We start from the raw sequence: 72,089 nt of genomic DNA on the forward strand, positions 1-72,089 counted from the left end.
CGATTTAGTGGCAAATGCAGCGAGTCGATTTAGTCGTGCGACTAAATCGACCAAGTGTAAACGCCCCATAAAAGGCAAAAATTATGCCTTCGAGTGCTAAGATGATTTTTTTTTTTTAATTGATGTTGCTAGAATTGTTGAATTTTCACCCAGAGCATATTTTTCTTTTCTAAAGTAAATAATGTTGTTCAGGGAAATGGGTATTCCGTATTCAGCTCATTTTTTGTAGCCTATAGTTTTTGGCACTTGCTTCGCAGTGTGCCCCCAACAGGGCCGCCGGAAGGGGAAAATATTACCCGGGCAAAGAATCCATATGGCGCCCCCTACAATTCATTGGTATTACTGAGTTTAAATTTGCTATGCTACCTTACAGATAGCTGCTTTTAAAGGACAACTCCTTGAGCTCTATAACTATAACTATAAGAATCAATTATCAAACTGAGTAAGATCTTAACTTTTATCAGTTAAATACACAGAGTAAGTTCTGGTTAACGATATACGAAACAATTATTTACACATGAGCATGCAAAATATTCTACGTCACTGATTAGAAATTTGCAGAACGATTCAAGAAACAACGATTTATATAAAATTAAGATTGATGATGCGATACAGCATTTATTTACTTAATAGATTTTCTTCAGTAAATTCAGTTCAATACTTCTTTTTGAGTTCTATTAATTATACTTCAGTTGCTAAAACGTACCTTCTTTCTGATATACATAAACAACCTTGTTAACTGCGAAGGAGAACACATATTTGAACAAAAGAACATACAAATATATTTTGTAACAGCATTGTACAAAGATTTCGTAATACAAATAATACAACCAGTAATATAATTTTATATCTTTATACAGTTTTAATGCAAATTGTCCTTTGACTTGTTTACAATGCTAAGTAAAGTTAACTTTTCGTGCCTTTTTCTCTGCAAAGTCTTTAATTAAAGTATCAGTATCAAGCTCACAAAGAACATCACATTCAATAGACATCATAGAAAGGCCTAGAAGACGCTCTTGCGTCATCGTTGATCGTAGGTAGTTCTTTATAAGTTTCAACTTGGAGAAACTTCTTTCTGCTGAAGCTACACTTACAGGAATAGTTAGTAAGATTCTTATGGGGCGTTTACACTTGGTCGATTTAGTCGCACGACTAAATCGACTCGCTGCATTTGCCAGTAAATCGAAGCAACTAGGCCGAATCAGATCGATGGATGTGTTCAATTATTTCAACCACAGAAAATAGAACGTCTTTCAATTCAATTGCCAGTCGATTAGTCGCCTTCGATCAACAAGCGATTAAGTTGAAGTCCCGTTTACACGGTCGATTAAGTTGAAAGTGACGTCAATTCAACTGAATCGAACGCAAATCGACTAAGTCTAAACGCCCCCTTAGAGCAATAGTTGCATTTGGAAATAACCCAATAAGGGAGTTCTTGCAAATATATGTAAGTACTTGCAACGGTTTGCTCCCACTTTCAGAACTGAGAAATGAAGGTAAAAGTAAGAGCTCTTGATATAACTGAAATCCGTCAATATCACAGTGATCTTTGTCTGTTAAAGATAGTTGTAAGTCCTTGCAACACTTTAGTAAATACTCTTTGTCCGTTATTGGATGGATGTCATACAAAAACCCAAATATTTCGCTGTGCTGCTTCAGTTGTTGAAATCTTTCATTCAGGGAACAGATAATTGTGTCTAATGTGCAAAAATAGAAGTTACATTTAAACGCACTGTATGGATCATTAATCGGTTCGTCTTCAGATTCATACAAAAATTGTCGTTTGACTTTTCTAGGTCGGAGTTTTGGTTCATTCTCAAATTGTGGTTGAATGTCGAGCTCTTCAGCAATTACTTTGGCATCAACCAAAATATTCTGGAAATCTTCATCACTTCGTATGTTCTCAAGGCGACACTTGGTTTTCTTAAGCAGATCAACTGCTTGCTGAATGTCCACTGATTCTTGTTGGAAAACATGGCTAACCACATTAACACAAGAAAGAACTTCATACCAAAACACCACAACACAAACGAACTTAAAATTCAGGAGCTTCCTAGTCAGGGAACAATCCTTATTTTTGCCCATAACGTCTATCTTTGACTCCTTTGATGCTTCGAAAAGAGCATCGTAAATTTCTCCTAACTGGTAGCGAAACGATTTGACAGCATCAATACAACTTTCCCATCTAGTATCACTAAGAGGTTTCAAAGTGAAATTGGATATATATTTTTGCAGAACAGACCAACGATATGTGGAACTAGAAAAATAATTGTATACTTCTTGCAATAAAGCAAAAAAAAAAAAAAAAAAAAAAAAAAAAAAAAATTACAGCCTCACTACAGCACATTGCAGAATCATTCACAACCAAATTCAATGAATGGGAGCTACAAGGGACAAAAATGCTCTACTATTTAGATCTAATATTCTTTTTTGAACGCCTGAGTGCTTTCCTTTCATATTGGCACCGTTATCATACCCTTGGCCATGCATGTTTGAGAGAGGAATTTTCAGTTTTTCTAATTCTTCCAAAATAGTGGTAGTCCTTCTCCTGAAGAATCATTTATGCACAAAAATCCCAAAAAATGTTCTTCAATGGATGGTTCCTTACCCAGTTCTACCTTCACGAAACGAACAATTAGTGTCATTTGCTCTGTATGACTTACGTCTGGTGCACAATCTAATATTACAGAATAATATGTCGCTTTCATTAGATCAGTCAAAATTTTATCCCTTATTTTTGACCCAAGGAATTCAATTATTTCATTTTGAATGTCCTTGCTCAAATAATGTACATGTGTCTCTTTACATGTTATTCGTCGCAAATGCTCAGCCATAATAACATCAAACTGTGCAATACACTCAACTAGTTTGAGAAAATAACCGTTGTTTCTTGAGTAAATAGTGTCATTTTGACCACGAAATGCCAAGTTCTGAGAAGCAAGAAACTGAATTATACACAGCAGTCGTTTGAGAACCTCTTTCCAACGCTCAGTTTCATTGCGAATAATTGCTTGGTTTTCAGCGTCAACTGTTTTACCTGACTGTAATCGGTTTGCAAGTTCAAACCACGATTGGAAAGCCTTCATGTGAGTCAAAGATCTATCATGGTCTGATAACAGTCCGGACATATGCTTCCAATCCGAAAAACCTTCACGAGAAGAGAGTGACATTGTAGTACCACTGAAAAGACGGAAACAGAGACAAAATATTGCATCCTTAGTCACTGAATAAATAAGCCAACTACGAGCAACTTCTTCTCCATTGTGCAGACGTCTTTTGTAGTTACCTGTAGTAAATCGCCGACCCTCGCTGTTTACTGGGAACTCTCGTTTGGAGACTTGAACTGAACCTCGTCTAACAAGTATCTGACGCATTCTGTCCGTAATATGTTCTGGCCAATTTCCTGGATCACCAAGATCGATTGATTGTGATTCCAATACCTGCAAAAAAAGTCAGTAGAAAATAATGTTAAATTTATTTTAAACATTGTCTTCTAACAAAGAATACGTGACTAAAACTTGAATGGAATTTTTAAAATTGTGTTCATAATTTTTAAAGATGGTAGGCTTGCACCGAAGATGGGTGGGGTGGGGGTGGGGGATATTCAAGCAGCTAGACCATCCGGGAATAAACACACAACTTAGAATGGCGCATGACCAATAAGCCTCCGATAGATGTGAGATATAAATAAATAAAGAGGGGGAGAGGAAAAGTTTAATAATAATTGAAGTAAATAAATAAATAAATAAATACAGGTTTCGTGCGAATATAAGACGTCCACGTCATGTTCGTTTGTATACATAGGAGAATCTGCCCAGGATTTCTGAAGCCCTACCCAGGATTCTCGGTTTCAGCATTGAAGTGCTGTATGGTGGTTAAATGCCTTGACCCTGATTGGCTCCACAAATGCCTCTTACGCAGTTGAATCAGTTATAAACGACCAGATCAACCGGGATACAAACATGTTCGTGGCTGACTTAACCTAAGAAATATGCAAATTTGAAAACAACATTTCTTTGAACATTATTCTTAGCAAGTTTGTATTTCTTACTATCTGTATTTTCTTTAAAATATGCACATTATTATACACTAATTAAAACTAAACTCTGTTTTTTAAGCTCCGAAACACCACTGACTGTGTCCTTTTTTTCTTTCTCTTTAAATGTGGTGGGTTGGTATGTGATAAGTTAGTTGACTTGCATCGTAATGTTTTGGGACTTTCTGGATTAGAGTTTGGTACTTTATATTATTTGAAAAGCTTTCCGATTTCCATGCGATGCTCAATATAAAAAGCCTTGGGGGATAGAATCCGCTAACTCTTGCATCAAATGTGAGTCTGCTAGTTATTCAACCACTAAGGCAACAAATATTACATATTATTATTTAAAAAAAATGTTATCCCATATGTCTTCCGTCAAAGCAACTTGAACGGAATACAGTGATATTATGCACCTAGACACAAGAAATTAATTCCAAAAATTGAGTAAGTGTGACCCTAAAGATGTTTGTGATTGATTGTTTATATATTTGGCATGTTATAATTTAATTGGTGTCTCCGCAGAACTACTGGTTAAGCTCATTGCCTTATTACTAAGGGAGCTCGGGTTCGATTCTCGGTGAGGACACAAGCGGTTCGGATCCCGCCCTTAGAACGTCATCATCGTCCCATGGAAAGCAATGCAAAGCCACCATGGTTTCACCTTGCTGAGAGACCTTCGGGGTCAAACACATGCCTCCGGGAAGAACACCAATCATCATCATAAATTAATTACTGATAGCAGGCAAATTATGAGCTTTCTTATATTACAGTACAAAAGCATATACAGTTTGAACCTCAGTATTTTCGTTTTTCCAACAGATTAAAAAAAAAAAATAATTACAGTAAAATGTATGTGGCCAAACTATAGTCTGTTAAGTTTTTTTTAAAAAATGTCAGTTAGTGAAAAGAAGTCTCTAATCAGTTCTACTGCTTGCTTATTTGTTACAAAAATAATAATTCAATTTATATCCCGAGTTCAGGTCGAAGTGATCCATTCATCTACAACACCCGTCAAATTAAACCAAAGAAAATCAATAATATTGTATATGCTTCATGGAAAGTAAGTGAAACATAGTTAATTTAATCCCACTTGCTAACTATATATATAAAAGCTAGGCCGTCATGAACATATTGGTACGAGATATTTAGAAACAATTGTCGGTCTGTCGAATTTATAATTTATGCCTGTCGAATTGCAATGTACTCTAATAATAAAAGTAATTATGTTTCACTGCATTTTCTCTTATATTTTACACAATGCTGTAATTGCGTGATATTCAACCAACATGCAATTGTATGTTTATTCAAATAGCAAAATGTTTAACTTACGTCTATTACAATTTCCTGTGGAAATGCTGATCCATCTTCGTTTCGTACATCAATTGTTCCAGATTTCAATTGTTCTTGTTCCTCCTGCGAAATGCTCGTAATCGATCGATCCACCTGTGGAAAGAAAAAGAACTAATACGTTACAAATAAAGTTTCTTTTCTTAAAAGAAAAAATATATATTTAATTTGTATTCTAAAGGTGAAGAAAATGCATAAATGATAAAATAACTGCGTATAAATATTGAATCTACATATTCCGTGTTCATTGTGAAAATGTACAGTTAGGAAAACAAAAAATGGGGCGATTCTTACAGAATCTAGGTAAGAATGGCCTCATTTTTTCTTTTGCTAACTGTACATAAAAATTAAATTCTCTCCGTATTCATTAACAACTTTGTGTTGTGAAAATCATCAAGAATCAGCGCATTCATAAAATAGATGCGAATGCATTCAAATTAGCTGCCGAAGTCCGAACACTTTTTTTTTTTTAAGTCACGTTAATCGTATTGGATAGAAACATAATCTATATAGTCTTACACTGGTACATGTTACTTATTTACGATATGTTTACGAAATAATGGGTCTATTGCAAAATTTGTGATAGCGAAACTCCACGGGGATCTGTTAACGGTAACAATCATACATTTTAACTCTTCAGAATTCTAGTTAGTAGACGATACTACTACTACTACTACTACTACTACTACAATACTACTACAATACTACTACTACTAATAATAGTAATAATAATAATCACTGGCACGGCAGAGCAATAGATTCTGGGCCTGCTCCAACGCCATCTGATAGCGAGTGGTAAAAATTCATCCACCTGGATAACAGAACGCGGATCAGCCGGTCGTGTCACTACCCGCCAACAGGCGTATTAGGATCTTTGCAGGCCAAGTGACCGTCATATCTTTATTTATGTGACTCCCTAGTTTTCCTGCCGTTGAAAAGAGGAAAGTCCGGGGATTGAACTCAGACATGAGTCCAACGCTTTAACCTCTAGACTATGGAGGCCGTCTACTTAATTAATAGATGAATGCTTGAAATACAGCTAAAGTTGGTTAATACATATTTAACGAGTAAAAGTCTTATCGCTTTGGTAAATGTATCAAGCATCAGTGTTGGTATAGAATGTAATTATTGCTACTTATATCAATGGGGAAAGAACTTTCTTTGAGCCTGAAGTTCGCGCCTATCTGAGAGGCCGCCACCCTACCCACCCCAGCCTGCTGAGACGCTACGTGTGTAAACACCTCTTCTCTATTAAACGTAATAAAACGAAAATACGTTACGTAATGTAGGCCTACTTACCTGTAGTGTGTTTTATCTTCTGGAATATTTGTTGATTTCTTCCTGGTTTCCTCATTCTCTAGTTCTACGTTTTCATTTCCATTATTGTCTGTTTCAGGAGTGCGAAAGAATTTCTTTAATGCTGCTGCCTGTTTCTCATTTTCAGCCGCTAATTGTGCTCTTCTTTTTCTGTATACATTTCCAGAAGGCTTCTTTTTTCGACATGTTGATAAAGAACACATTAACGCAACGATTCTTCTACTAAGAGTCGAAATTCAGGAGACAAAAGAAGAACACGCACACCATGAAGCCTGCACTACATGTACATGACTTCTGATTTATAATTTTCTTTCACGAGACATTTGACGGTACAAACAGGACTAGTTTCTTTTTGGTTGCCGATAACTCAATATTGTTCGTGTGTATTGTTAGAGCGGCAGACAGCTTTGTCGCAAGGAGTGCAATTGTCGGCACCGCGGCGGTTGTAAGTGTCAGAGCGTGTTATTGTTGCTCAAAACTCCCAACTCTCAACAATAGCCTTTAGCTATGTCAGCGGAGATTTTTTTATAGACAAATAAGGTGAAGGGATGAAGGGATTTCCTTTATAGGAGATTCAAGAAGAAACCGGGGTTGTTATAAAGAGTGATGCCTATGGCATGAGGAAGTAATCAATGTTGCTACACAATTTATGAAAAAGTTAATTTTTAGTTCACCGTTTACAATAATATAAATTTAGCAAGGATTTTGGCGCCCCCCAAACTCCCCTAAAACTTGGCGCCCCGGGCAGTCGCCCGGCTCGCCCGGCCCTTCCGCCGGTACTGGTCCCCAAACCTTGCGCCCCCTCGCACTGCAGGCCCCTCACTTACACCACTGGTGGTTATGATTCTGAGCCGGCGAGGACAATGAACCAAGGTGACCAGACGTCCCGTTTTAGCCGGGAAAGTCCCTTTTTTCCACTGTTGTCCCGTTTTTATCTGATTCTCAAACGGAACGCCTAAACGTCCCGTTTTTAAGCAAAAATGACCCAGGTATCAAGTAATTATTATTCAAAATATAAATGATCAATGCATATTCTACACTCTTCCATACCAGCACTCATTGAGAAGGAGCCGTTTCTGGAACTTCTGAATATTCAAGTGCGAATTGAGTGTTCCGTGCTTCAAGTGGAAATTGAGTTGGAATTCTGAGTGTTCGTAGTTAAAAGTAGTGTTGTAAATAGGAAAAAAAAAACGTTCGTATTTTTTCAGAAATGTACGTTTTTTTTATAGAAAAAATACATTGCCTCTCGTTTTTTTTCTAAATTTCGTTTTTTTTTCAAATAGTCATTTGTAATGCATCTTACGTCTATTTAAGTATGAAATATTTTTATGTAGGTAATCACCGTAAAATGCAACGTAAATTAAACGCTAGATACTGATACCCTACAAATATTTTACAATTTATATGAATAACATACCTACTAACAATTCGAGTTTTAGCAGTGTTTCATCAATATCAACTAAGAAATAAAACTAGAAATTAAATTTTGTTTTTTCATGAAAGCATTCCTTCCATAAGTACGAAACTAATATCACATACAATATAAAATGCAAATAACTTGTCTAAAGGTAAAAGCTAATACTAATTTGCCTAATAGTATTTTTCTAAATGTCATATATAAATAATTTGTCGACTAGATATATGATATGCAGAGCCGGCTCTACCATATGTGCAACACGTGCATTTGCATGGGGCTTCAATATTTGTCATAAGTACTTTATTTAAAATAAATATTTCTTGTTGGAAACAGACTTCATGATGATGGTAGTTAAATTTAATAAGCTGACCTTCTATTCGAATACTACATTTATAAATCATGTTTAGGTTGCATTTGTTTAATGTCACATGGACAATGCTAAAGCAAATGGTCAAATAAATTCCAGCACAAATTGCATGATTGTTGTCAAATGCAAGAACTCAATTCTCGAATAGTAGCGAATATCTGTTCAATTTACTTAGGTATCACAGCTTTGGTATGAAAACTAGTCTTGTTTTTGTCAGAAACAAGTTCCTTATCATAGAAGATATAAACAAGTTCTTTTAAAAAATGTTAACAGATGTAGAAGAAAAATTAAGAAATAAAGATAAAAGAGCTAGTTGCACTGGAATTGCAAACTGATACATTGAGATTGAAGCTCGATATAGAATTCTATAAAAAGGATTACCATCTTTCCTCGGTAGGTGTGTTTGCTTCATTTTTTACTAACAGAACAAATTAATATTTAAAGAAAAAAACACACAACGGGATTGTATTTTTAGTAAGTATTTAAGCCTTTCTGAGTGCAACTGCACTTACCCTCCTCTTCTTTGTTCATGTGGAGTAGCATATTTAAAACCATGACTTTTAAGATGTGTTCTTTCTGGAGAAAGGGGGAGGTGGAAAATTATGCCATTGCACGGGGCGACAAATTGCGTAGGGCCGGCCCTGATGATATGTATATAATTACAAGACAGGAATATAGGATGACACAATTTGAAGTAATGCAGGGTGTTTCAAAATGAATATTAAGGTTTGGAAACTTTGTAGTATCTATTACAATTAACTTACAATTATAAATATTATATGAAATGAAAGAGCAACTCAAACAGTTTTGTACTCACGCATGCACATGCATTCTTTCTTCTGTCTGCCGTTAGAAAGAGCAAGTAGCAAAGATGGAGACTAGAGAGAAGAAAGCTTTTTGTGTTTTAATAAAGACTGAATCTGTAGTTACAGTGCAACCTTCTGTGTGAAGAATATTAAGGAGACGTTTGTAACTACGTCCTTATCGTTTGCAGTTGCTACAAGCTCTAAAGCCTACAGATTACGTTTACGTGCCAATTTCGCAAGTGAAATATTGCTGCATAACAGTGAAGATTTTCTGGATCGTGTCGTCTTCAGTGATAAATCGACATTTGACCTAAGAGCTAACGTGAACACTCATAATGTTTGCATCTGGCCGTCAGCAAATCCTCAGGAGATGGTACAGTTGAAACGAGACTCCCCTAAATTGAATGTGTTTTATGCCATATGGCGGAAAGTTTATGGGCCTTTCTCGCCTATCGACTAGATGTGTGCCGTGCGACGAATGAAGCTCACATCGAACACTTGTAGCAAAGACTGTTTGAGATGCTCTTTTACTTGATGGATTGTTTATAATTGCATGTAAAATGGAATAAGTACTACGAAGACTTAAAATCCTGATATTCATTTTCAAACACCCTGCATTTCTCACCAACAGTGTTGGAAGTAACGAAGGGACCTATCCAAGTGTAACTCTGACTTAGAGTCGAGACTATGGCGATACCTTATCCCAAAAGAACATAACACGAAAAGGGATACATCCTCTATCGCAACCATTGTGGAGATATAAGCGTGAAAAGTTAGAAATTGAGCTCCATACTATACATCACAAAGTCAGATTCCGGGTCAGATTTTTCGGAAACGGTCGAGTAAGGAAACTCAGCGAATACACATCAAATTAGTGTGGGAAGTACAGCACCTTTCGGATGAAAAATTTGTGTCCCCGGGGCACTCACAGGGTCCCAGGCGGGGTCTAACTCAAAATTTGCAAATGGAACCGGCGGTCAAGTAGCATATTGTATGAAAGCTATTGTTAAATAAAAGAACACAGAACAAATCTCAACTCTCTACAATAACCCTGTGCAAGCGGGCAACTGGTCAAAATGTCAATACAACCTACATCAGAAAATCTATGACCATGCTTCTAAATCCGTTAAGTTGCAACAATAACAAAACAGAAAAAAAATGTTTGAAAGTGCAAGGTATTGAAGTAAAGCAAATTGCTGCAGAGTTGACCAGTTGCCCGTTTGCACAGGGTTATTGTAGAGAATTGAGATTTGTTCTATTTTCTTTTATTTAACAATAGCTTTCATACAGTATTCTACTTGATCCCCGGTTCCATTTGCAAATTTTGAGTTGGACCCCGCCTGGGAACCTGCGAGTGTCCCGGGGACACAAATTTTTCATTCAAAAGGTGTTGTGCTCACCACACTAATTTGATATGTATTCGCTGAGTTTCCTTACTCGACCGTTTCCGAAAAATCTGACCCAGAATCTGACTTTGTGATGTATAGTATGGAGCTCAATCTCTAACTTTTCACGCTTATATCTCCACAACGGTTGCGATCGAGGATGTATCCCTTTTCGTGTTATGTTCTTTTGGGACAAGGTACCCAACGGCTATAGTCTCGACTCTAAGTCAGAGTTACACTTGGATAGGTTCCCTCTTAAGATGTAAAAAGGAGATAAATTTTTCCTTACAAAGTTATTGTTTACAACAACGATATTATTGTTAGTTGAGACTATAACTACAACAACAACACGGGTTAGTGGGCAAAAAAAAATGTAATCAAATGTACACTCGTAACCCTTTCGGACCCAGGTGGCCACAGTAGGGTGTGTCACATTTGTAATTCGCTCCGGTGTGGACATTAATTAAGATATCGGGACATTATTTTTGCCAAATATGGTTGGACCATAGTTTATCATATTAATTTATTTTTCTTCTGGTGTCGAATTCCCTTCTCAAATTTCAACCGTCAATAATTCGAGAATTTTCGAATTTCGAATTTACTTCTTTTTTTCCTGCAGCTTCCTTGGTTGTAGAGAGACCTCCTTAAGACTTGCCAGGTAGATACCTCGGATGGACACTTGATTGTTGACATCAATTGGACGGGTCTACGCGCAGTGTTGCCAATTACGGAAATTAAAATTTCCCTAAATTTGGTCAAAAAATTCGAAATTTTTGTTTATAAATCCGTACCTATACGTCCGAGTGCAAGTCAACTTACGCCAATCGAACATTTATTCTTACTGAACAAATGCGGGTACAGGTCGTTACAATGGGGTAATTAGGGATGCACGAAAAATTCGTATTTAGGTTCTAACCCTTGATTTTTTCTAGTTTTTCCATACTTTTCTGTTTACCGTAATATACTTTTGGTAATTGGAAGCTTTGTTCCTTAAATATCGCCATAACACTTGTAGAATATATTAATGGCGTACCAATGTTTAATTTAAGATAGTTTGCGTCTGACTAGTAGCAGTACTGCCAGCTACACAAAATTTTAATTCCAGATTTTAGAGGAAAATTTTGGGAAAATTATCTATGTTGTCTCTATTATTTCTTTCTTGTTAGCTACATCGGATCAAACGCACCAGTATCTGAAATTCTCGTCTTTGCCTTACACAATGCACTATAGAAAGTTTCAATAGGATAATTAGGGGAAGTACAGTTGAAGTTTACAGTAGACCTTGTTCTCAAATTGGAAAGATAACTTTGATTTTTTAAAGTAGAATGAGATAATTTTTATTGACATGCTTGCTTTATTAGATAGCGTCACAATACTTGTAGGATATATTAGAGGGATACCAAAGCTTATTTTACAATAGTTTGTGTATGTCTGATAACAGTGTCGCCAGCTACAGAAAATTTTAATTCCAGATTTCAGGGGGAAATTTTGGAAAAATTATCTTTTTGTTTCTATTATTTCTCTCTTGTTGGCTACATTCGAACAAACGTACCAGTGTCAAAAAGCTTCATCCTTAGCCTACACAGCGCACTACAAAAAGTTTCACTAGAACAATTAGGGGAAGTACAGTTGAGGTTTATAATAAACCATGTTCTGTAAATGGTAAGAAAATGGTCAATTTCTGAGGTAGAATTAGATATTTTTAAAAACATTTCGTGCTTACTTTGTTAGATATCGTCATGATACTTGTAGGATATATTTTTGGGGTACCAAGGTTTACTTTTAGATAGCTTTCCTCTGTCTGATGGCAGTGTTTCTAGCCAAAACAATTAATTCCCGATTTTGGGTAAAAAATTCGGAAAATTTCCATTTTTTCCCTCTATTATTACCCTCTTGCTGGCTACATTGAAACAAACGTACCACTACCTGAAAGCTTTCTCTTTGCTCTACAGAACGCACCATAAAAAGTTTCAATAGGATCATTAGGGAAGCTGTAGCCCCGGCATATCTGTTGATTTTTGCTTCTGAGGCGTAAAAAGTGTCAAAATTTCATGTATATGATGACAGAGAATTTTTTCTTTTCCTCTTTGAATGGAAGCCAGCGACTTCAGGATTTCGCTGTACCTTGTCAACACACCAAAGAATTTTTTAGTTGACTTGTACCCATATGGCAGCAGTGGTGCCAGATACAAAAAAAAAAACTGAAATTCGGTTAGGGGTTTTTTGAAAATTTTTACTCCTACATTCCCTCAATAACTTTCCACCCATTGGAAACACTGCAATGCAACTTACACCAAATATAGCCACATCTATTTTCTAAAGAATAAGGCCTTAACCATATCAATCGAATGAATGGTTTTTGAGCAATAAGTCACTAACTGAAAATGTAGGAAAACGCCAAAAATGACCTGGGTCCGCAAGGGATAATCATACAATTTTACTCTTATAGATACAAAGAAACAAACGATTTGTAAGTTACGAGAGCGTCGACTCAAGTTCTGTTGATTATTTCAATAATCTGTAACATAAATCAATAAATAATAGTTGCCAAAAAAAAACAGACATTTGAAAAAAACACAAAAAAGAACGATGTTTTTTATTGAAAAAGCTTCACAGAAAAAAACCGTTTTTTTACACTAGTTAAAAGTATTGTTGGGTTGTACTTAAGTTAGAAACGGTATGTTATCATTCTTACTTGTATATTTTGTAAATTGAATACACTGCTGAATCCCAAAATGCAATGTGGAAGTTAGATAAATACCCCCCCCCCTCCTGGTCGCCGATTCGTATGCGTCCCGTTTTTAAAAGTAAAAGTTCTGGTCACCTTGCAATGAACCAATATCACAATTATTTTAGGCATATTTTGTTACATTGTTTCAGTGTAAAATGGATTTAGATCTGTATCTGAAATGTTTATAAATAAATAAATAAAGGGGTTTTAAAATATCTGAAACATTTGTAAATAAATAAATAAAGGTGTTCTTTTAATCCACTAACAACAATATTTATCACGAAACTATAGAATATTTACGAAAAGACTAGTGTCTAAACAAATAAAGGAAGTTCATTATAATCTTGTCGAGATGTAGAAGTGTGTTTGGTTAAAGGATAAACACTTCAAACCAAACTTAAAATAAACTAAAATTGAGGAGTTTGATGTAATAAGGGCGTAAGCGAGTTTACGCCCTTTTTGCATCAAATGCATTTGTGGCTTTTGCCATGATTGTTTAGCCTCCTGGTAACATTTCAATTCAATATCGGAATAAAATGCTGCATATTACATTTTTTTTATGTAAGAGAAAAACACTACTTAAATTTTCAACATCGTTTTTCTCCAACTGCATGTTTCAGACTTACGCTCTTATTGCATCAAACTCCTCAAAGAGAAATTAAAGTTTAGAGACGCATTCTTTGGAGGTAGAACTAATGCTTAGACTTAGAAGTTAAAAGTTGTTGACAAAAAGAATGAAATATAATGATGCCTGTAGTTTGCGCTCAAGAAATGTATTCTATTATCAATTTTCTATAGGTTACTCAATAATAATAAAATATACTTCTCCAAAACAATACAAATATAAAAAATGGATATATATCTTGTAAAATCCTTCCACCAAATAGATTATATCATCCTGCATTACCAATTAAAAATAATATTAACAAATTGATGTTTCCACTATTCAATCAATGGATGATTCGCTGTTCAAACTAGAGTATGTACACATAACGATAAGCAGAAAATGTTAACAAGAACTTGGATTATAATAAAATTAGACAAAGCTCTAGAAAAAGGATATGAATTGATTGAAATTTTCGAAATTCAACATTTTTCTGAAACAAGCAATGACATTTTTAGAGATTAAAGATAACACTGGGCGCAAAATTTCGAAATCAGACACACTCGTCAATCCAAAAATGATGGTGGCCAGTATCTCCCACGTACAAATTATGAGATCCCCCCCCCTTCCCGTACGGCACTTGGTTTGACAAAGAAAGGGATTCCATGCCCGTTCTGAAGACTTCACATTCCGTGTTTTCTTTCACTCAGTGACGCTTACTTTCGTACGAAACAGAAAGTGCGCAGCCCTGAGAGTTTAGGCAGAAATGATCCCTAATGAAATATATATATTAAAACTATTAAAGAAACACTAGATGATATTGATTTAAAATCTGATGAAATAGTACCAAATCCAGGTTTTAAAAAAGTCGCAAAGATATGTTTAAATTATCTGTGGGTTAGTTAGGACAAAGACAAAATCTGAATCACACAGGATATGTAACAGATGTTGAAAGATTGCTGGATGGTTTATAAGTGAAGAAATGATTCAAGTTACTTAGAAATACAAAGATCAATATGTCGATAATTCAACTTTCACTAAGATACATATAGGACGTTTACCATAGCACATTCAAGATTAAGGTTTTATGATATGTTAGGTAAACTGGGTAAAGAAGAAGCTTATGATACTAATTCTACTATATTATTGTTAATGGCAATAACGAAGTACAAACTGGAAGCAATCTTGGTGAATGAACACATGAGTTAGGAAACGATAATTATATTGATAAGTTTTATTTCATTGGTCCTAAGAGTTACTTTTACTATAAGACTGATAGAAACAAAATTGTAATGAAAATTAAAGAATTTAGTGTAAATTATGAAAATTCACTTAAGCTTAACGGATAAAATTTATTTTAAAAATAGTAACGACCTTTCAAAAAGTAGGTATACCCATAAATATAAACAGTTAACGAGAAAGAGAAACAGGAAATATTTGGTAAATAAATCTGTAGCAAAAGAGATCAAGATGGATTACGATCAGAGAGTTGTGCTAAAAGAAACGAAGAAACAGAAACATTACTATATAGCTATTAATCTCTATGGGCCTTATGTTGAGTCGTCTTGACATATGATTAGCGTCATACTAAAGTCCTGACTACTGCAGGCAACATATGTTAGGCGGACGCTTTAGTATTCACTAATCAAGCGTAAGAACGACTCTGCATAAGGTCTTACATGTGTAGTTTTAGTGCAATTTTAGATACAGGGGGAAGACAAAAAAAAACATCTAAAAACACTTCATACAGGACACGTAAGTTTGGCCCTCCATTGTACAACAAATGTTGAGGTTGCCGATCGTTTTTTGTTTTCAATGTGTCATGTGGACCTTCCTCTTCCGCCAGCAGTAACCAGTTCACCTGTTAGTGTCGTGGTGTGAAAGTGGTGCTGTAAAATGGGCTATTTGACAGACTTCCAAAGAGCATGATCGTTGGTGCCCGTCTGGTTGGAGCTTCAGTGGCAGCAATGGCGAACATGGTGGTGGTATTGAAAGGCACTGTGTCCAATGTCACGAGGGCATATACAACTCATGGGCATATGACGTCTCCAAAGCACAACAGTGGTCGAAAGACAATCCTGTCAGATAGGGACCGGAAGGCATTAAAACGGATTGTAGCAGCTAAAAAGAACACTGCAATGAAAATTACGTCTGAACTCAATTCAGGCCTACAGAACCCGGTTTCATCGAAAACAGTGCGACGGGAACTTCATAAAATGAAAATTCATGGCAGGCCCCTATCGCCAAACCCCTGGTCACAGCAGTAAATGCGGAGAGGCGTATCCAGTGGTACAAGGACCACAGGGCGTGTGACTCATGAGCAGTGGAAACACGTAATGTGGTCCGATGAATCAACCTTCACCTTGTTTCCAACAACCGGTCGTGTTTACGTATGGAGAACACCGTTACAAGCCTATGGTAGTTTTCGTGGTTTTCTGCAGGTCCCATCATAGTCCTGCATGCAATGATGATGCTAAGACGTATGAGGCCATTTTGGGGGGCCAGGTTCTACTCATGGCCCAAATGTTGTTTCCTGATGGTGATGGCATCTACCAAGATGATTTGGCACCCTGTCACCCTGCAAAAACGGTGAAATCATGGTTTGAGGAGTATGACCGGAAGCTATCACACCTTCCCTAGGTCCCACAATCACCAGATCTGAACATCATTGAGCCATCGTGGTCTGAGTTAGAAAGGCGTGTTCGGTCTCATTACCCTCCACCAGCATCGCTTAAGGAACTGGAGCATGTTTTGGAGGAACAATGGTACAAAATTCCACACACCACGATTCAGGAATACGTCACGTATACGTCCATTGCACGTTGGATCCAAGCTATTTTGGACGCAAAAGGAGGCCCCACACTTTACTAGGTATGATTTTCATACTTTTGCTAACGTTTTATATTTTTTGTCTAACCCTTGTATGTTCTTTATGGCTAAATGCTGCAAAGTTGTATTTGATTATGTTATTTTTTCTAAATGTTTTGCGAAAGATTGATTTCGATGCGTAGGGTTTTGGGTAAAGGTGATTTTAAATAGTGAAAATCCTTTCTAAAATTGTGGTCCAAGATAAGCAGACCACACAGACCCTAATATTACTATTAGTCTAGGTGCTAGCCCATGTCACGTGTGCATTATATGTGCCTTCATTTTGACTGCTGGGTGTTATTACTCACTTTAAAGAGAGTTAATTTCTTTTGGTCACGTGATCTGGTCCATGGTCGTTTAGTCGCCATATTGGACTAAAGATGGCGGATCATGACCTTTTTTAAACGTTCATAACTCGGCCATTTATGAACCGATTTGGATCATCTTTTTTCTTTTGGAAAAAGAAAATTATACTATACAATTTTGTATTCTTGCACTTTTCGCAAAATCTGCGCCGTTTTCCCGAAAAATTGGAAAGTGTAGAATTGAAGATAAAATTTTATTCTATTTTCGTAATTTACTCGAAAATAGCTAATAATTCAACATTTTAATAACACACAAAAAAGAAGCAGAATTTAATAAGCTTTAAAATGATATACAACATGCTGAATTTAGTTTAAAACTAGGCTATATATTAAAGGAAAACTAATAGTATGTATGATTTAAATTGTTATAAAAAAAGCTTTTCCGCCGTTTTTACCGTCTAGTAATATATCTGTACTGCAGGCGCTGGCCCATCTCACGTGCGAAGTTTCATGTCTCTTAAGTCTTGTAGGGTTTGTTAAACACCTATACGAGTATAAAAACGGTCACATGATCCAGATCATAGTCGTTTGGTTGCCATATTTAAAAATGGACGCCAAGTTACTAGATCTTTTTGTCAAAGCATATCTCAGTACCCAGTGGTCCGAATTTACAGCCTGGATGCTCATTTTACTCATTTGTAAAGTAAATCTCATAGTTCTAAATTATAGTGTAATTTGAAAAAAATGGAACAATGACTTATTCTCCTGCGGAATTAAAATACCGTCTTCCTTTATGAACCATAGTCCAACGGATTGAGTTTCTCAGACGGTTAGAAAGCACGAATCCATTTATAGTATTGCAAGTAGCTTCTTTTAATATGAAGACTGATAGATCTTGAAGTAGGGGCTAAATCTTGAAAGTTTTGAAAAAATTCTTTGATGGAACTGATGGAAACGTAATTTATCCATTGTACCTAAGCTTGAGCCAAGTGCACGAAGCAAAACTTCTTATGCTTTTTTTTTTCTCATGTAGTAGCCCTTTGCCAAAATCTAACAAGGGGTCTTCCGCATATGATTCTGCTGTTTTCCAAGCTGCTGTTTGTAGTGTCGCAGCCGGTTAAAGAATGAATAGCTGGTAAAGCTGTTAAAATAGCAAGCGGTACTCTGCTTTCAAACGAGTTAAGTGGAATGTACCGCGATGATTTTCCTACTCCAAAGGAAATCCAAAGTTCTTGCAGTCTAAAACTTCAGAAGGCATCAAGAAAAAACATCGGTATCAGTAGAACAAATAACCACGTTGCTTACTTTTGAAGTCAGTGTCATGTGAGAAATATGGGCCAGGATCCTCTCATCTGCGTCTTCGTGATCAGATTCCAAACTAAGTTCATTCTCATCCATCCCATTCTTTATAGAAACACATCTTGGATGACCATGTTTTACTACACCACCAATATAAATCGGAACAGATGAAGTTAAAAAAAAAATATATTTTTCTCGGGATATCCAAACAGCAAAGTATGATTGCAGCAATTCTTTGTTTCTAGATGAGCCCAGTAAGCGTCAATATCTACAAGAAACAGTGTGCTGTCACTTAGGGCTCCATATTCTAAGGTTGTATCCGTGATCGCTTGGATCTTTAAAGCGCTTTTACAATTTTCTTGATATAAATGTCGAAAACAATGTTGATGCACTCACTTGTGGGAGAAGCTTGGCAGATAGCTTTCCTAATGCTTCTTACAAACTCTTCATATGTCTTCAAGTTTAAAGATTTTGTTGGAACCTTCCTTGCAATCACCATCTGTCACTTTACTAGATAATTAAGGAATTTCGGAATTTGGCAGTGTTTGTAGCTTTTTTCTAGTTCATGAACCAATTGTTATTTTTCCGGATTTGTCAGAAATCCATTTCTGTGTTATAATAATAATAATAATAATAATAATAATAATAATAATAATAATAATAATAATAATAATAATAATAATAATAATAATAATAATAATAATAATAACAATAATAATATCCTTTCTCTTTACACACTAATTTCGACTTTTCTAGATCAAATATGAAAAAAGAAGTTAAACGAATATCTAATTATTTTATATGAGGAGTTCAAAAGGCGATTTTCATGTATCAAACCGTAAGAAATTCGGAGATATGGATATTTTAATATAGGGCTAATAATTGTCACTCTATCTTCCCTCTTTCCTCGTCGAAATTCCAAAAAATTCTCCTTAGTGGTATCTTACGTTACAAATCCTGTTCACTGTTCAAATTTTAAGTTTCTAGCTTAAAAGGTTTGTTTGGTTTTGGTAATGATCAATCATTCAGGACTTCTTTCATATAATAAAGATTAGTGTTCGAGATACTTCATTAAGTAACCGCGACCTGCACTTTGTTTAAGTGATGCGTTACGTTTTACGATAAATATTAAACACTTTCATTCTAAAAGGTTTCGCATACGAAAAAAATTAGTTTTCCCTATCCCACACCAGGATTAGAAAATGGCCCATTGAAGTTACGGCGAATAAGAATTTTGATGGTCAATTGCTCTCTTATGACTAAATAGTGCCATTGAAGCAAAATTGAAGAAACCTTCACATACTTAAAGCTGGTTTATTTAGAAACAAAAAGAAAAGAAAGTCTTCAGACGTTTTGACGTGATGGGGACAGAAATAGTAATGTTCATATTTATTTGTAGGCACTGTGTAACAATATCAATTAATAAAGAAATTCAAACATTCTAATTGCAAAGTAAAGATGCATTTCAAGCTACATGAGCTTAAAATAGAGATCCTGTGTTGTGGTTTGTATAATGTGGATAAGCGGAAGTCATATCTCTTTAGTTATCCTGTTTGGTTTCGTTTCCATGCATGAAAGTTAAGCTTTTGCAAGTGGTTAAACTCGACCTATGCTCTGTCATACATTTCATATCTATTTTTTGAAAGACCCAATAACAGATTCAATTGAACTAAGTATCATGGAATATAAATTAATAATTTTTGTAGTTAAAAAAAAAAAAGATGGAGTACAACAATCGTACAGTACGTTGAGAAGCGTTGTTCGTTTTTTTTTTTTTTTTTTTTTAAAGAAAGATAAAACGAACAACAGAATCGGTTACTCTCAGCGACGCAACTAGGCTAATTGTCGCTCTGGACAAAAACTCACCTCAGCGCCCTCCCCTTACCAACCAAACCAAAATTCTCCCCGACTACACCTGATATTGCCATGACAGTAATTCTCCTATTCCACTTTTTTTTAAGTTGTAAAGCTTGATTTTGAAATTGCAGTACATATTTAAGTTTTAGTAAAAGATAAAACACCAAACTAATTAGTATTTGATTACCAAATAATCTGAGAGTAGCATGCTTTATATATTCTTATAGTCTTATCATAACTGCTAATCATAATGTTTTTGGAATTATATCGGGATGTAGTCTAGTAGCTTAGCAGCATAAAAGGGCCGAATTGTGCAAAATGTGATACCAACATGCCACTTTCAGGGATGATAAGCCTATTAATAAGAAGTAAATCCTGATATAGACCCACCTCGGCGGGAGTCTTGTTTTAGGTATATGACGTCATCAATATGGCCGCCAACGAATTTCGACTTAACTGAGTTTTAAAATGTATAACTCCATTACCATTCAAGTTAGAAACTTCGTTTCTCCTTTATTTTGCAGAGAATAAATTGTACCTCTATTGTCATTATAAATACTTGCCTTATATTTCCGCCATTTTTAAATATGGCGTCTCAAACTGGAAAATTTTTTATTTCCAAAACGATTTTCTATGTTTTATAGAAAATAACTTTGAAACTGCTATGATTATGGTAAAATACTTTAAAACAATCTTCAAAGGTTATTTCAATAGCTTTCGAACGCGACCAGAATCATTGATGTATCTCAACAAATAACTGAGATAATCAATTTTTTGTAGGACTAAATGTCGAACTTTCGTGAATAATGTTCGAATGTATCCGTAGATGTAGTTATATGGCATTTGTAGTTCCATTGGCCCTTTGATAATAGGAACATAGTACCGCTACCAGTATGTTCCTTTAAACGTGGAGAATAGCAAATCACAAGTGTTTATCTTCTGTCGGTGCTGAAAACCCTTTATAACGTCATAAATCCAAGATGGCCGCCGCGGTTTATCTCCGGTACGAGAAGTGGGAATTTCTCGCCACAGAAAAATAATAGAAACATGCAATAACCGCCAATCTCTTCCTTTGAATGTGAAGAATCTTGACATAACATGTGATTGGCTCCCCTTTGTGACTAGAAGCCAGTATATGACGTCATAAACACAGTATGGCGCCATGGCTTACATACTGTTTATGAAAATTATTTATTTCTCGCATTAGAGAAACGATAGAAACGTGCGACAACCACCAATATCTTTTTTTCATATGTAGAATCATAAAATAACATAAGTCATTGTCTTTTCTTTGAGGCGAAAGGCGAGTATATGACGTCATAAACCCAAGATTGCCGTCGACTCTTAAATATGCATGAAGAAAACTATGCCTTTCTCACCTAAGAAAGATGATAGAAACTTGCAAACCACTATTTTTTTCTCATTAAATAAGTTGAATCATGAAGTAACACAAGGTGTATCATGTTTGCACCCAAAGGTTAGTATTTGTCTTGTTTAAGTGTATGACATCGTTATACAAAGTAGCCGCTGTAGGTATTTTGAATATTATATTATGAATTAAACTGAAAAACTAACAAAGCTGATATTATGCATTATTCGAAAATAAATTTGAAATATATTATCTTTAATACTAATTGTCCGAAAGTGAATAGTTTTCATGTTATAAAACAAAGTATTATGCGCTATATGAAAGTATAAGGCTTGCACTAGTATTTGCGCTACATGAAAGTGTAAGGCTTGCACTAGTATTTGCGCTATATAAAGATTCCAAGGAATATGGGAACTGTGCATTTCGAAAGACATATTTTACATTTGAAACATTTTTAATCAGTCCAATAAGAATGTAATTGTCTGAAAATTATGCTTTTCATATTATTTTACAAAATAGCTCGAGGCACAAGGCTTTATATTTTCAAACCACCTCCCAGCTGAATTTGATATTTTTGGAGTTTGTATTAAAATGTTTGTGAAACAGACTCAATGTATAAATTTAACAGTATATCAGCGAGAGAGAAATTTACAACACAATAAACAGTTATACAATTAAATATGTTAAGAATTTAGAAGAGAAAATATTAGTGGTATAGTATGACTATTAACTTAACATCTGAAATGTACTACTTCAGAGAACTAGGGGAAGTAATTTTTGTTAATCACATTTCTTATTTAGACAAGATCGACTCACAATAAAATGATCTTCCCGATCACACTGTCCATCGCAGGTACACAATAAAGAGCACACTAATCCCAAGTTTTGACACTTGCAAGAATGTAGACAAAGAGTCTTGCAACCACAGCGAATAAGTTCTCTACAGTGCACAGAAACTTCTGGAAGTAAGGACCACAGAGGATAATAACCACGATCCACCTTCTTCCAACCCCTTTACAAATTTCAGGTATTATGGGCACTTTCTGGAGAGCTTGAGACAAGTAATACCCGGCCTGTATTGCAGCTCGCAGTGTTGAAATAAGGCTGCCTCTGTAGGTGGGATCCCTTCGTAAGAACAACTCTTTTTCGTCATTAATCTTTGTCGACAGTCGTTAACATTTAGTAAAGAACTAGAGCGATCGTACAGGAGTACGGTGAAGCGTTGAAGAGCTGCAAAGTCCTGAGCTGAAATTTCAGCAGGAGTAACTGAAAGTTTGATGAATGTATCCGTTATTTCAGGGAATGCTTGTCACACCTGCCAAGCTGTCTTCTTGCCATGACCACCAAAAGCGGACACTGTGTCACACCCTGTAAATGCGTGCCAAAAGAGCAAGGCTTAAGAGTAAGACGCAATTTCATGGACAGGAATATATCTCTTATTTTTACCAGTTCCATATTCAATCCACAAGTGTGATACATTGAGCTCAAAGAATAAAGCAACGGCAATAACAACAACATCAGAATCGACAGTTTTCATTGAGATATTCTTATGTCCGTGGTTGCTGGCATGCAATGCATGCAAGAACATGCGTGTGTCTGCTTCTTCTTGTTTGCAAGGCATAGGGCTTGTTACGTCCATATTAGAGTTTGCTGATGCAGTATCATCACATGCACACACAATCTCTCTCTTACCATCAGAATCACTTATGTTCTGTAAGTGTTTACACAGAAGTCAAAATAAATCAGTTTCGTTTTCAGAATTATTCAAAAACAATGCCCATTTTTTGGGAGTCAGTGTGAAGTCTCTCACAAGTATTCTTGATCCTTTTCCTCGTTGGTCTTGTTCTTCTTTTGTCAGACGGTCGGGATCATAATTGTCAAAGACTATGTCCATTCTGACGACATCATTTGCAAACTTTTCTAAAAATGGTTGAAATGTGTTAGTGTAATACATGGAAAACGTCTGTCCCGGAATAGGCTTCGCATGTGAGCTAATACTGCTCCATCAAATATAACACACGATGCACTAGGTACATCGTATTGTGATGTTCCAAGTGGTTCTAAGCAAGAAATAACATATGATTTTGTTCCCTTGCGCAATTGACCATTTGAAGAGACGGAGGATACGAAAGGTTTTCGTGAGCAAAGGAATCTTTGATATCTCCACCTCGACTTTGACAAGCTATGTATAAGCGAGAAAACAGGCTACAGTCGCTCTTTAAAATTGACTCCTTGAGTCCTTGCTTCGTTCCTTCTTTTTGCGATGTGTGAAAAAGCGAAAGTGTATTTCTTTTAATCGGTTCTCTTAAAAGCGTCTGGCATTCGATGAGCCGTTTCCGAACAAATGTTTTGTACTATTACTTTCCCAATTCTTCTACTTTGAAGACAGACTCATCTGCTTTCTCATCCATAACAGCATATGTGGCAACGCATATTAGGGCACCATTTTCTTGAGCAAATTTATTTCTGTCATCATCTTCACAGGCATTTATTAAAGCTTTCATATCTTTTTTGAACCTAAAGGGTCAAGCGTCTGTATCTTCATCATGACTGTGATAATCTGAATCGTCACTTATTCTGCTTCTTTCTCAAATTCGGTTAGTAATCCTGCAATCACTGGTTCCGAAACCATCCAACTCAGAAGAGCACTTTCATTATCAAATAGACCAATGGCACCTGCTTCACATTTCAGATCCTTATTACATTGTTCATGTAACTGTTCGTGGGACATGTACGAATATTTACTGTTTGTCTTTCTTCCCACAAAATTACCTGTCTGAAATTCATCATATACTTGTGGGTTTCGTACATTCAATTCTCCCAAAGACTTTACGAATACTAACATCCAACGGGCATAATTGATATGATCCAGGGCGAACATCCAGGGACAAATCTGATCCAATGCACTACAATAGGATCAAAATTTCGCCCATCGAATACTGTCCAGCAAATAAAAAAGAAGTAATTCAAGGTTCATGGCCGTGCACCAAAATTTAAATTGGACCGAGAAAAATAAATCATATAATATTATGCATAGAATCACGTATTTAAGATTCGATGACAATCTTGGGTTTATGACGTCATATACTCACCTTTCGCCTCAAAGAAAAGACAATGACTTATGTTATTTTATGATTCTACATATGAAAAAAAGATATTGGTGGTTGTCGCACGTTTCTATCGTTTCTCTAATGCGAGAAATAAATAATTTTCATAAACAGTATGTAAGCCATGGCGCCATACTGTGTTTATGACGTCATATACTGGCTTCTAGTCACAAAGGGGAGCCAATCACATGTTATGTCAAGATTCTTCACATTCAAAGGAAGAGATTGGCGGTTATTGCATGTTTCTATTATTTTTCTGTGGCGAGAAATTCCCACTTCTCGTACCGGAGATAAAGCGCGGCGGCCATCTTGGATTTATGACGTTATAAAGGGTTTTCAGCACCGACAGAAGATAAACACTTGTGATTTGCTATTCTCCACGTTTAAAGGAACATACTGGTAGCGGTACTATGTTCCTATTATCAAAGGGCCAATGGAACTACAAATGCCATATAACTACATCTACGGATACATTCGAACATTATTCACGAAAGTTCGACATTTAGTCCTACAAAAAATTGATTATCTCAGTTATTTGTTGAGATACATCAATGATTCTGGTCGCGTTCGAAAGCTATTGAAATAACCTTTGAAGATTGTTTTAAAGTATTTTACCATAATCATAGCAGTTTCAAAGTTATTTTCTATAAAACATAAAAAATCGTTTTTAAAATAAAAATTTTTCCAGTTTGAGACGCCATATTTAAAAATGGCGGTAATATAAGGCAAGTATTTATAATGACAATAGAGGTACAATTTATTCTCTGCAAAATAAAGGAGAAACGAAGTTTCTACCTTGAATAGTAATGGAGTTATACATTTTAAAACTCAGTTAAGTCGAAATTCGTTGGCGGCCATATTGATGACGTCATATACCTAAAACAAGACTCCCGTCGAGGTGGGTCTATATCAGGATTTACTTCTTATTAATAGGCCTATCATCCCTGAAAGTGGCATGTTGGTATCACATTTTGCATGATCCAATCGCTAAGCTACTACACTAATGTGCATATGTGTAGAATGAATCAACAGACTATTGCTTTAGAATAGATTATTTAACTATGACAGACAAGCTGTTGTCTCGAGTATGAGCCCCTACAGTTAGGCATTTTGCAAATCTTTTAAATCGATATAAGTTAAATGAAAACAAAAAGCTGGAACTAAACTTTAACTTGGCGGTCTCTTCTGGCTGCAAAGATGTTTACAATATCCTCAAAAGAAAATAAATGAAATCTTTGAGTTTTACGTCCCACGGTTATGCCGGGTAGGCTAAAGGAGACGGTGATGATGAGTAATGAATGAAATGGTGGAATGCAGAAAGTGGGAGGAAACGGGAGAACCCCGAGAAAACCCACGCACACGGTGTTTGTCCACCACAAAGTTCACTTGGATCCTCAAAAGATTTAGCTTTGCAGCTAACTTAAGCTCTGTGGATATGATCCTAAAGTTGGTGAGTCGTTGTTGTCCTATTAAGTTTCTGAGGTATTTTTTTTTATGATCTTTAGTTTGCTAAAACTCCTTCTCTTGCTTTATAGTGAAAACAAATATTTGCTCAGTTTTGTGCCCTCTAATCCGGCGCCATCTTAATTGATTGAATTTGTGTTGTTATTTTCGTTGAATATTACAAGTACAGATTAAATCATTTCTAGGAGTTTAAGTTCCACTTCCTGTTAGTATTGTCAACGAGTCGAGACAAATGAGAAGTAAGGTTTTCTCTTCTTGTCTCGGAAAGCCCTTTCTTTTTGTTTCTCATCTTTTATAAATTTGTATCAGGGACGTGTAGTGCATATTACCGCTGTTACCGGCGGTAACGGTAAAAATATTACAGTTTTTCGTTTTCATATATCTTCAAATTTCATTATCGACATGGGAAGATGTTTACATTTTCCTTTTTCTTTTCTTTCTTTTTTTTTTAAAAAAAAAGTTTGGATGGCCTATGCTTCATTTACATTGTGAACGAATGCAACATGCCAACACCAAATAGGAGCATACTGTTGTTGATACCGCAGATTTCAAAGGTAATGCGAACCCCGATAGCGTTCGTTCACTCCAGAAGCACCTTTTATAGTCCAGGAATTTTAGCATTTTTCTTCGGAAAAATTAGAAGCCAAGGTTTTTCTTCACAAAAGCGTTCATTAATTGTTGGTTAATTAAAAGAAGAGGAAAAAGAAAGAAATTAAAAGAGAGTTTGTGCTTCGTCAAATACATTTTTCATTCTTTGTTTTGTTTGAGAGCAGACAGCACAGTAATGGCTTCAAAACGATATTTCAACGATGCAGATATCGAGGATGAGTTATTAATTAGTGATTCTGATGTAAGTAATTTTGAAACAGATTTAGAATCAACAGGCTTGGAGTCGGAGGAAAGTGATGCTAATTTTAGTGATAATGACGTAATTACGTCGTCGTTGGACGGTGATAGCTGATAGCTAAAAGGCAACTACAATTACAGCCTGAAGTTTTTAATGACAACAGTGGATTCAATGTGAACGTGAAGGACAAGGACGATTCATTAGAACTTGTGATGCTTTTTTTCCCGCCCGAGTTAATTGATCTTATTGTTGAAGAAATAAATAGATATGTAAATCAGTTTTTAGTGCAAATATTGGTCCTCTGAAGAAACTAAGTAGATTGCAGGAGTGGACTCAAGTGGATGGCAGTGAGATATGGCGATTCATTGCGTTTCTTATTTTGCAATCGATTGTGTGGAAGCCTGAACTCAAACTCTATTATAGCAAGAAAATATTGCTTGAAACACCTGGCTTTGTGCATGTTATGACTTTCAATAGGTTTGTTCTAATAAGCAAATTCTTGCATTTTGTGGATAATTCTAAGAACCCTGATATTGATAGAAAACTGTGGAAGATAAAACCGGTTTTTGACATTATTGTTTCTCGTTTGAAGGCAGTGTACACACCAGAGAAGGACTTGAGTGTGGACGAAAGTCTTCTGTTGTGGAAAGGGCAACTGTCGTGGGTACAATATATTCCAATTAAAAGAGCAAGGTTTGGAATTAAGAGTTACATCGTCAGTGAATTATCATCTGGCTATATTTGGAATATTATCATTTACACTGCGAAAGATACCGAATTGGATCCTGGTAATTACTATCATGCTACCCGAGTAGTACTAACGTTTTGTAAGGATCTATTGAACAATGGACATTGTATATACACAGATAACTTCTACACCACTCCAGAGCTAGCAGCGCTTTTGAAAGAGAAGAAAACGGATCCTGTGGGAACTGTGAAAAAGGGAAGGAAGAAAATACCGAAGGAAATCGAGAAGAAACTCAAGAAAGGAGAGACAGCAGTTTTGTTTGAAGAAAAATGGACCATGATGATAATGAAGTGGAAGAACAAGCGGGAAGTTCGCCTCCTTAGTACTTGGCACAACGATGATGAAACTCTGACTACACGAAGAAATAAAGAAGTAATTATTCCATCAGTTGTTGAAGATTACAACAAATATATGTATGAGGTTGATAAAGCAGATCAAATTATGACAAACAACCCTATTGAAAGGAAGCGGATGAAAAACTACTGCAGGAAGCAGTTCTTACATCTATTGCATATATGCATTTTCAATGCACATTGTGCTCACAAAAAAATGGGAGGACGTATGACACATTTACAGTTTATGATCCAACTTGTAGAGAAATACCCCTCACAGAACATAGCCAAGAAGTCTGGAAGACCAAGTGCTGAGCCTAATCCGATGAGGCTTACTGAACGCCACTTTCCCAATTTTGTGCAGCAAAAACTTTGTAAGAAACATCCTACAAGAAAGTGTAAAGTGTGTCACTCCAAAGGTGTCAGAAGAAAGTCACGATACCAATGTACAGAGTGCGATGTTGCCATGTTTCAAAGACTTTCACACAAAAAAAGTGTATTCCAGAAAAGACACATAAAAATCAGTCCCAGAACTTTATGATCACACTTGTTGTTAGTCAATTGTACCTTTGTATTTTTTAAGAAAAAAGAGAAAACACATAAAGAACAAAATCTGAAAATACTATTTATATTCATTCAAAATATTGATTTTTCACTTCATGATTATATGTGGATACACGTATCAATTATGATAATGATGATGATGACGCTTATTTTGATTACCATAATAAATTCCTAACAATCATTTTTACCTAGGAACCCCAAGAGATCACACAGCAAAATTGAGCTTGATCTGTTGAGGCATTCCCAAATTTTGTGTAACCTAACCCTATAATGATGATGATGATAACCATAAATACGACTATCACAAATTATAAAAGCTAATTAGAAGCAACAAAGATCATAATGCCGAAAATTTCATTCTGACTGCTTGAGAGGTTCAAAAGTTATTGGAAGGTAACAAATTCCAAAGTTCTCAAAAAAAAAAAAAAAACCTACACTTTTTACAGCGGTTCGCATCTGAAAATTACGCACTGAAGGGATTAAACAGTCTCACCATCAGGCCAAGAAACCGCAGAGATAATACATCAGAAACGTCTGACATGGAAACTGGAGACATGAGCTCTACTGTGATTCCTCAGTCTCAATAATCGATCATCAACCAGCCTCCTAAACCTATACTTCACCCCTTCATTCTCCAGCAGTTCGACACTAAATACAGTAACGAAAAATTTATTACCCTATAACTTCGTAAATATCTTCCAAGTATACCGCTCACAGAAGTCATCAAAACTAGAAATGGTTATATCTTAAAATCCACAGATCCACAGTTTGCCGTCGCAATTAGGAATAAGGCTTCTTTCGAAATATTTGACAAAAATGCTACCATTACCACTCTTTCTTCTGCACGTGAGAAGCAACCACCGCCACCAAGACGTCCACCTTTCTTGTCTGTTGTCATCCGAGCGGTCGATCCATCCTATTCTGACAATGAGATTCAGGAGGAACTCCAACTCGCTGGCACACCATCCATAAAGTCATGCGTCTACGTAACAATACTGGTCCCACAAATATGGTTCGTGTACTTACCGCCTCACCAAGTACCACAGATTCATTGCTCACTACTGGCGCTTACATCTATTATCGTCGAACCCTAACGCTCGCCTGCTCCTCTTTCTGTGCGTTGCGAAAATTTCCAAACTTACAGTGATAGTAGAACAGATAGTTGAAAGAACCCACCAGTTTGTGGTTATTGTGCAGGCCCTCATCAAACACGCACTTGTCGGAATCTCGAACGGCCACCTGAATGTCCAACCTGCCACGACCAGCATCCGGCCTATTGCTATAAGTGCAAGAATAAACCACAACCTGGCCAACAACACCCGCATTTAGTAGTTCTTCTTCGTATCTCAGACTCTTCACCTCCTCCCAACCAACAAACTACCGATCCAGTTACCATTCAACATCTCCTACAATTTCTAACTCTCACTTTTCAGAACATCCATCCCTTTCAGCACAATCACATTCTATAATTCTACAGCAACTCACAAAAGCCGCTAAATCTGTTTTTAATGTTAAGTTCTACGCCACTTACACGAGCAACTACGTCCATTTCCATACGTTTCCACAAGAAACAGCCGTTAACTCTGTACATTATGGATTTAGTCTTCCTTTTTCTTAATATCCGCTCTTTACCAAAGAATAAAACTCTATTTGAAGCATTTTTACTTGAAGAACACGTCTCAGCTTTCTTGTTGAACGAGACATTTCTTACGAAAACTACCCCCTGTAACATTCCTCGTTATACGCTTGTGCGTTCCGACAACACAGCGCCAACATTAAGGGCAAATGGAGGCGTAGCAATCGGATTTCGAAATTACATACCTCATCGTAATCACATTTGTCCCATTCATCACCTCCCAGAGCATATCATCACTACCTTAAATTTCAAGTCTATCATGATTAGCTTCACTGCTATTTACGTTCGCCCAGGACACCCTATTCCACTCGCATTTTTCAGTCACATGTCTCACACCTATAAACATTATATCATCCTCGCTGATATCAACTATCATAGTCGCACTCCTGTTGAACGCGCACAATTCTCAGATCATATAACCACTCACACCACTGGCATTCTACACATTCCTCCGACCCCTACTAGACCTGTCTCAAATACCACCCCTTACATTGCTATCACTTCAAATACTCTTGCTGCTAACATCACTCTTACAGTCCTCGACCTTCTCGGCAGTGATCATGCCCCGATCAAGCTCTCATATCATACGCGCTTTGATCGACCTCACGATGCACCTCCGCCAAATCGAACTCCACGTTTCGACAAAGCTGATTAGGATCATTATGGCACCTATGTTACCACTGCCGTAGCTCATTTGCAACCTCCCACTACATCAGATGAGCTTTACACACATATTGAAACGATCACTTCAGAAATCACCCATGCATCAGAACCGTATATTCCCACCACCAGTTCCACGCCATATCAGCCTAAATTGCCTCCGATTTACCTCACTCAAATCAAACGTTCCCGGCAAGGTTATTGAGATTACATAAGAACACAAAATCGCGAAGCTCTTCAACTTCACCATCTGCTGCAACGTTCAGTCAAAAACTACATTCAAGCATACAAACGCCGTCAATGGATCAAAACTTGTAATAACCTTGCCGACAATGCACATCTTTCACGTTATTGGAAACGTCTTAACGCACTCTGTAGAAAGTACAACAAAACCTCATATTCTCTCATCACCAACAACAGTCTTGCCTTCATCAGACACATTATGAAATACAATTTCTAAGATTACAGCTTATATACGTCTTAAAATGAGAGGAGATCATTCCATGAAAAAATCATGGAAAGGTTAAAGGAAAGAACAAATATGATTGGTTCATGGAATGACCTCCTCTCATTTTAAGATGTATATAAGCTGTAATCTTAGAAATTGTATTTCATAATGTGTCTGATGAAGGCAAAGTTAATTTGCCGAAACTGTAACGCTATTATTTCTTAGTTAATATATGCTTTGGTCAGAACTTGTCTTTTAATTTAATCTGCATTATACACAATGAAAAAAGCTATAAAAACAATATGTTCCTCCTCCTTTGAAACAGCTGAAGAGATTTGTATCAAAATTATAGGCTATCTTCAGAATAATATTGTAAAGTTTCTGATATTTAGATATAGGTTAATGAAATCAGAGTCCGTAGTCGACTCCCATTACCGGTTTATTTATAAAATCCTTCAATAACAATAGTATTTACAAAAATACTTTAGAGAGGTTGAAATTAGGTAGCCCAAGACCGTGCGGTCGTAGACAGGATCTCTACAGAAGCCCGAATCAGACTAAGCAGAGCGGCTTAGGGATCTCCAATGCTCCGCAGCAAGCAGTGAGGATGATAAAAGTCACAGAGCCCAGAAGTAGGCTAAGCAACTGAGGTTGGGTTCCCGACAGGAACAAAGAAATAGCCAGGAACAAAAAAAAAATAGCCAAGAATCCCATAACAGACTAGAAGCTTTGAGGTTGGGTTCTCCTAGTGCTCCCAGGCAAGTAAGAGGAGTGAGACCAGAATACTAGCGTCTGTCTGCTGGTTGGTATCCAATATTTAGGCGTCCCGGCGGTGGTGGCGCTGTTGTTGCCATGTCATCATGTGACTTGTAGGAGGTGCTGGTGGTCCGTCGTGTGCTTCTTGTAGTAATCCCACGTCGCGTGTAGTACTCGAACGTAAATACATGTAGTGATGTTTACAAACAGGAACATATGACATTATTTATACCCAGAAGCACAGGGTACATTACAATATTGTCTTCATTTGGAATTAAAATTGATGTAAATGATTTGCTATGTGCTTAGAAATGAGGCACTGTAGTTTATGTACCACTGAAGTATATATCAGAAACACAATTCAGTTTCATTACCACATGTTTAATATTCAATAAACAGAATGGTTCTAGCTCAGAAATATTGTTACTTTTAGTACTATTATTGGTGTAAATATCAGACCGATGCTTCTCATAAGCTTAGTTCATGAGAAAAATGTACATATAGGGCAAAAACTTCTTTTGAGGAAGAATGCATGTAAATATTAGGAGACTCCACATTTTATTTAGGATTCGACTATATCCTAATCTTCGTTATTTTGTTAGTCTTTCTTCTCCTCTCTTTTCAGTTTTGCTACTTTATCAGCCTTTCCATAGATATTTCTGCTTTGTCAAGACATTTTCGATCATATTCTTGAAAATTGCTGTTGTGTGAAAACCCTTTATGTACTGTACCCAAACTCTTTGAAAACTTCACATTCTGCACCAAAAAAACGGGATTTGGGACAACGTTGTCAAATTTTATAACGTTAAACTTTCATTGGTGCTCTGAACCCTGGCGTGGACATTTCTTCATAATCCATGAGTCAGTAATGTCGTGCAGTTTTTCTTTTGTTATGGTCACACCACGAGTTCTTCAACACAGCATAGGATTGTATGGTTTGTCATCGGTTAATACCTTGAAAACATGATTGCCATTCGATTTTATGCATTCCTCAAAAATCTTTGACGTTTACCCTAAAAGCTTTTCTATAACGCACTTGCTGGTTATCGATTTTGTTTTTTCCATCCTTTAGTTTGTCTTATCTCAGATGAGTAATACTGAACATATGATAAGAAACTGTTTACCTAGGTGATTACAAAATTGCACAACAGTTCTAGATTAATCTTAACTTTCTCTAAATTTTCTTTCGAGATTCATACCCGGAGCTTCCACCATTTCGCTTCCTCTTCTCTTTGATATCTTAGGGACGACTAACTAGTTATTTCCAATATCATTGGGAGTGAGCGATTGTCAGTAGTAACTCTAATCAGTCTAACCCCATTTGGTTCGCTTTATAGTGTACAAATGAAAGACATGAATACAATTGTTTGATTTAATTTAATATGATTTCAATTCTCTTTGGATGTTTGAGTGTGTTTGTTTTCAAGTGTCTTAGAATACATGATTTACAACGGAGCGTAGCATCACACATAAGCAGGACTAATCTGGCGTAATATAAAATATTTAGCTTACATCAATCGTTTCTCTGTTAAACAAGTATAGTTGGCCCCTTCGTGGCTACGCCCCTGAGCATTGCTAACTAGTCCCAAATTCAATGTGGCGTTCCCCATCATAGGTTTTATGTGGAAATTATCAAGAGTATAAAATATACTTATATTATAAAAGAAATATGTTTATACTAAAATACTATCCACAGAGGGGGGGGGGGAGCGATTCTACATACTGACTTATTAATATTTGATTCACAAATTACTGTAGAAGAAGCCTTCATTATCAATATAAGCTAAGAATTAACTTGTAAATGCGGGTCTACTTTCATTTGTTTTCTCCTCTACTAGATATTTTCTTTCTTATTTTGTAATTCTGCAATCACTTCTTTTAATTGTCATTATATTGATTTGCTTCACTATGGTCCCATAATTTAAAAATATGAACGCATAAAAGCAAATTCCATTTATTAATTGCTAGGAAATCGTGCTGTGTTGCAGAAGCACTGCAACGACCAGTCCCTTTAACTTCTGAGATAGGGGAAAGGAGACTTAACATTTGTTCCAATTGCCGCGCTGAAGGAATCTGGTCGTTGTATGCTCGCTGCAACACAATATAAATTAGAGACTCTGTGACGGATTATTTTTCGCTTTTTAAAACGGATTAACGGAACGGACAGTTACAGAAGTAAAACATACGTTATTTAAAGTGTATATATGCGAGTATTAAAAAGTATTTTTTCTGTTCTTTACTACTATTGATAATAATATATTTTTCTTGAAATACTTTGGTCGTTGCGCAACGCTGCAACACTAACATTAGCCGCCACTGATACAAGGTGTGAAATAAAAGAAGGGTGAATGTAGTTGGACAGTGCTATCTATCGATGTTGTATCCTTTTCAACTAGTAAGCCCGTAGCCTAAACTTTTGGTATAGTCAGTGTTGCGTTTGAACGAGTTGTAATATGTTAGTTGGCTTCCAGAGGCAGAAGAGTGAGGACGTGTTAAGAGTGTCTGTAACGCGTTAATATTAGGCTTTGTTCTAAGCTGCAAAAAAATGCCGAAGAAGCTAACGAAATGTCAAAATCATTGTATGGCGAGAAGCGGTAACTGTTTACAAGTGGTATGAGCGATTGAAAAGAATTGGTTGAAAATGAGCAATGATCGAGAAATATTTCGATGTCAAAAGCAGATGAAAACGTGCAAAAAGTGGCACAAATGATTTGTTCAAACAAGCGAGTGACTATTCGAGATCTTTTCGAAGAACTAAACATCTCATATGGATCCATGAAAAGCATTTTAACCGCCGATTAAATGGGCAAATGGCTTTCTTCTTCACGACCAAAACACGCCGTGCCACACTTTGTTTTTGATACGCGAGTGTTTGGCTGAAAAAATATTCCTGTCTCCACATTCTCTGTGCTCTTCAGATATATAGGAACCTGCAACTTCTGGCTCTTCCCAATAATTAAAATCACGCTTAAAGGAAAATGTTTTGATACCATTCCTGACATTGAGTGAGCCACGACAGAGCAGCTAAACACCCTTCCAAAAGAAGCCTTCCAGAAATTCTTCCAGTAATGAATTCAACGCCACCCTTGAAAGTAAGTTGGGTGTGCTGGTTTAAGTTAATTCGAGCCCTTATGTTATTGGAAGCTAGCTCCCCTTGTTTCGGGCTCCCGAAACCCTATCTCCCCCTGTGGATTAACGGGCCACCACAAGGCATGCATGTGACCAGGTCATACACAGGGGGTCTCTCCCCCATTTTCAGCATGGGCTTGGGACCGGCCACGGCGAAGTTATACATATTCACAGTCATATATATTATAATCAAAGACCAACATACAGTTTTTAATTGAATCATGACACCATCCACGGAGATCATCCTGAGAAAGAGACACTAAACCGCCATAAACGCAGTCAAGTAAGAGTCCACCAGGTTCATCGCCGCAGACCAATAGGAGTCACCAGGTCCACCATTCTGAAGACCAGGAAGTCTAAGTTGTTCCAGTACCCGTTGGAATCTATCATTTTTTCTAAAAATATAGCTGACAGTAATTAAGAATTACTTATCTTTTTGGGTACAGTATGAGGCAGGTTCGTTATGACGTAGACGTATTGGACCTTCCTCAAATACTTTGGACCCCTCCCAGTTAACATTTCTGGGTGTAGAACTGGCAGTGCTGTTTGTTTTGATGTTCTTTGATTTTTGATTTTTGGCTTCTGTTACGTGCTAATCCTTCATCTGGCGGATTTCGAGGTTTCCTTTCCAGAACATATCACATTGGTAAGCGTTGCTTCGCCTCATGTGGAAGTATATTTGTGTTCATCGTGCATTGCGTAACAACCAAGACGGATGATTTGGAATGTAGTTTCTTTTTCTTTTACGCACATGTGCGTGTGTTGATGTATGAATATGTGACATTCGGAATTCATATACCAGTACCTCTTTTGTATCAGCTGGTTTGGTTTTTAATTATTAGGTTTAATTTTATTGTGTGTGCTTTAATTCTGTAAATAACCTACAAATTCTGAATGAATTGTATACCATGACTTCTGTAAATAACTTACAAAAAACATTGACTAGCTTTCAACTGAGAAAAAATTTGCAATTTAGGATTAGACAAAACAAGCAAAGGGCAATTCAGGAGAGTGTTCGAAAAAAAAAATCCAGTTTAAATTTACAGGATATCTTATGGTAGTAGTGTTGTTTGCACCAGATACATTTCCTCAATTTATTTTAAATTTTCCTGGATAAACTTGGAATAAAGTGTGATCAATGTACATTTTTTTATAACACTAATCTCTGCTACGAACTCTATTCAGTCAACGCTGAAGAGGATTTCGGATCACTGTCAGGGACTGAGTTTGCTAGAATGAATCGTTCGCAATAATGTAATAAAAAATATTTAGTGAATCTACAAAGCTTCTGAAATTACGAGTATATTAACTGTACCTATGGCGTCAGCAAAAGACGAAAAGTTTTTTTTCCATATGAGAAAGAGTTGACACTTTCAAGGAATTGAATGTCCCAAGAAAGGTTATCACCATTGGTTATGCTTTCCATCGAAAAAGACCTGATAATAAGAATATCAGAGTTCAACCAGCATGTATTAGACAGATATGCTCCAATCAAAGAGAGGATAATGAACTTACTAATTAATTAAGGTGATTAATCAGATAAAATGTTCTGCATTTTTTATTTTTTAAAAACAGAATTTTATTTAATTTAAGATGTCACATAGCATTTGCATCTAAAGTTATGATGATTAGTCAATGAGTCATCTTTATATCTTCTGTCTCTTGTTGTTCGTACTGCAACACCCGAAACCACAATCCACCATCCGCCACTGCCTTGTATGCGACAACATTTCAATTGTTTATCTGTGAAAATAAATTGAACTAAAAATAAAGCAAAATACTATAAATTGGTAGTAATGTTAAGCTATTGCAAGTAAAACCAACACACTGACATTAATGATGAAAAATACAATCCAAAACAGAATGTGCTAGATCAAATCAGACCAATCTACGACAAACGCTCCACTAATGATTGACGTCTCCCAAATGAGAAGCTTAGAGTTGTTAACTGAGGAATTTAGAGATGTCAACTTTAAAACACGAGATATTCAGTTTGACATGTATGTATGTTCGCAGTTATATCGAGTAGAGTTAGTCATATTTTGATGCGGTTTACACCAAACTAATAAGGTATTCCTAAGAAAGGTTCTTACGTATAAAGTATTTGAAAGGTTTAAACAATTATTTAATTAATTACAAAAGATTTAGCTAAATCTTGCAAACGCCTGACGAAAAAAAAAATATCCTAGGATTGGCAGCAACCAGATAATCAACAAAGTGAAGTGGGTACATATAACCAAGAGGCCAAGCTATTAAAAAAAAAAAAAAACTCTCCAAATTGATGGTTAGGTCATTGGTGATGTCAGATGATTATGTCAGTACCTTATAAATTATCATCGTAAAAATTTTATTTTAGTCAATAATTTGTTCGTCTGGGCACATATATACAGTCATGGAAAATTTTAGACATTTATAAGGATTTCAAAGAAGTTTCTACCGAAATATGCACAAACATACAATGATATATACATCAAATTAAAAGAAATTTTATATAGAATCCAAATCTACTCAGAGAAGTTACGTATCTTTACAACAATTAATGATATTCAACAAGATATGACGTGAATTGTTAAGTGAAGTGAAGGTAAGTGAAGTTAAGTGAAGCGTGTCCAATTGATTTTGGCTCAAACTAATACTTGATTGAATGTCTACGCTTAGTAATAACGTCTGCAGCGTTGTGGCATGGAGTTTACTAAATATTGTAGTGTTTCTATTCAAATGCAGTGTTGCCAGACGTTGTTTATTGCTTGAATTAACTCAGCTCTTGTTGTAGGATGTCTTACACGAACCTTATCCTTCAAAACACTACATACGTTTTCAATTGGGTTTAAGTCGGGCGAATTACCAGGCCAAGGAAATTGGGTAACTTGACGTAAGGACAGCATATAGTTTTCTATAACTCCGGCACGATGCAGAATCATTTTTGAAAAATAAAGGGACCACCGTTGAGTAAATCTCTACCCGCAGGTATCATTGTCGTTTCAAGATTATGTTTAAAAGTTTGTGCATTAACATCATTACAAACGTGAATCTTACCAATTCCAATAAAAGAAAAGAAAAAAAAAAACATCTAAATATGCACACCTCTTGCTAGAAGTTGAAGGGGAACATCTGGTGTCGACATTTCTCCGCGTACAGTGAGAAACAAGTTAAAATCAATGGGTTTGCGTTCACATAGACCTGTCAGAAAGCCATATCTTACACCGGAACGAGGTAAAAGGCACGTAGAGTGGGCCAAAACTCACAAGGATTGGACAAGTGACCAGTAACTACGCCAGAAATTTTTACTTGGGGGGTGTTCAAAATAAAAGGGGGGTGTGCTCTCAGAATAGTGATATAATTTTTAAACAAACTCAAATAAGAAAACAGTATATTTTGTTACGCAACTATTGCAATACTACTACTACTACTAAGACGACTACTACTACTACTACTACTACTACTACTACTACTACTACTACTACTACTACTACTACTACTACTACTAATAATAATAATAATAATAATAATAATAATATCAGCTCTTCGCAGTGGTAGATTCAATAAAGTAAGTTCACACATTTGATCTTTTATTATTATTATTATGAAACTGGGTAATACAGTGAAACCTCTCAAAACGGACATCGGTGGAACACGATTATTTGTCCGTAAATGAGAGGTGTCCCTAAAAGGAATGGTTCTCTCTCATAACATCACACCACACACATTTATGGAATGGAAGAATAAGAAAGTTTGTCCTCTTATGAAGGTGTCTACTATTGAGAGATGGCCGTTAAGAGAGGTTCCACTGTATTAGAAATTAATCTCCACTATTTTACCCAGTAATTACACGTGAATTGATTACATACGAATTATTGTAATTATTTTGCAAAATTCTGCTATTACAGTATTTCAATTTATTCACCCCCAGCAAGTTTTAGTGGGTGATTTTTTCCCAGAATATTAATTGGAAAAAATTCCCTCGTCCCATTCTGAAATCACATTAATTTAGTAATTTATACTGTACATAGTTCCAATTTCATTATTTTAATATTCTAACCGCGTTAATTTTTGTAATAAAAATGGCCAAAAGAACACGAAAAAATGACCAAAACCTCATCATGCCCCTTTTTCCTTTATCAATTTCTCCATCACCTCTCTCTTTGTTTGTTGTTTTGTTTCTTCTTTACTTCTTCTCTTTGAGCTTCCTCCTTTCTCAGGTTTTCAAAGTAAGCTTTGTAGTTACGGTAAGCAGACTTAGCAGGTGTAGAAAGCTTGAGTAAGTGGAACCAGCTCTGGCCTATTTCCGAATTTCTTCATCCCAGACATTATATTTAACTTTGCATTAAGAGTTCTCACAAACGTGAAATATTCAAATTCATCACCTACTCTTAAGAAGAACATACAAGAAGCATAACACAAGACGAACATGATGAACCACACAGACACACACGCACAACGTTGAGCGGAGCGTTAACTATTACGAGAGAAAACTAAAAGACTATTATGATAGAAGAAAGAATAGACACAGAAGGGATTTCAACCCTACCTTGAGAGCTTAAGCATCCACCAACCATCATTCACTGTATTTTAGAAAGAATAAAAACTGAAGTGAGGATAAATCTGACTTTTCACATGTGGCAGCAAGTAGTGCAGCTTTCAGAAAAGTAATGAGTAACAAGTTTCTGCCTTTTTCCATTTGTTTTTATATTTATCTTAGAAAACTACCAATGCAAAACATAAATCACACACAGAAAAGTCACTTTACCTCTCTCAAAAAACTAACTTTTAGTGACAAATATAAAAAAGTAACTTTTTTTTAAAAAAAAATAGTAAATTTTAGTTAAAAAGTGACTCACTATGAGCCCTGTTCCATTCAATGAATTTACGTGAATAAGAATATACTTTACAAAAAATTAAACTAGCGCCAAATGCGTTCCTGAATAACACTAGACTCAGTCTAAAATGTATATAATTCGTACTTCGATCGATCTCTTCATTTATAAAAACGTTTTGACTACACCCTTCTAACGTCCGTTCGTTGATACACTACTTGCAGAGCAGGCTCGAAACCAATCACAGAGCTTTGGGTGGCCATGAATATGTTAGGAGAGGCCAAGTTAAAAATTCTCTTACAAATATCTAAATTGTACATTTTATATTGAGGTCTGGAGAAGACATGAAAAATTAAGGGATGTCCAGGCCCCCCTAGCCCCCCTCTGGTTGCGAGCCTGTTGCAGAGTAGCACTTACCAACTGAATCTGGTATAGGCTTATTACTATATTGTCACATTTTTCCTTATTGAGGAGGAAGTAGGTGAATGACCGCTCAAGACGTTGCCAATTTCAGTCATCTGGATCTGTCCATCAATCTCTTTTCTCGGAAACGACCGCGGAACCCAGGAGTGTAGGTATGAGCGGGTCTGTTTTGTCAATTGTTTTGATTGAAAAATTGAGGTCATGTGGTTCTCGAAGCCGTACATGACAACGAGGTCGCTTCGTATTTTGAAGTGAAATAAAATAAAATAAATAAGAATATTGCCTTCTTTCCTAAACGCTAAACCTTTTCTAACTTGATGTAATAAATAACCTATATGATACTGATTGATACAATTGAATTTGGGGGAGTATTCCTTTCCATCCAGGGGTGTGTGTAAAGAAATTTGGAGGGGTGTTAGGAGGGTTAGATTACTCCCTGCAAGTGACCAGTCGCGCAAAGTTCTGTTTAGTGATGAGATGAAAATAACCATTTATGGTAATAATTCACGCGCTACAGTTTATGGCATGACTGGTAAAGCACTTAATTCTGCGTGTGTTCTAAAAACTTTTACGTACTCTACCAAATTATTACACTGGTAGAGTACGTGGATATATATATTAGTAATAAATTATTTTCTGCTTTGAACCACTGTTATTTTTTCTTCTTTTTACTGTTTCTTTAAGTCCGTTATATAGATAGATATTCTGTGTATTAAATATCTTGTATATTTTTAAAAAAATTAGATTGTTGTACTTATAAAGTTGTATTATAGCAACAGCTTTCGTTGTTGCATTAATAAAAAAAAGGCATAGTTTATTTCATTTGGTGTTAGAAAATTCGCTGCTCTTATGATGCCAGTTATATCAACCATCATTAAGTGCCCTTTTGGTATTTGTAACAAATCAGTATTTCAGTCAGAATACATACTCCACCTAGTGAAGGAGCATAACACAGATGTTTCGAATAAGGTACTAAAGAAAAATAAAGTCTGTTTAAAATGGGTGAATGACTGCCAAGCCTCTGAAGTAAAATCTTTACTTATACGGGTGAAAGATATCGGTGAGTTCCTCCTGCAGCTTTGTACAACACAGATGGGGCCAACTTTCATCAGCACAATCAAAATTGAAGAAATTTGGAAGATGATCAACAATGAAATTTCTTACGATTTAATGTATGCATATGAAGGATCTTTTAACTCGAAATCCGGCGTTATGTACAATTACCAAGCTGATCAAACTTTCAAAAGAGAAATCTCTTTCGTGCACCAAATTGAAGACATCTGTTTGTCCATTGAACTCACCATCAGCCCAGGAAATTAGATATTCACGACTTGCAGCTGTACAACAGTGTTATTCAAGTAAAAAGCAGGAAGGAAACTGGTCAATACATTTATTCAATCAATTATCCTTGTCTACATAAACCTTGTACAAGAAAAAATTTGTTTCTAACATGTTTGATAATTTATTAAGATTGTTTAGGAGATATGTTCATAAAAATTGATAATTTATTATATTTTTCCAAGATTGTTTCCAAAGATTCTGTTTCTTGAATAAATAAAAAAATTAGAAAATTATAATACTGATTTCTAATTTATATGCGCAACGGAATTTAAAAAAAAAAAAACGATCGCAGATACTTGTCAAGCGGTAGACCAATAATGAGATCTTAGTAAGTGTGCCATCTAGCACATGTTAGACATGAATTTACAATGTACGTTACAATTACCATATAATTAATTTTTTTACTGTGTCTTTCTGGAATGGAATCATAAATTCAAAATTGAAATTATTATTTATTGATCACAAAAAAAATAGAATTACAACTTAGAGAGGTTGATATAAAAATTTTGAATGATCGTTTTCAAATAATTTGTTTTCAAATATCTTGACTTTGCACTGTTTCAGTTCTTACATTCTGCCAATACATAAATTTCAATAAACATATTATTATTGTAGCAACATTCGCATATCCATAGCTTCCCGGTACAAAGAAGAAAAGATGAACATATAAATGATACATTACTAGTAACTTCTTTGGCAGGTCAAACATGTCAGAATAGGTTAGCATCTTTAATGAAACAATACTCATTAAAACGCGATGTTTGTCTACTACAGGGTACGGCACGTAAAACCTGCCAGTCGTAATATTCTGGTATATTGTGTTTTTGGCAACATTTAAATAATCTACCTTCCTACCAAGAGATGGCGTGTCGAGGTCGGTTCGACTTACGTGACCTGCAGCAGTCACGTGCAGCCGCAGCCAGTGAAACTTGTCGAACCAGTTGAGAAAAAGGCCTCGTTGTGTCAATCCGGGTGAGTGTCAGTGTGTGATAATGCCGTATTCGATACCCGAGCGTGTTGCCATTGTTGAAGGGTTCATTCTCACTGGATCTTTTGAGAAGAATTTGTTTCGGGAGAAATTTCCAGGACGTTCTGTGCCAGCAAAAAGCACCATTCAGGAATTGATTGAAAAATGGCGGCGTACAGGATTGGTTCAAAATGCTCCCAGGAACAGACGACCATCTGTGTGCACACCTGAATTAAAGATGCAGGTGGAGGAGATAATGACAAGAAGTCCTCGAAAGTCAACCAGGAGATTGAGTCAACAGGTTCATGCAAGTGAGAGAAGTTGCAAACGTGTTTTAAGGGGACTGAAGTTAAAATCGTACCAGATAAGTGTTGTGCAAGAACTGAAGGAGCCTGACCTGCAGAAGAGGGTGCATTTCTGTTCATGGCTGTTGAGCAATGTTGCCAATGGTTTCTTGGATCCACTAATGCTCATCATGAGTGACGAGGCGTGGTTCCACCTGTTTGGGTACGTAAATTCTCAAAACAACCGTATTGGTCGACAAAAAATCCACACGCAATCCACCAGGTACCCTTGCATGATGAGAAGATTGGTGTTTGGTGTGCCATTTCCGCCACACGCGTTATTGGGCCCATATTCTTTGAGACGACAGTGAACAGTGACGTGTATATGGGAATCCTGGAGGAGTTTTATACACACTTGACCGAAGAGGAGCGTCAGTTATGTTACTTTCAGCAGGACGGTGCAACATGCTACACATCAGCTGCATCATTGTCCCTTGTGCATGAGATGTTTACACCAGAGAGGAAAATCAGCAAAGGCTTGTGGCCTCCTCGGTCACCAGACTTGTCCACGTGTGACTTTTACTTATGGGGACTGTTAAAGGGAAGAGTATACGAAACAAATCCACATACAATTGAAGAACTCAAGACCAGGATCCAGGATGTCACCAATAGCATTACAACACAAGAACTGACAAGGGTATATATGAATCTCCTCAATCGTACTCACATGTGTGTTGAAGTGGGCGTAGGACACTTTCAGCACCTGCTGTGAAGGTGAGTAGTCATATTCAATACATCACATTTCATATATGTGTTGTAGTTAATCATATTCAATACATTACATTTCATGTTATGTGTTCACTTTACGGGCCGGTTTTACGTGCCGCACCCTGTAGTATTTCATATAATTCTACATTGATCCATTCATCATTTAAGATTCAGGAAAGTACAAGAAATAGATTAAAAGGAAATGATAAAGAAAAGAAAAAAATTGTTCCGTGCACTTCCGTCACATAGTGCATATGTGCTCACATTTATATACTACATTATTATTATTATTATTCCTCCTTGGGTATCATTTCATAAATTATATTTTTGTAGCATATTCTAAATTTGTTTCTATGCCATGGGATCACATTTTTACAACATAACAACCACTACATTGATTATCGGTATTAATGAGCATGCAATATATACAAATGAATATGAAAAAAATCTACAATGTTTAGCACTTTCCTGATTATACTGTAAACATAACATTTCATTCTATGGATCAATACATTGAACTAATTAAAAGAAAGCGACAAGTTGACCGTAATTAAGCTAACCTAACCTTTTAAGTTACATAGACATCAAGTAATTAGAAATCTGTACCGGAAGCTAAGTCTATAATCGTACCAGATGCATACTAAAATTTTGATAATAATATTAGTGGAAGTATCACGATGATCCCGTGAGATGCGTGACGCAACACGAGATCATATTTGCACATGGTTGTCATGCTATCGTTACGTACTGACAAAAATTTTGTAAGCAGTCGATAATTTTCAATGTTGTAGATTTCACCACACGAATGGTACCATAGATCTTGTTGTCATCAGTCTGGATAGTTCAGAACAAATAAATAAAGAAAGGTTTTACCTTCTTATGACGCGTTGTTTGTGTCATCTCCACTATTCCGGTTCTCGCCCTCACATTAACACATGGAATTTCGAGTCCCCGAAAAATACAGCTGCCACTAACAACTAGCAAACCACCCGCCACGCATTCCTCGTAGCGTTTGTAGGTGGTTGGTTACGGCGACGCATATCCAAAATTGTTAATAACTAATTTAGACTTCAGAGCATCCAATTATTTTTGTCCAAAGTACTGCAGGTTATGCCGAGATACAAAAAATTTATAAGGTTTGGTCCGAAGTGCGCAATTTATGCATCTAAATTTCAAATTTCTATGGAGGTCTGAACGCGTGACCTATTCCTTATCACTACATGCAATACCTGGCCACTACACACCTAGCTATCTCACGATATCTCATATTGTAAAACCTAAAATTTTATCATAACTACTTCCTTAAAATTTGAAACCTTAATGGATTATTAATATATATTTATATATTTAACTACACGAATAATTCCTCAAGCTAAGAACAAAATATTTGTATACATCACCTAACCCTGCCTTTCCATCCAGCGTAAGTAAACCAATGAGAAGCCTCCACCTTTCTTTATCGTAAACCCTGGGCAGCGCCATATTCGGCACGTTACCCAGAATGCACCAGCACACGACAGTGGAAATCGAATAACCGCTGCTCGACGGAGTAATCATACAACTTAAGGTGCGTTCTAGATAATAAGGATTTTACTGTGACCATGTTAATACAAATAACTAATAGGTTTTACGTAGCAAATTTAGAAAAATCCGTTATAATGTTGAAAATGTTAAAAAGCATTTGTAATTAATATTAGTTATATGATAATATTAGTTACAGTTATAGGATAACCTTGCCATCCAGTGACTTGTATTAATAACAAAAAACATTTCACTAAATAACATTAATAATTGACACGCAAAAATAAATCAAACATGTATTTGAACTAATGGCACGACTACACCAAATGGGGACAACTCAAACAACACAACAGAAACAAGAAAGTGAAGTACCGTAAAAGAATACGTTACATTTTTCCCAGCGGCTTCGAAAAAAAATTTTTTGGAAATTATTTGAAATCCTTCAATAACTCATTTCGTTTTTCTTCCGAACAATTAAATAATTTAACATTTATTAAATTTTGGACTGACATTTCTCTCCCCCTTAAATCTTTCAAAAATACTGAATTATGCTCCACTTTCGACACGAAATAAGGTCCAGTAGACAGGAAAATGTTTATGTGTTACCTTTTTGAAAGCGTCCGAAAGAAAATGAGTTTTGACCATTACTAAATTCCCCTCCTTAATTTCGACTACATTCCTTTTTGATAATAATCGAGGTTCTACTTGTATATACCTCTTTGAACTCTCTACATTTTGCAGTTTAGGAAGCCAAGGAAATTTCTTCCTAAATCGATCTACAGCCGGGAAAGAAATGAATACTTCTGCAGGCGTACTATTGATAGAACTATTGTAAGAATAATTTAACAGATCTTAAGCGACTTTCAAGACATTTTTCCATTTGGTATGGTTACTGCTACATAGTAATCTAATAATTCGATTCAGTTCACGATGCGATCTCTCAAGGATCCCATTCGCCCGAGCGTTGTTAGGAGAAATCAGAATATGCCGCATTTTATTGTCGTTACAATAATCTTTCCACCTCTGGGAAACAAACTGTGGACCCTGATCAGAGACGATATAATTTGGATAAGGACAGAGATAGAAGTAATCCTTCTCCAAGGTTCGAATAATTTCAGCAGTTGTTGCTGTTCTTAAAGGTAAGTAACAAAGGAATCTGGTGTAAACATCAACAATCGATAGTACATAATAGAAGCCGTAACTACATGGAAGTCTACCTACGAAATCAATACACACCTTCTGGTGTGGTTTATCTGCCTCAATATGCAAGTCTTCGCGAGCAATGATTGTTTGAAAATTTTGTTCGCGCACAGGATTCGCAATTATTTATATATTGCCGAAACGTTCGTTTTTGACCCTTCCAAAATAATAATTCTTGGTTCTAATTTCATGCGTTTAGCAACACCAAAATGTCCCGTCTCATGGATTTGTTTTACTGTTCTTTCAATTAAAGATTCCGGAATTACTAGCAACCAATTCTTTGTTTTTGAATTTTGAAGATAAATCAAATTATTTATAACCTTCATTCTACATTTCATAGGTTCCGAATTCACTTTAGCTCTCAATTCACAACAATACTTGTCAGATGCTTGCACCGTTCCAACTCATTTACATCTAACAAAGTATTCGGATTATAATTAATGAAATTTACGTGATATTCTTCCGACTTAGCAGGGAGTTCAGGAGTTTTTCTACTCAATATATCTGCAATTTTATTATCTACTCCCTTGATGTGCTCAAATCGGAGATCAAATCTTCGGAGTTTCAACAAAATTTTGGTAGTTCTAGGATCAAGGTTTTGCAAAGTAAAGGCATACGTCATTGCACTATTGTCACAATGGACCGTCACCTTTCTGCCTAATATGTAATACGAGAAATGCTCACATAAGAATAGGACAGCTAATAAATCCAATTGAAAGATCGAGTAAGACACTTTGTAAAGTTTGTTTTCGAGACGGGAAACGGGAGAACCCCGAGAAAACCCACGAGTACGGTGTTTGTCCACCACAAAGTTCACTTGGCGGGGGCTGGGATCGAACCCGGGACCCCAAGCACCAGAGGTGAACGCTCTACCACTAAGCCACCGCGCCCCCCTTGGTAAGACGCATAAAACATATTGTCGTCCTAGATAAATAAAACTAGTGCATGGAAAGGAATCAGGATGAAGCCTAACGCCATAATAGCCCATGGTGGCATCCATTGAACTAAAAATTTTTGCTCATGAAATTCGAGAAAGTATTTCGTTTATAGCTGCATTACGAATGAATGGAGAAAACATTATTATTATTATTAACTGGTTCCGCCGCAACTGAGGGATATGGCGAATTTAATGAAGATGTGACAGTAATCATGATAGCTACATTTGAAGAAGATTGAAATGCCATAACTGGATCCGAAATAAACTGACCAACAGGTGGCTTTATAAAGTTAAAATTGTACATTCCCGGTACCAAACAGAATACTGGTACGTGTCCATACATCACGGGGAATGGTGTCAGATCTATTTACATTACTATTTTTCCCCTGGTTTTCTTCCAATTTAGTATGTTAAATTTTTGAGGTTGATTATTACCGAAATTATTCTCCTTTCCTAACCCTTCTCTTCTTATAGGTTCAGGTTGCACCGCATTTAGGATGAGTTGGCTGAATAAAGGTTTTTCTAATTTGGGGTTTTTCTGCTATATTCTCACTCTGCAATTTTAGATATGAGATCTCGTACCGAACCTAATTTCAAGATTTTTTTCTTTTTTTTTACAACTGCTCAAGATGACTTGAGTCAACTTGTCGCTCTTTTACAAAAATGTTTATATATGAGGCCACCAGACGAAAGAAATTTATAAATGAAGTTTCTAAACCCCCTTTTTTTTTGCATATCTATATATGATCTTTTACCTCCTGCGTTCTTTATAAAACATTACAAAACATAACTTCAACTAATAGAACCACAACGAGAAAAAAAGTCCACGTCTACAAATTCAATTGTAGGAGGAGCTAATACAGGCGGTGAGATTTTTGCCTGTCTAATCCTACGGAGTGCTTCTAGCCACTTCCAGCAATATCTTTCGGTTATCATATGTCTTTGACCCTGGCTAGAGCAATTTCCTACTAACCATAGAAATACCTTTGATCTATTTACATTGAAATCTATGCTAGATATCCAATTAGGTTTCCTTACATCTTTTCTCCTTTTTCGAAATCTACCCATTCTTTTGTCATCAATATGGAAAGGAATATCAACGTCATCACCACTTAGTACGTAAAACTTTACAGTATTCTCTCGACTAGAATTCGCTACCCTATCATATTTCTTTCTTTCATAATAAACATACATCCAAGAGCTATGCTTTACGTTATCGCGCATTATCTGGGGTTCACATAACAAATATTTATTGACACTTATCTTATATCTACTACTACAAAATAAATCTAAATCTAAACCTACATCTACATCTACATCACTATAATAATCATTAGTCTCATCACTTAAATTATCCTTAACAATATTTATATGAGACCTGAGCTCAGGCGCTCCTAAGGCAGCCATGTCATTTATCTGTAAACTATTATCTACTTCATCTGAGACACCACAGAAATTACTATTTAATAATTGTGTATCTGTCTCTCCAACACTATTAGTTACACGTGACCCCTAGCTCTTATTTCTGGTTTATCAGTAGAAAGTCCAGTTACAACTTCATTCTCAGAAGTCAATATTGATGACGTTACTAATGATGACATTTCCGTTCGGAAGACTAACATGTTAGATGATAATTCATTTTCCAACGCTTTCACATCAGATGAAAATTCATGCTTAAATGCTTTCACATCGGAGATTTTCACCAAATAACTCATCCATAGTATTAACTATGCGTTGTTGATATGGAACGCAAACCCAACATGAGTCTATTTCGATACTTCGTTCAACTCCGGGATGAGATAATTTCAAACAGTCAAAGTGACCTTCCTGTCTACAATTCGCACATACCATCGTTTTCACGTTACTTCGATCTAAGTTTTCATTACAATAAACACAAATTTGAAATTCCTGATCGTCATTGACAGAATCACTTAACATCATTCTCCACTAAAATTTGAGTCACGCATCTCTCAGCTTCATCCCAATACTTTCGCTAATTGTTCTAAAACCTCATTTCGTCTTACCTACTAGAGCTAACATTTTAATTTTTAAGAAACTGAAAATATCCTAAGGCTGAAGTGTCGCCAATTTTGTACTACACGTTTTCCTCAATGCAATAATAAGAAAGAAAATTTAACCAATTATGGCTGGTGTAGCCAATTTTGTACAGGACTAAATTTCTGATAAAACAGTGGAAAGCTGAATTTTCAGTATCCTGGCTGAACTAAGCCAATTTTGTAAGGTTTTTTCCCAGGAATATGAAAAAAATCTCGAAATAAATCAAAATCCTGCATTGCATTGTCAATTTTGTAACGACCTTATTTCAGAGCCATACAAGAAAATAAAAAATTAAGAAAATTATAATACTGATTTCTAATTTATATGCGCAACGGAATTTTTTTAAAAAAAAAACGATCGCAGATTCTTGTCAAGCGGTAGACCAACAATGAGATCTTAGTAAGTGTGCCATTTAGCACATGTTAGACATGAACTTACAATGTACGTTACTATTACCATATAATCTAATTTTTTTACTATGACTTTCTGGAATGGAATCATAAATTCAAAATTGAAATTATTATTTGTTGATTCACAAAAAAATCGAATTACAACTTAGAGAGGTTGATGTAAAAATTTTGATTGATCGTTTTCAAATAATTTGTTTTCAAATATCTTGACTTTGCACTGTTTCAGTTCTTACATTCTGTCAATACATAAATTTCAATAAACATATTATTGTAGCAAGATTCGCATATCCATAGCTTCCCGATACAAAGAAGAAAAGATGAACATATAAATGATACATTACTAGTAACTTCTTTGGCAGGTCAAACAGGTCAGAATAAGTTAGTAGCTTTAATGAAACAATACTCATTAAATAACGATGTTTGTCTACAAGTATTTCATATAATTCTACATTGATCCATTCATCCTTCATTTAAGATTTAGGAAAGTACAAGAAATAGATTAAAAGGAAATGATAAAGAAAAGAACAATGTTCCGTGCACTTCCGTCACATAGTGCATGTGCCCACATTATTTTCGAGGCCGCTGTGAAAAATGTAACGTACCCTTTTACGGTACTTCACATTTTTGTTGTTTCTGTTGTGTTTTTTGAGTGGCCCCCATTTGGTATAGCAGTGGCATTAGTTCAAATACACGTTTGATTTGTTTTTGCGTGTTAATTATTAATGTTATTTAGTGATTTTTTTTATTATTAATAGAAGTCACTAGATGGCAAGGTTATCCTATAACTGTGCACTATATTCACGTATATAACTAATATTAATTACAAATGATTTTTAACATTTTTTAACATTATAACGGATTTTTCTAAATTTGCTACGTAAAGGCTATTAGTTATTTGTATTGACATGGTCACAGTAAAATCCTTATTAGCTAGAACGCACATTAAGTTGTATGATTACTCCGTGGAGCAGCGGTGATTCGATTTCCACTGTCGTGTGCTGGTGCATTCTGGGTAATGAGCCCAATATTGCGCCGCCCAGGGTTTACGATAGAGAGAAGTGGAGGCTTCCCATTGATTTACTTACACTGGACTGAAAGACGGAAGTAGGTGATGTATACAAATATTTTGTTCTTAGTTTAAGGAATTATTCGTGTAGTTAAATATATCATATATATTAATACCCCATTAAGGTTTCAAACTTTAAGAAAGTAATTATGATAAAATTTTAGGTTTTGCAATATGAGATATCGTGAGATAGCTAGGTGTGTAGTGGCCAGGTATTGCATGACGCTCAACCATTGTGTAGTGATAAGGAATAGGTGACGCCGTCGGAGACCTCCATGGAAATTCGAAATTTAGATGCATAAATTGCTCATTTAGGATCAAACCTTATAAAATGTTTATCTCGGCCTAACCTAAAGTACATTGGACAAAAATTTTGGAGGCTCTGACATAAATTCTGATAAACCTCTTGTGAAACCCATGAGTCACCACAAGTTACCATCATCGCTTTGCTGTGAGGAACCGAAGGAGATGGTACAGCTGTTGTGTTTCTTGCCGAGACATGTTTTGGGACCGGCCCCTGCATCTTAATGGAGAGGTAGAACCGAGGGGAGGGTGGACTCCTCACACAACTTATAAGCAGGTAAAACCGAAGTTTACCTTTTCTTCTATCTGAATCATTCCGCCTGAAAACAACCTAATACATGGTACCATTCGTGTGGTAAACTTTGAAACATTGGAAGACATTAATTGTTTAAAAGAATTTCATCCGTACGTAACAGTAGCATGACAACCATGTGCAAATAGTGTTGTGTATTGCGTTACGCATATCACAGTCTTATCGTGATACTTCTGCTAATATTATTATCAACATTTTTGTGTGCATCCAGTACGATTATGGAATTAGCTTCCGGTACAGATTTCTAATTACTTGATGTCCTTATGTAACTTAAAAGGTTAGGTTAGCGCAATTACGGTCAACTTGTCGTTTTGCTTTAATTAGTTCAATGTATCGATCCATAGAATGAAATGTTATGTTTACAGTATAATCAGGAAAGTGCTAAACATTGTAGATTTTTTTCGTTCATATTCATTTGTATATATTGCATGCTTATTAATGCTGATAAACAAACATTGTGTTCCTATGAGGATTGTTCCATTGAAGCGTAATAATCTATGTTGACCTGCCAAAGAAGGTAATAATAATGTATTATGTTCATCTTTTCTTCTCTGTACCGGCAAGCTATGGATATGCGAATCTTGCTACAATAATAATAATGTTTATTGAAATCTATGTATTGACAGAATGTAAGAACTGAAACAGTGCAAAGTCAAGATATTTGAAATCAAATTTATTTGAAAACGATAATTCAAAATTTTTATATCAATCTTTCTAATTTCTAATTCGATGTTTTTAAATTGAACCAATAAATAATAATTTCAACTTTGAATTTATGATTCCATTCCAGAAAAGTTATATTAAAAATTTCGACTACATGGTAATAATAACGTACATTGTAAGTTCGTATCTAACATGTGCTAGATGGCACACTAACTAAAGTCTCGTTATTGGTCTACCACTTTAGCAAGAATCTGCGATTGCTTTTAAAATTCCGTTGCGCATGTAAATTAGAAATTATTATAATATTTTTTTATTTCTATTTATTTTGACGTTGGTACATAACAAATGAAACGTGTAGTTTTAGTGCAATTTTAGATACAGGGGGAAGACAAAAAAAACATCTAAAAACACTTCATACAGAACACGTAAGTTTGGCCCTCCATTGTACAACAAATGTTGAGGTTGCCGATCGTTTTTTGTTTTCAATGTGTCATGTGGACCTTCCTCTTCCGTCAGCAGTAACCAGTTCACCTGTTAGTGTCGTGGTGTGAAAGTGGTGCTGTAAAATGGGCTATTTGACAGACTTCCAAAGAGCATGATCGTTGGTGCCCGTCTGGTTGGAGCTTCAGTGGCAACAATGGCGAACATGGTGATGGTATTGAAAGGCACTGTGTCCAATGTCACGAGGGCATATACAACTCATGGGCATATGACGTCTCCAAAGCACAACAGTGGTCGAAAGACAATCCTGTCAGATAGGGACCGGAAGGCATTAAAACGGATTGTAGCAGCTAAAAAGAACACTGCAATGAAAATTACGGCTGAACTCAATTCAGGCCTACAGAACCCGGTTTCATCGAAAACAGTGCGACGGGAACTACATAAAATGAAAATTCATGGCAGGCCCCTATCGCCAAACCCCTGGTCACAGCAGTAAATGCGGAGAGGCGTATCCAGTGGTACAAGGACCACAGGGCGTGTGACTCATGAGCAGTGGAAACACGTAATGTAGTCCGATGAATCAACCTTCACCTTTTTTCCAACAACCGGTCGTGTTTACGTATGGAGAACACCGTTACAGGCCTATGGTAGTTTTCGTGGTTTTCTGCAGGTCCCATCATAGCCCTGCATGCAATGATGATGCTAAGGCGTATGAGGCCATTTTGGGGGGCCAGGTTCTACTCATGGCCCAAATGTTGTTTCCTGATGGTGATGGCATCTACCAAGATGATTTGGCACCCTGTCACCCTGCAAAAACGGTGAAATCATGGTTTGAGGAGTATGACCGGGAGCTATCACACCTTCCCTAGGTCCCACAATCACCAGATCTGAACATCATTGAGCCATCGTGGTCTGAGTTAGAAAGGCGTGTTCGGTCTCATTACCCTCCACCAGCATCGCTTAAGGAACTGGAGCATGTTTTGGAGGAACAATGGTACAAAATTCCACACACCACGATTCAGGAGCTGTATACGTCCATTGCACGTTGGATCCAAGCTATTTTGGACGCAAAAGGAGGCCCCACACTTTACTAGGTATGATTTTCATACTTTTGCTAACGTTTTTTATTTTTTGTCTATCCCTTGTATGTTCTTTATGGCTAAATGCTGCAAAGTTGTATTTGATTATGTTATTTTTTCTAAATGTTTTGCGAAATATTGATTTCGATGCGTAGGGTTTTGGGTAAAGGTGATTTTAAATAGTGAAAATCCTTTGTAAAATTGTGGTCCAAGATAAGCGGACCACACAGACCCTAATATTACTATTAGTCTAGGTGCTAGCCCATGTCACGTGTGCATTATATGTGCCTTCATTTTGACTGCTGGGTGTTATTACTCACTTTAAAGAGAGTTAATTTCTTTTGGTCACGTGATCTGGTCCATGGTCGTTTAGTCGCCATATTGGACTAAAGATGGCGGATCATGACCTTTTTTAAACGTTCATAACTCGGCCATTTATGAACCGATTTGGATCATCTTTTTTCTTTTGGAAAAAGAAAATTATACTATACAATTTTGTATTCTTGCACTTTTCGCAAAATCTGCGCCGTTTTCCCGAAAAATTGGAAAGTGTAGAATTGAAGATAAAATTTTATTCTATTTTCGTAATTTACTCGAAAATAGCTAATAATTCAACATTTTAATAACACACAAAATTTAATAAGCTTTATTTAATAAGAATTTATTAAAGCAGAATTTAAGAAGCAGAATTTAATAAGCTTTAAAATGATATACAACATGCTGAATTTAGTTTAAAACTAGGCTATATACGTAGGCAAGTCAAGAAAGACTTGGACTGATTTTTTCCCGGCAGTTCTGTTAACGCTGGAGCTTCATAGTTTGGCATACAAGTAGGGTGGGTCTTGCTGTGCATATATATAAAATGTTCTTAAGGAATCATTGCATGTTTGGTAACCACGACTTTTTATTGCAGGTGATGTTCTGCGCCACCTCTAGAAGTCGCCTGTAGAAGAAATGGAGTCATTACGAGATGAACAATTTGCAGCTATACGGTTCTGCTATCGCCTGGGGAAAAGTGCAACAGAAACTCTAGGAATGTTGAGAGCAGACTACAAAGATGACGCTCTGCCACGAAGTACCGTGTTCTGGTGGTTCAAAGAGTTTAAAGAGGGCAGAATGACAATCACGAAAGCTGGTGGACCAGGTGTATCAGCGTCAGCTGTTACTGAGGTGAACATTAACACGGCAGCAGTCATTGTTAGAGAAGATCGCCGCATCAGTATCGACGATCTGGCAGCCACACTACGCATATCTCATGGCAGTGCCTTCACAATTTTGCATGACCACCTCCACATGAGCCGAGTGTGTGCTCGATGGATTCCGCGACTCCTGACACCGGAGCAGAAGACCGTTCGAGTGGAGACTTGCAGGAAGCTGTTGCAAAGGTTTGAGGATGGTGGAGACGCCTATATGGAGTCAATTGTCACCGGCGATGAGTCATGGCTTCATCATTTCGATCCTGAGGGCAAGCAAGCCAGTACGCAGTGGAAGACACCAGGTTCGCCCACACCAAAAAAGGCAAAGATTGTGAAGTCGGCAGGCAAGGTGATGGTGATCTCGTTCTTTGATCATCTTGGTATGGTGTATCAGCATGCTGTTCCCTCCGGCACTACTGTAACTGCAACATATTACGTGTCAGTCATTCAGACCTTACGGCAGCACATTGCGAAGAAACGACCAAACCTTCGCAATGGCGGCTGGAGACTCCACCATGACAACGCGAGACCACACGTGGCACATGCTGCCCTCGAATACCTACATCAGCACAATATCAACTGTGTGCCACACCCACCGTATAGCCCAGATCTCGCACCGTGCGACTTTTTTCTATTCCCTGCCCTAAAATCCAGACTGTGTGGCCGCCGCTTCTCCGATAATTCCGAGGTTCTGAAGGCATCGGAGGCGGTTTTGAAGGACCTCTCAAAGAATGGCCTGCGACACGTGTTTGAGGACTGGAAGACTCGAATGAAAAAGTGCATTCAAATGGGCGGGGACTACTTTGAAAAGGATCATGTGCCTGTTGCTGAGTAATAATAAATTGCCTAGAAAAAAAATCAGTCCAAGTCTTTCTTGACTAGCCCTCGTATTAAAGGAAAACTAATAGTATGTATGATTTAAATTGTTATAAAAATAGCTTTTCCGCCGTTTTTACCGTCTAGTAATATATCTGTACTGCAGGCGCTAGCCCATCTCACGTGCGAAGTTTCATGTCTCTTAAGTCTTGTAGGGTTTGTTAAACACCTATACGAGTATAAAAACGGTCACATGATCCAGATCATAGTCGTTTGGTTGCCATATTTAAAAATGGACGCCAAGTTACTAGATCCTTTTGTCAAAGTATATCTCAGTACCCAGTGGTCCGAATTTACAGCCTGGTTGCTCATTTTACTCATTTGTAAAGTAAATCTCATAGTTCTAAATTATAGTGTAATTTGAAAAAATGGAACAATGACGTATTCTCCTGCGGAATTAAAATACCGTCTTCCTTTATGAACCATAGTCCAACGGATTGAGTTTCTCAGACGGTTAGAAAGCACGAATCCATTTATAGTATTGCAAGTAGCTTCTTTTAATATGAAGACTGATAGATCTTGAAGTAGATGCTAAATCTTGAACGTTTTGAAAAAATTATTTGATGGAACTGATGGAAACGTAATTTATCCATTGTACCTAAGCTTGAGCCAAGTGCACGAAGCAAAACTTCTTATGCTTTTTTTTTCTCATGTAGTAGCCCTTTGCCAAAATCTAACAAGGGGTCTTCCGCATATGATTCTGCTGTTTTCCAAGCTGCTGTTTGTAGTGTCGCAGCCGGTTAAAGAATGAATAGCTGGTAAAGCTGTTAAAATAGCAAGCGGTACTCTGCTTTCAAACGAGTTAAGTGGAATGTACCGCGATGATTTTCCTACTCCAAAGGAAATCCAAAGTTCTTGCAGTCTAAAACTTCAGAAGGCATCAAGAAAAAACATCGGTATCAGTAGAACAAATAACCACGTTGCTTACTTTTGAAGTCAGTGTCATGTGAGAAATATGGGCCAGGATCCTCTCATCTGCGTCTTCGTGATCAGATTCCAAACTAAGTTCATTCTCATCCATCCCATTCTTTATAGAAACACATCTTGGATGACCATGTTTTACTACACCACCAATATAAATCGGAACAGATGAAGTTAAAAAAAAAATATATTTTTCTCGGGATATCCAAACAGCAAAGTATGATTGCAGCAATTCTTTGTTTCTAGATGAGCCCAGTAAGCGTCAATATCTACAAGAAACAGTGTGCTGTCACTTAGGGCTCCATATTCTAAGGTTGTATCCGTGATCGCTTGGATCTTTAAAGCGCTTTTACAATTTTCTTGATATAAATGTCGAAAACAATGTTGATGCACTCACTTGTGGGAGAAGCTTGGCAGATAGCTTTCCTAATGCTTCTTACAAACTCTTCATATGTCTTCAAGTTTAAAGATTTTGTTGGAACCTTCCTTGCAATCACCATCTGTCACTTTACTAGATAATTAAGGAATTTCGGAATTTGGCAGTATTTGTAGCTTTTTTCTAGTTCATGAACCAATTGTTATTTTTCCGGATTTGTCAGAAATCCATTTCTGTATAATAATAATAATAATAATAATAATAATAATAATAATAATAATAATAATAATATCCTTTCTCTTTACACACTAATTTCGTCTTTTCTAGATCAAATATGAAAAAAAGAAGTTAAACGAATATCTAATTATTTTATATGAGGAGTTCAAAAGGCGATTTTCATGTATCAAACCGTAAGAAATTTGGAGATATGGATATTTTAATATAGGGGTAATAATTGTTACTCTATCTTTCCTCTTTCCTCGTCGAAATTCCAAAAAATTCTCCTTAGTGGTATCTTACGTTACAAATCCTGTTCACTGTTCAAATTTTAAGTTTCTAGCTTAAAAGGTTTGTTTGGTTTTGGTAATGATCAATCATTCAGGACTTCTTTCATATAATAAAGATTAGTGTTCGAGAAACTTCATTAAGTAACCGCGACCTGCACTTTGTTTAAGTGATGCGTTACGTTTTACGATAAATATTAAACACTTTCATTCTAAAAGGTTTCGCATACGAAAAAAATTAGTTTTCCCTATCCCACACCAGGATTAGAAAATGGCCCATTGAAGTTACGGCGAATAAGAATTTTGATGGTCAATTGCTCTCTTATGACTAAATAGTGCCATTGAAGCAAAATTGAAGAAACCTTCACATACTTAAAGCTGGTTTATTTAGAAACAAAAAGAAAAGAAAGTCTTCAGACGTTTTGACGTGATGGGGACAGAAATAGTAATGTTCATATTTATTTGTAGGCACTGTGTAACAATATCAATTAATAAAGAAATTCAAACATTCTAATTGCAAAGTAAAGATGCATTTTAAGCTACATGAGCTTAAAATAGAGATCCTGTGTTGTGGTTTGTATAATGTGGATAAGCGGAAGTCATATCTCTTTACTCATCCTGTTTGGTTTCGTTTCCATGCATGAAAGTTAAGCTTTTGCAAGTGGTTAAACTCGACCTATGCTCTGTCATACATTTCATATCTATTTTTTGAAAGACCCAATAACAGATTCAATTGAACTAAGTATCATGGAATATAAATTAATAATTTTTGTAGTTAAAAAAAAAAAAGATGGAGTACAACAAAGGTACAGTACGTTGAGAAGCGTTGTTCGTTTTTTTTTTTTTTTTTAAGAAAGATAAAACGAACAACAGAATCGGTTACTCTCAGCGACGCAACTAGGCTAATTGTCGCTCTGGACAAAAACTCACCTCAGCGTCCTCCCCTTACCAACCAAACCAAAATTCTCCCCGACTACACCTGATATTGGCATGACAGTAATTCTCCTATTCCACTTTTTTTTTTTAAGTTGTAAAGCTTGATTTTGAAATTGCAGTACATATTTAAGTTTTAGTAAAAGATAAAACACCAAACTAATTAGTATTTGATTACCAAATAATCTGAGAGTAGCATGCTTTATATATTCTTATAGTCTTATCATAACTGCTAATCATAATGTTTTTGGAATTATATCGGGATGTGCATATGTGTAGAATGAATCAACAGACTATTGCTTTAGAATAGATTATTTAACTATGACAGACAAGCTGTTGTCTCGAGTATGAGCCCCTACACTTAGGCATTTTGCAAATCTTTTAAATCGATATAAGTTAAATGAAAACAAAAAGCTGGAACTAAACTTTAACTTGGCGGTCTCTTCTGGCTGCAAAGGTGTTTACAATATCCTCAAAAGAAAATAAATGAAATCTTTGAGTTTTACGTCCCACGTTTATGCCGGGTAGGCTAAAGGAGACGGTGATGATGAGTAATGAATGAAATGGTGAAATGCAGAAAGTGGGAGGAAACGGGAGAACCCCGAGAAAACCCACGCACACGGTGTTTGTCCACCACAAAGTTCACTTGGATCCTCAAAAGATTTAGCTTTGCAGCTAACTTAAGCTCTGTGGATATGATTCTAAAGTTGGTGAGTCGTTGTTGTCCTATTAAGTTTCTGAGGTATTTTTTTTTTATGATCTTTAGTTTGCTAAAACTCCTTCTCTTGCCTTATGGTGAAAACAAATATTTGCTCAGTTTTGTGCCCTCTAATCCGGCGCCATCTTAATTGATTGAATTTGTGTTGTTATTTTCGTTGAATATTACAAGTACAGATTAAATCATTTCTAGGAGTTTAAGTTCCACTTCCTGTTAGTATTGTCAACGAGTCGAGACAAATGAGAAGTAAGGTTTTCTCTTCTTGTCTCGGAAAGCCCTTTCTTTTTGTTTTTCATCTTTTATAAATTTGTATCAGGGACGTGTAGTGCATATTACCGCTGTTACCGGCGGTAACGGTAAAAATATTACAGTTTTTCGTTTTCATATATCTTCAAATTTCATTATCGACATGGGAAGATGTTTACATTTTCCTTTTTCTTTTCTTTCTTTTTTTTTTAAAAAAAAAGTTTGGATGGCCTATGCTTCATTTACATTGTGAACGAATGCAACATGCCAACACCAAATAGGAGCATACTGTTGTTGATACCGCAGATTTCAAAGGTAATGCGAACCCCGATAGCGTTCGTTCACTCCAGAAGCACCTTTTATAGCGTGCCAGCCAGAAGCATCCTGCGAGCTCGTATTTGGACTTTCGGAATAGCCCTTATGTTACCGTTCGGCTGAGTGGAACAGGAAAAAATAGGAACGTTCCCTGTCAAAACAAGGAGAATCTAGAATATCATCAACTATTCACCGCCAGCTTAGGAGTCTATTCGCTCTCCTCTCGCTGTAGAGGATCGAACGGGAGGTAACTCTACTATACTGTTTCGTTTGCTTCCCCATTCTAAGGATAGAAACTTGGCTGTAATTTCAGTATTCATAAGGTTATTTCATTGTCTTAACAGCATACAATTTGGGACAAATATAAGTAGCAAGTTTTTCATACTAATAGCATTTAACACATGCTACTGTGAGACTGATGTTCTAGTGCATTATTTATATGTTAATCTATCATTTTTACACGACTTTTGTATGTTAATACGTTATCTTTAAATTTGAATAATACAACAACAGTGAACAAGATGAATATATTCCATGGGATATTCTAACAAAAATTTAATATAGGTTTACTTTGGTTCAAAATAAAGTTTCTCATTGAATGTTAATTTGAGCTTACGGGCATTATTTTTTTAAATTGAGATTTTATTTCTGTTTAAACGGTATATATAAATTTAGATGGTTATCTCATGCCTCAAGGAGCAAAGATATTGTCAGTCCCTGAAGTGTCATTAAATATATAGAAATGCCTGTCGATGAAACATATTGTGCTATATAGAAACTGTTTGAAGAGCAAGGGGGAATAGTAATAATTAGAGCGAAGCAGAGATGTTGCCCGCGCTCCTTCCAATCCGAGTAATTATTATTATTTAGGATTTATGGTAATTAAGTTGAAAATATTTTGTTTTTAATTTAGTATAGAAAACTTTCGATGCAACAAATTTCCAACTCTAGCCGCTAGGCTACTAGTTGAATTTGCACTTTGATGCAGTTTGATGTGTTGAAAAAGAAGTGTGCAATCGTCTTCATCGTGCCGCAGTTTGACTGTCTAATTTTCAATACGGAAAACTTGTTGCTCAAACATACGATGAAACTCCAGTTATTGTTGGTGAGATAGGGAACTGCAGCCTCTTGTTAATTAGACCTATATTTTCATTCTTATGCCTATAGACTTAATTTAGTTTTAGAAAAGTCCGTTGATTATGCAAAAGGGCACAAGCGTAAATAGCACCCCCGCAACCCTCGTGGCGGAAGGGGGTCACACGAGCTCCAGGACGCAAAATATATCGAAACTAGGGGCGCATAACTAGGTTGCGGGGACACTGAAGCTACAAGTTACGCTACTGGAAAAGGGTATTTTTTTTTAATTGTGTTGGGACTTGCTTCTTCTTCCTCGAAGTCTTCAAAAAGAACAAATGCTCTGGATTATTTAGTAACAAAAGTATCCCAACAGCCTCAAACACAGGTTATGGAACTATAGAAGTAGGGTAAATGATGTGCTGTGTGTCTTTAAAGATGAACTGTTAGGAGTCTTCAAATCCATGATGGATAAAACGGACGAATAGGATTCTCAAACCAGAGTTTTATCAAACATTTCAAAGTTTTGACTTCAATTTTTTACTTGAACTCTTTTCTGTTATAGTATCAAGGTAAGAAATCTTGTTCAATATCTTACAAAAGAAAGTTCATGATGTAGGTTACTGCAGAAAGAAAACAGTTGAGTTTGAAAAATGTCTAAGATCATTGAGAGACAGTTTCAATAATATTTAGTAAAAAAATGAAAGAACCTGAAGAGTCACATTGTTCAAAAAGGTCAAGAGTAAATGAAGTGGGATTTGACCCCTTTGCCAATGCCTATAGTTTGAAATGGTTGATACTCTGAAAGAAAAAGTGAGTACTAGATTTTCTGTTATTTGAGAAACAAGAGTTACTTGTAGTGTCAGCAACCGGTAACAATCGTCAAAGTGTCACGCCACGTCACTGATTTGTATACAAAATTTATGTCTTGATATTTTTTCCTTAATTTCATCCAGGAATTATCAAAATTTTTCCCCATAACGAGAGATTCACAAAGGGTATAATATTCACACTAATAGAGAGTTAAGGATGGATATAAAATGTATTTTTGGGAAGCTTAATCGATTACAATACAACAAACCGTATCTCTCTATCTATTATCGTTTTTATTTTACAGGAAACATTGTTTAAAATGGGAAGTTGTTCATTTTCTACCACTTCCTGTTTTAGTAAAGTTATTAGAGTGAATATGGACCGTAATCTTAGAACATGATTACAGATAAAAACAGTTTCTCGCTATCCATTATCGTTCTTATTCTTTAACGATTTTACGTTAGAACCGGAAATGATTGATTTCTTTTACTGTTATTTGGAATAGGGAACTAAGATAGGCCTAGAAGAGAATAACACTAAATCGCTAAACCGATTAGAACGCTACATCCTTAAATCGATTTAATAAATCGCTTCTCGTTATGCTTTATCATTTTTGCTCTATATAGATTATTGAAACCGGAAGTTCTAATGGATTTCAACTACTTTCGGTTCGTTTTCTCGTGACGCAACGTTTAATCGGTTGTTGAAAACCGCTTCTCCTACCTATTACCGATTTCAATCTTTAGCGATAACCGTTGAGATCGGAAGTTGTTCCTTTTCTGTCACTTCCGGATTTAATAGAGATATCAAAATGGAGATGGAGTATATTCTTTGGATGCTTTATTGATTGTAGAAAACCACTTTTCTTTATATGTGACCATGTTTACTCTCTGAAGTTTAAAACCGAAAGTGCTTAATTTCTGTCAATGCCGGTCCAAATTGAGAGACTAGAATGGAAAATAGAATATATTCTTGTAACTCACTGAAAAAAAGAAACTCTCACTATTTATTACGGTCTCTATTCTATGGTATCAACGTTAAAACCGCTAGTAATCGATTTCTGCTAATTTTGATTTGAATAGAGGATTAAGAAAGGAGATTATACCTATTATTCGACCGCTAAATCGATTCTGGAAAACCGCTTCTTGTTATCGATTATAGTTTTTGCACTACGTAGATTATTGAAACCGGAAGTTGTAGTGGATTTGTACCACTTCTGGTTTTACTAGCGAGTTAGGAATGGGTACGAAATGTACGTTGGAACTCTTAACCGAATACAGAAAACAGCTTCTTGCTATCTATCACCGTATTTGCCCTATAGTGATCAACGTTAACACAAGAAATAGTTTATTTCTAATACTTCCAGTTTGAAAATCAGCTTCGAAAACGAAGTCAGCTCCTATATTTTCACTCTCTAAATTCTGACCAATTTTCGTGGTAATCCATCAAATAGTTCTTTATATTTTTTCCACCAGCACGGACAGACAGGATAAAGGAGTTTCGTTAAACCAAACTATTAAATGAAAGAAGAAGTCCTGACTGAGTGATTATCTGATTGATCAACGCCCAGGACAAAACGCTTAAGCTAGAAACTTGAATTGTGTGCAGTATGTAGGATTTGTAACGTAAGATATCACTAAGGAGTAATTTTTGGGATTCTTACGAGGGAAGAGGGAGAATAGGGTGGCTATTATTATATTAAAATATCGATACCTCCGAATTTCTTTATATTAGATACATGAAAATCGGTATATGAACTACTCATTTAAAATAATTAGATACATATTTAAGAGTTTTTTCGTATTTGATCTACAAGAAAAAATAACATAGTGTGTGTGCGCGTGTGAAGAAAAAGCGGCGGGGTATGCAATTATTATAAAAGGAGTCCATAACTCGGAATCTCTTAATTTTATAGTGAGAGTTGTGTTTATTTAAATTTAATTTTACTCGAGTTATTTTGTATCAGAGAGACTTATTGGACTTGAGTAACAAATCTGGTTCAGTCCGAGAAGTGGTAGTTCTTGCCGGAGTTTATTTTTTATTTATTTATTTATATTTATTTATTTATTTATTTATTTTTGTACGCAATGTTAATGTCTGGGATCATTTTATCCACAAATATCCTACAAAGCATGATTGTAGTTTTATACTTGTAATGATGTAATGCTTATTTGTAATGATTATTAGTGTTAGTGTATGCATTGGTTTTTAAAACTTACAAATACAGGATGGCTCAAAAATATGTATACACCCCTGAATTGAACAAGTATAACATTCTACTTTATAAGTTTATTTGCTTAGGCTATTCCGAGCTTAAGATATAAGTAAAAAGACATTAAGAACAAATAATAAAGAAACTAAGTCTATCTGATGGATAATAATAAGAAATTATATGTATAAAAAGCAATAAGTTGATCAGTACGGGACTGTACACCTACTTTTGGGCCATCCTGTAAAAGAGCTAGTTAGAAGGTTCAAAGTGGATCCTCAGATTATTAAACTTTTACCAGCATTGGGAAAACCTGTTTGGGCCTTAATAAATTAGAGGCACAAAATTTGATTTTCTCAATTAAACTAATTAAAGATGTGTTTTAGTGTTTTTTGGTATTTGATCTAGAAGGGAAGAAAATCGTATGGGCAGGAAAAAGGTGTCAAACAATAATAATATTGTTTGAAATATGTTTATTAGAAGCAGACAACAATAGAGCCACAAGTGCCCCTTACAAGAAACAAAAAAAAAAAAAAAATGTTTTACATAGGGCGCATGCAAATAGAATAATATCATACAACTGATTATACAAAAATGGATGAAAAAGATAAAATATTTGTTGAAAAAATAATAAAAACATGCAGTATCTGTTACAAACTGGAAATACAAAAATAACAATAGTGAAAAAAGAAGCATGATTAACATATATAAAAAAATGGTATAGCATATAGGATTAATATACAAAATGAACTTCAAAAATAGATTATTTTAACCATGTAGTTGTAACAGTTTACAAAATAATAAAAGAGAAAAAATAAAAAATACACTTTGTAGCTGTTAATACAATATGAAAATAAAAATTTCTAAGTTGAACGCTTCGGTAAAATACACCAATTCATAAGGCTAATAATAATAATGACAAAAATAAAATAAGCATAAAAAATCATATGACACAAATAAAACATCCATGACCAAGTTTTTTAAATATTATTATTTAATGCAGTATACGTAGTAAAGAAGGAATTAAGCATAGAAGAAAAGATGATAGGAAAATGAAGACGAAAGAACAATAAAAAAACCTAACAAAAAATAAAAGAATCTTTCAAATGGCACTTTACAAACTTTACTAAATGACATCCAGAAATATAATAAAAATATGAAACAAACATGTGTATCTGTTCTTAATTAAACATTTCTTACAATTTGACTTTTTTTTAAAAAAAATACAATATATATATAAAACAATTCCATACAATATTTAGAAGAATACAAAACAGAATTAAGAGAATTAGTTGCAAGCCTAAAGATGTTTCATAATTTATTTAAAAAAAAATTTAAAAAATGTTCACGCACCTTCTTGAATTTCTCATGAAACAAATCAAGAACTGGATAACAGCTATTAGCTGTTTCTACACTTTTATATATAGAAGACCTAGTTAGATATTTACTAATAAACGGAACAAATTTCCTAATATTTCTGTGAGGATTTTTTAAAGGAAAAAAGTTCTCCAGAACAAAATCCCCATGCAGAATTACATGAAAAAATTTCAAGTCAAAAAGCCGACGCCTGTCAGACAGAGGGGTAAGATTAAGATCCACCCTTATGTCTGACAAGCACGCCTCTCCTTTTTCTTTAAACTTCTATTTTAACCAGGCTAGGAATGAATTTTGAACTGATTCGATTGAAGAACTAAAATATTTTACTTCACTATTCCAAATTACCGTACAATATTCAAGATGAGACCTGACATTACACATATAGAGAATTTTGCAGGTGTTAATATTTGTAAAATTTCGACATAACCATTTAAGCATTGTTAAATTCCTCCTAGCTTTGGAGATAACAATCTGAAGATTTTTCTGAAAAAGTAATTTTTCATCCAATATTACTCCTAAATATCTAACATACTTAACGAATTGGATATGTTGATTTCCTATCCTGTATTTGTAAATGGAAGGGTTAATTTTCTTCGAAAATATTATTCCTTACGTTTTGTTAAAGTTCAGGGGTAGGGAATTCTCTTCGGACCATTAGACTATGAGATCTATATTTTTTTGCAAAGTATCTTGATTTTGTTTGGACTTAATTTGACTGAAAATTTTAATATCATCTGCATACAACAGATATTTACAAGTTAAATCAACACAAATGTCATTAATATACAGCAAAAACAATGGTGGACCAAGATTAGAACCCTGGGGTACCCCGGAGGTATTACTATCAATAGCAGACAGTTTCCCTTCATATTTTACGACAAATTTCCTTCCATTTAATAATGAAGTCAATCAGTCAATAACACAGTAACATAACACAATAACACACAGCCATAATAATAATAATAATAATAATAATAATAATAATAATAATAATAATAATAATAATAATAATAATAATTTGAAATATGTTTAATGGAAGCAAACTGCCTTACAGCCACAAGTGCCCCAAAGAAAAAGATAAGTGTTTTTTCAAAGTATAGGGCGCATGCAAATAAAATTAGCAACATACAATTGATCATACAAAAATAGGTGAAATTGATAAAGTATTAGTTCAGAAAAAATAGCATAAAACATGCAGTATCTGTTACAAACTGGGAAATACAAAAATAACAATAGTAAAATAATAATAATAATAATAATAATAATAATAATAATAATAATAATAATAATTATTATTATTATTATTATTATTATTATTATTATAAAATGTTCATTTATAATAAGATTGTCATTTATTGAAATGTATGGAAGCAGTCGTGGGAGAAAGATGTAGCCACTACGAAGTTGCGTTTTGTCTCCTCTGGCATTGTCTCTGTTCTGGACTGAAAGAGGAAAGTCAATAGATGCATCAGAAAAAAAAATATAGAAACACGTATTGAACCAACTTACTCAAGTTATCATGAATCTTGAAGTTAGAGGGGAGATGGAAGAATTCAGTACCCTGGTTATCCATCAGCTCAGATCATTTAATCCTTTGTTTCTAACTTACTAGCTGAACCTGCACTCTCTACACAGCGCATAATACATAAATGAGCATGAATCTCCTTGTCATTCCTCACATCTGTACATGTCCCTTTACAGACACAGGTGAAGGATGTCTTGATAAAAATCGGCAAGGAGTACGATAAAGTGGTGATTTTTTCGATTATTTTTTCAATATCTCGCACCGTTTCCAAGATTTGAGCCTACTTTCGGTTGGCTCTTCTAATTCATGTATGATCAGTATTTTCTTTCTTCTTGCATGCAGTATATAATAAGCAAATACATTACATACACAACTAACTATAATGTCAGTTATATATGGTGTTCATTGGGAAAAACACTCCAAACAATAAAGATTCACTTTAGACCGGAGAAATGGTTATCCTTCGTTTTTCATTATCGTTTGACCATGAAACAAATACCTGAGAGATATACAATCCCTGTATACAAATATCTCGTGTTGGAATGTATAACTCATAGGGTAAGATGCTTTACTTTTTAAAATTTCAACACTTCCAGTGTGTCCTAAGAATGTAATAAAGAAATAACTGCCATGTTTTTTTTAAAATAAATATTTAATTAGAACTGGACAATCTACACAAAATTTTTACGGCATTTAAGTGAAAACGGCACATTTCTGGCACTTGTGGTTTTCGAGATATTGCCGAAAGGATTGGTGACAAACATATAAACCTAGCATCTTAATACAGGGTGGCCCAAAAGAAGGTATACAGTCCCGTACTGACCGGCTCATGGCATTTTATATAATTTACTTATTGTTATCCATACAAGCAGTAACTTACAGTTACTCTATTACTTGTTTTTAATCTCTTTTCACTCATACTTTAAGCTTGGAACAAACAGAAGCAAATAAACCAATTACCTTAATAAACTACAATGTCATACTTTATACCTCCTTTTTTAGGACTTTTTGTACTACTTTTTGTATACATCATTTTTGTAGGACTGTATACCTACTTTTGGGTTACCCTGTATATAGATCATAATTGCTTCATTCTGAAGCGAAGTTAGAGAGTAAATGATAAAATGTCCCTTTCTTTCATACTATTTATTATTCATTTGTTTTATTCCTTATCTACCTTGCAATCTTGCTAGGAATTCCGAATTCTATCAAGATATTGTATAGCTTCAGCTTTGAATAATAATTAGTTTTCTGAACATACATATATATATATATATATATATATATATATATATATATATATATATATATATATATATATATATATATATATATATAGTTGATTAAAAATAAATACCGTCAATTGCCCATTTTTCCTATCTAATCTGATATCATGTTGACCAATTATGTGTAAATGGTTAATTCTACGTTAATTTATCCAAAAGGGGAAAGTCAAAACCATTGTCGATGACAAAACAAAGAAGAATCTTACAGTGCTACTTCAGAGTCCGCAGAAAAGTAGGTTAACTTCTTTTCGTTGGCGGTATTCATAACGCAAAGAAGTTGGAGAACAACATATGCTACGTAGTTCTCACTGTGCACAGAGCTGTAGCTAGAGATATCCGCGCCCGGGGCGAAGTAGAATTCAGTGCCCCTACACTCATCTCACCAAACTTCTTCTGTGTTTATGTGTGTGTGTGTGTGTTTTTATACATATAAGAAAAGCAGCTTTTGTTGTTATGCTACGCTGAATTTTTAGCAAGCTGCTTGGACAGACCATTGGAACAGCCAAAACCGATCTTTATGTATTCTTTTACAAATAAGAGTTGTTTCTATGAGGCTTATTTTCGGACATTTTGTTAAAACTTGATAAAACTACTTTTGGTTGGTACACAGTGCCACTTAGAGAACAGTTTTGGAAATTTACACCTATTTACAACGTTTTATTTTATCGATAAGAAATAAAATTGCAATACATTAGAAACTATGTGCTTATAAAATGTTCGAAATAGGTATTAATTTCCAGTAATAATTGTAAACTTTAAATTGTATTTTATTCTGTATGTGACCACATAAAAAGCATTTTAATTTCGATTCTTTTAGGATAAAAAAATATTTTGTGAAATGTAACGGAAATTCAGAAGGCACTTTTTCTGCAAATTTTTCAAAATTGATCGATGGAGTTGAAGAATATGTTTAATGTTCGTATTTAAAATCCAAAATATACTGGGTGCGCAAGGAAAGGTGGCTTCTGACAGTATTGGAGGCACTGTTGCCAGAGGCTTCGCAATAGAGACAGCAGCTCTGGCGACAAACTTAAGACGTTTAACAAGTCGTCTCAACTATCGGCAACAGCGCGGTCAATGACTTTCGTTGCATAGCGTGGAAGAATACTGCTGTGATTGGCGAACAATTCTCCCTCTCGTTTTGTTTACAACATGTGCAGCTATATATTAGAGGCCACCTTTCAGTAACTCGATAATAGTTTGGCTACTACACATCTTTGAAATTACAGCCAGCAATTACTTAATTTCTTAAACTCAGAATGAAAGTTCTGAATTTAAAGTTACTTATTGTTAATTAATATAGGCCTATTAAAAGTGCACTAACACACACACACATACAGGACCGGATTTAGTCGGGTGCACCGGAGCACATGCAGTCCGCTTCACTGTAAATATACACTATTTAAAATGAGAACCTAGCAGTGAAAAAGAAACATTGTCCGAAACTTTCTGCTGTCATGTGTCTGTTTGAGGCTTAAAAGAAAGCTTAGTTTAAGTCGATTTTTTGAAGGTTGAAGGAAAAGGATTCATTGAACAAAGTAATATTCCTCATTCACACTAGAGATGCCTAAAGGCATTTAAAAACTTAAAAATTTAGATCAAATTTAGTGGTAGTTATTGGTGCACCCTCTTCAAGAAATCCTGGATCCGGCCCCATATATATATATATATATATATATATATATATATTACACCCGGTGGAACACTGTTACAAGTCAAAATTACACATTTTTGGGAACAAGACTTTTAAAGTTATTGTACCAAAATCGCTCCCTGGAATACTGATAGTTCTACCACCTAGGGGTTAATATATTTAGTTACGTTTATGCGAAAATACCGCCAGGTAGATGTAGTATACTTTTCTTTATTCTCTTTTGGGCAATGATCACTCAAAATTTCCATTTTTTGAGTTGTAACACTCTTCCACCGGGTGTGTATAAACATATAAATATGTGTATATGTTTTGTATATGTGTAAATAGATAAATATATCACAAAAATAACCTGATGATGCAAAAATGGAGAAATGATCCCAATAAATTCTTTCAGGTTGGAAGCATTTCAAATATTAATTGAATTTAATAATCACTGGTAGTGACCAGTCTTTGAAAAAGACGAAATTTGTTGTGTTAAGTTCTGACCTCTTAAGCCCTATTCTGGAACTGATTGAAGTTCGAAAGTGTTATCATGTTTCTTGTTTACCTTCGTTTCTATATTCCCGCACAAACATCAGCTTGCATGTGTCTCTTCAGTCCTCTCATTTTCATATCTTCATTCTCACTGTCATGAATAATCTCATTGGGTAGAAAAGCGGGATTAACTAACCAAACTCATCTCCATCAAAACGCCGAACACGTATTTCAGCCTTTAACCGTTTCTGATTTTTAAAATGCTCCTCCTGCGAACACTGTTACTCGGCACCTTGTATATCACATCAACTTAACAAAAGTAAAAACTTGTTGTGACTCTTACTGAAATGTCTCTGGTGCTTGGGGTCCCGGGTTCGATCCCAGCCCCCGTTAAGTGAACTTTGTGGTGGACAAACAGAGTGTGCGTGGGTTTTCCCGGAGTTCTCCCACTTTCTTCATTCCACCCTTTCATTCATTACTCATCATCACCGTCTCCTTTAGCCTAACCGGCATAACCGTGGGACGTAAAACTCAATGATTTCATTTCATTTTTTTTTCTTACTGAAACGTTTGGGCTGCGAGCTTAGCGATCAAGAAAATTTTTACCAAATCTATTTGTTTGCAAACCGACAATATTGATTAATTAGGACTCCAATACTTTCACGGGGCGCCGCGTCGTTTACTCTTTTGCAACACTTTTTCTTTCTTGTTGCTCGTTCGACGCCCTCTTGCTATCAGCGCCCGGGGCCACGGCCTCGCTTGCGCCACTTAGCTACGGTTCTGATTGTGAAGCACATATTGACACCCATCAGATATCGGAGAGCCTATCCAAAGAGGCATTACATGTAGTAGTTGCCACAAGGCAATCATAGACGTTCGCCTAGAGGCTCCAGGCTCTAGAGGGGGAAGGGGGTTCCGACCCGCTGATAGAAGAAAACTTGAATTAATAATTAAGAACTTGCTATTGTTTTAATTCATCTTAATGTCTTATTTGGTTTTAGTTTCTGTTCACTGTTAGTAACTTGCGCATATGTCAGAAAAACTACTAACACTTTGTTACTTTGCAAATAATAATAAATGAAAGATAAGGCGGTATCTTTATTTTTCCATCTGGATCCCTTTGCCTTCCTCGACCGGTCACCGCCAGTGTTCATTCCAGTCACCTTATACACACACCCTTCCCCTTCCTCTAGTAAACTAACTTCTAACCAGAAAAACAATAGACACTGAACATGAATCTTTTTTATCTTGTGTAATAAGATACACAATATATTATTTTTTTTAGAGAAGGTTAAAATTGTTCTTTTCCTAAGGGCACAAATTAATTTAAAGTGTCCCTGGTTAGGGTTATATTGTAAGCACGGTGTTTATTATAACTATAGTATTTCTGTTATTTTAAATTTTATAACCCTTTTTTTAATTAAATATTTTTTTTCTTTTTAGACGATTCAAAGAATCCATAGTGGCAAATAATATAAATACTGATCAAAGAGCATTAAAAGAGTATTGTAAGTTTCAAAATGCAGAAATTGTTGCAAGAAAATGGATTAAAATGAATGGTACTCAAGCCCTTAAGAGACACACCATTTACAGCAATAATGAC

General features: G+C 35.7%; 1 protein-coding gene across 1 annotated transcript; it reads right to left on the reverse strand.

Annotated features, from left to right (window-relative positions):
• Window positions 1–688: 688 nt before the first annotated feature.
• LOC145660843 (uncharacterized) lies at window positions 689–23,605 on the reverse strand. Its single transcript, XM_081726266.1, has 5 exons — window positions 23,522–23,605; window positions 5,369–5,482; window positions 2,664–3,440; window positions 1,456–2,142; window positions 689–739 (listed from the first exon to the last, which is right to left on the reverse strand). Exons 1-5 carry the CDS (start codon window positions 23,603–23,605, stop codon window positions 689–691), a joined length of 1,713 nt encoding a protein of 570 aa, XP_081582392.1.
• Window positions 23,606–72,089: the final 48,484 nt, after the last annotated feature.

The sequence above is a fragment of the Thermobia domestica genome, chromosome 9, assembly GCF_964235325.1.
Source record: "Thermobia domestica chromosome 9, izTheDome1.hap1.1, whole genome shotgun sequence".
NCBI classification, from domain to species: domain Eukaryota; kingdom Metazoa; phylum Arthropoda; class Insecta; order Zygentoma; family Lepismatidae; genus Thermobia; species Thermobia domestica.

Coding starts and splice junctions, on each gene's coding strand:
- LOC145660843 (XM_081726266.1), bottom strand. CDS start 23,605: ATGGACATAGTCTTTGACAATTATGATCCCGACCGTCTGACAAAAGAA. Junction 5,483..23,521: donor GAAAAGGATCAAGAATACTT/GTGAGAGACTTC, acceptor TTCTTTCCACAG/GTGGATCGATCGATTACGAG. Junction 740..1,455: donor GTGGGAGCAAACCGTTGCAA/GTACTTACATAT, acceptor TCTCCTTCGCAG/TTAACAAGGTTGTTTATGTA.